Source organism: Mustela putorius, unplaced genomic scaffold (assembly GCF_011764305.1).
Source record: "Mustela putorius furo isolate JIRA1106 unplaced genomic scaffold, ASM1176430v1.1 tig00000196_pilon_pilon_pilon, whole genome shotgun sequence".
In the NCBI taxonomy this organism is placed as follows: Eukaryota; Metazoa; Chordata; class Mammalia; order Carnivora; family Mustelidae; genus Mustela; species Mustela putorius.
Window position 1 is genome coordinate 4,475,566 of NW_025421310.1, and position 61,898 is coordinate 4,537,463.

General features: G+C 50.3%; 2 protein-coding genes across 2 annotated transcripts; both read right to left on the reverse strand.

Moving 5' to 3' along the window:
• Positions 1 to 33,976: 33,976 nt before the first annotated feature.
• LOC101688657 (zinc finger and SCAN domain-containing protein 5B) lies at positions 33,977 to 37,988 on the reverse strand. Its single transcript, XM_045077261.1, has 4 exons — positions 37,605 to 37,988; positions 36,034 to 36,240; positions 35,162 to 35,312; positions 33,977 to 34,883 (listed from the first exon to the last, which is right to left on the reverse strand). Exons 1-4 carry the CDS (start codon positions 37,986 to 37,988, stop codon positions 34,159 to 34,161), a joined length of 1,467 nt encoding a protein of 488 aa, XP_044933196.1. The 3' UTR covers positions 33,977 to 34,158.
• A 9,316-nt stretch (positions 37,989 to 47,304) lies between these two features.
• Positions 47,305 to 53,343, reverse strand: LOC101673280 (galanin like peptide). The gene is made up of 6 exons (XM_013048082.2): positions 52,498 to 53,343; positions 51,442 to 51,564; positions 50,246 to 50,294; positions 49,657 to 49,734; positions 49,060 to 49,137; positions 47,305 to 47,849 (listed from the first exon to the last, which is right to left on the reverse strand). The coding sequence occupies exons 2-6, from the start codon at positions 51,523 to 51,525 to the stop codon at positions 47,794 to 47,796; spliced, it is 345 nt and encodes a 114-aa protein (XP_012903536.1). The 5' UTR covers positions 51,526 to 51,564; positions 52,498 to 53,343; the 3' UTR covers positions 47,305 to 47,793.
• Between the last annotated feature and the right edge of the window lie 8,555 nt (positions 53,344 to 61,898).

Sequence of the window (61,898 nt, forward strand, 5' to 3'; positions counted from 1 at the left end):
TATATGATTCTGGGCACCTTTGGCCCCCTGTGAATGGAAGAACTGAGACTTCAGCTGCTTCAGCTAGTGTAGGTTTAATCAGAGAAACAGTGGGGGAAGTTGAGCAAGGCCAGGGAGAGCAGTCGTGGGGAGACCCCTGGTGCTCAGTCACCCTGGGCCTGTCGGGACCCTCAGGGACACTTTCCCGCAGTGCCTCTGGGCAGACAGGTGTCACCATCAGAGGACCCCAGTTCTTCACCCTCCAAACTGGCCTTCTGGGGCCAACAGGCTTCTCGAGAGGCGAGACTACAGGGCAGATGAATGACTGACCAGGGCCGAGCTGAGACGGAGCAGTGTTGCTAGAAAGAGCAGCAGGGGTCGGTCCTGAGGGAAGGGGACAGAGAGCAGAGAAAGGTAGATGTGCCTACCAATTGGAATGCAGGGCCCTAAGTCGGGCGGGGGTGGGGAGGACTCCTTCCATCACTCCCAGCAGGTGCCTCCTCCTCCCAGGGGTTCTTGCCCTCAGTGGGAACTAGCCGCCCCTCCAGTTCCATATTTCCCCTCACAGCTAGGCCTTCCACTCCCCTGCTTGCCAGTTACCCTTCCCATGGTGAGCTCCGTGACCACAGGGACCTCCTCTGCGGCAGCCCCTGGGTCCCCCCACCCCTTCCGTCCCTGGCCCTTTGGTGCTCCTGGCCCCTCTGACCCCCCACCCCTCCATACATCAGATTGCAACATCCCCATACTCTCTGTCACCCCAGCCCCACCTCCATGCCCCGGGCCCTCTCACCCCCAGCCCCCTTGCGGCCCCCAGCTTCAATGTACCCCCAGACAGGCACATGGGAGCCTGGAGGGAGTATGTGAGGTTTGCCTTGTGTACTGGGGCCCCCATGATTGATCAGGTGGACTTCTTCCTCTCAGGGGGTCTCACAGTGTAGTGTAGGGGTCCAGAGGGCCTCAGGGTGACTCCAGCCTCCCCCACTTTTTATAGTTTTTAAAATTGAGGTAAAATCCGCACCACATCAATTTCACTATTTAGCCCTTGTAATAAGTCAAGGATCTGTCCTGGAGTGGCTCCTTAGTACACTGAACAGAATTCCCGGGTGGCCCAACCCTTCCACCGCTCAGCGTGTACCCAAAAGAGCGGAAAACAAGGGTTTGAACAAAAAGGTGCACACAGATGTTCGAAGCACTGCTATCCACCATAGTCAGAAGGTGACAACAGCTCAAAGGTCCTTCAGCTGTTGGACAGATAAACAAAATGTGGTCTAGCTGTCAGAGGAAACACGACTCGGCCGTAAGAAAGAACAAAGAACTGAAAGAAAGAACAAAGAACAGAGCCCTGCTTCCACCCAGACGACCTTGAAGATGACCTTGAAAACTGGCTCCTCAGCGAATGAAGCCTGACACAAAGGTTTCCAGACCAAGCTCGCCCACAGGGACGCCTGGAGTTGACCAGCGTTTGGGGAAATGCTCCGTAGCTGGACAGTGGTGAAGCCTGCCCCGCGCCATGAGGGGGTAAGTGTTACTGTTGGTGAACACAACTCCGAGATTCTCTCATGGGCGTTTCCTAGCCCACCTGGGGTTCCCTTCTCAACCTCGAGGCAACCAGGCCAAGCCCCCCACCCCAGTTGTGGACAAAATGCCCTTCCCGGCCATAACATACCTGATGTCCTCTTCTGTGTTGCAGTAGTGACAGTAACACTTGGGAGGTTGACGAGGAAGTGAACCAGAAACAGGAAGACACAGTTGGTCGGGGTGAGGCAGGTCAGGTTCCTCCCCTCCCTTTTCCTCTACTCCTTCCTTCCTTTCTTTCTTGTCCCCCACATTGCTCTCGCTGTGACATCCTGGGGGCTCCCTGCTCCATCAGGCTCACCTCCCATGTTCTCCCCCATCTCCTGTGGGGGCGGCATCAGCCTCTAACGGGGAGGTTTCGCAGCCTCCTCACTGCTGACATCCGGACCAGATCCCTGTCGTGGGGGCAGCTGTCCTGCACCACGTAGGATGTCTAAGACCACCCACTAAATGCCATGGCTCCCCCTCCCCAGGCAGGACCACCAACAGTGTCTCAAGATGCTGCTGCGTCCTCTGGGTGGCAAGGTTATTCCCACCGCCAACTGGAGAACCACCCAAACCCAACCCAGCTCATTGGTCCCATCTCCCTCCCCTCACCCAGCCAAGCCTCATAGATCTGCTCCGAGGTCCTCCTCGTGTCCACTCCCATCACCACGCATCCTGCCTGGGCAGCCGGGCCGCCTCCTTGCAGTGTCTCTGCTTCCCCTCTTGCCCTGATGCCACGTCACTGTCCGCATGCAGTAGCCACAGTGACCCTTCCATACTTGGACTCAGATCTCGCAGATGGCTCTCCATCAGACTCAGAATAAAAGCTTCCTTCTTGGCATGGTCTGGGAGGCTCCTTTGGGATCTGGACCCCCTCTGCCCCTCTCAACTCCCGCACGTCTTCCCTTGGTCCCTCAAGGCACATTTTGGCCTCAGGGTCCTTGCCTTGCATGTACTCTCGGCTCGCAACAGCTGTCCCTGCAATTCTCAAGGCAGGCGGCTTCTTGGATCCCCCTGCCTTCTCTGGTTAAAGTGCCCACTGCCCTACAGGCTGCAAGAGGTTCCCTGGATTTCTTCCTTTCCTGGGGCTCCTGGCTCGTTTCCTGTCTGTCCTGCCCCTATCATGTGAGCTCTGTGGGTCCAGGGACCTCGTGGGACCTTGTAGCCCCCAGCGTCCAGCGAGGGACCTGCTGCGTATATAAACACTTGGATATGTGATGAACTGAACGACTGCTGGGCTATGGTCTTCCAAGTCCTGACCCACACTCTGCCCCCTTACCTCTGTTTAATGCTTAGGAAATGGCTGGCTGGGTCCTTAAGAACCTACCTTCCATGGAGAGAGACAGAGGCAGAGGCAGAGAGAAGGAGTGGACGGTAGTGTTTCTTAGGATCATCTGGGGCCATGTCAGTACAGAAGGGGGTCATTTCTATTCAAGCTTGAGGATGGAGGGTAGGGTGGAGGGGGGCCGTGGAGAGAGGCAGGGAGGGAGTGCGGGGAGAAGGGAGGAAGGAAGGGGTAAGGGAGGGCGGGAAGGACGGGTGGTTCTATTCCCAGAGGGGCTTCTCTCCTACCCCTTTGCTTGCTTGGCATCTCCTTCACGCCCTCCCTCCTCTTGCTCCACTGTCCCCTTCTGCCTCCCCCTCCCCTACTCCCTTTAGTAACGGGCTCCTTCCTACCCAGTCTCCTTTGTTGTAGGACACGAACAAGAAGGTGACCATCATGTAGGCACATTTTAGAATGTTCCATCTGGTCCGCTTGGCTGGCGGCTTCTTGGGGGCGGTGGTGGTCAGGGAGAGCTTCTCTGGGAGGACCCGGAGGGAATGAAGCTGGCTGAAGGCATGCCCTTCCTGATTGGAAATCCCTGCCCTTCCCGAACTCCACACCATGTCTTCACCTGCCTGCTCCTCCAAGGGACATTTGGGTCTCCGCTGCTGGTTCCTCCTCCCTCTGCTCCGCCCCACAGCACCCGCTTCATCAGCTGTCCTCCTCCACCTTGAAGCCCTCAGCCACAAGGACGCCAGGAGGATCTTTCTAACTTGGACCTAATCTGGTGTGCCAATGTCCCTTTCACTTCAGCAGGCTTTCCTGCTCTTCTCATTCTATACATTTTAGCAGAGTATAACTACAGAAAACCTCTGGTTTTTTCGACTGTGTACGCAGTAATGTCTCCCTAAAAGCCATCTGACCCCGGGAGTGTGTCCTTGTCTGTTTTTTGGGAAGTTTGTTTGATTACAGACTCAGTTTCTTTGACAAAGCATTATTTAGATAGTCCAGCCTTCTTTTGTTTCACTTTTGGTCCTCACCCGTTTTCTTGGGATTTTGTCCTTTTTGTCTACACTTGCCATCTTAACCAGCATAAGGTCTTTCAAACTATCCTCTTTATTATTCTTGTAATACCTGCAGGATCCCTCCCTTCTGATTTGGGTGACTGTTTCTCCTGTTTTTATCTGTTTCTCATCAGCAATACTAGAGAACTACATTTTTATCAGACTTTTCCAAAGGACTGGCTATTAGCACTGTTGATTACTAGTGTACATATTTTTCGTTGGCTTTTTATCACTTCCTTTATTCTGCTTGGGTTTAATCTCATTCTCTTTTTCGAACTTCTTTAAATAGGTACTCAGATCATTGGTTTTCTGCGTTTCCACCTTCCTTCCCTCCTTTCTCTTAATGTACACATTTACGATTATACATTTCTCTCTGAGCAAAGCTTTGTCGGGGCGCCTGGGTGGCTCAGTCGGTTAAGCGTCTGACTTTGGCTCAGGTCATAATCTTACGGTCTGGAATCTAACCCCATGTCCAGCCCCTCATCACAATGGGTCCTGTGCTCAGTGGGGAGTCTACTCGTCCCTCTCCCTCTTCCCCTTCCCCATTCATGTTCATGTGCTTTTTGATATAAATAAATAATTCTTTTTTGGGGGAAAAAAAAGCTTTGGGGCACCTGGGTGGCTCAGTTGTCCAACTCAATTTTGTCTCAGGTCATGATCTCAGGGTCCTGGGATTAAGCCCCACATTGGCCTGCTTCCCCCTCTCTCTGCCTGCCTCTCTGCCTACTTGTGACCTCTCTCTCTCTTTCTCTGTCAAATAAATAAAGTCTTTAAAAAAAAACAATAAACAATAAATGACTTCAATCTGAAGTTGACTGAGGCTTGTTTTGTGAACAAAAGTGCAGCCAATTTCCGTAAGAAAAGTAATCCCACGTTTACTGTGCATTCCCCTGGGGTTGTGTTCAGCATTATTTCCACGTCAGTCATGTCATGTTTGCTCGTCGCTCTCTAGACGTTCCGTAGGCAGTTTTATTGACCTGTCCTGTCACCTGCTGCAGGAGGTGTCCAAGTCGCCCACTATGTCATGGATGCCTCTATTTCTTCTTGTGTTTGCCCTGCTTTTCCTTTTATGCAAAAACTGGCTGCTGTGTAAAAACAGATTGAGAACTGGCGCATTTTCCTGGTGTATTAATCTCTTTCTCGATTTCAGCATCCCTCTTCGTCCCTCAGAACACTTCTTGACTCCAAACCAGTCGTGTCTGGTGTCAGAATCATATGCTGGCTTCCTTTTACTTCAGAGACTTATGTCTTATGGTAGGAGTCTCCTTACTTTCCTTTCAAATTCTCCATCTCTCTCTTACAGATTTTTTGTGGGAGGGAGAAGTTAAAAACGTTCTCTTTGTCTGTGGTTTTAAACTATTTTGTGGCAAGGTTCCTAGAAGTAGTTTCCTTTATAGTCATTCCCCTTGGGGTTCTCAGAATTTTTTTTTTAAGATTTTTTTTTAAGTAATCTCTACCACCAACGTGGGACTCAAACTCACGACCCCAAGATCAAGAGTTGCATGAGTTTCCAACTGAGCCCTACCAGACGCCCCTCTCAGAACTTTTAAAAATCTGTTGCTTGATGATTATTTTTTTACCAAAATGCAAAATTCTTAGCCATTAACTCTTGACATATCACTTTAGTTTCATTTTCTTTCACTTCAGCTTCTTAAATTCTCACTTCGCGTATGTCGCAGCTTTCACTGGGTCTAAGTCTTGTGTATGTCTTTGTGTATTTTCTACTCATTTATTCACCGTGGTTCACTTTGAGTAATTCCCCTTGACCCGTTCTCTAGCTCCCTGATCATGCTCTTGGCTGTTAACGACCAACCCCTGAATTTGTCATTTCAGTTACGTACTTTCAGTTCTGGAATTGCCATTTGACTATTTTTTTAATAAACTATAATTCTGTGGTGAAATTCTTCATCTAATTTGTGAACTTAATAACAGCAAGCTTATTTTTAAGTGGTTCTGGCCATTATCTGGACCACCTGGAGCCTCACTTTTCTGGCCCGGGTTCTTCTTTCTCAGTTTTCAGCCACGCAGCCCTGACACTGGGGACTGACATGTCACTTCCAGGGGGAGCAGGAATGGGTCCCACACCTACCTCAGTGTGCTGGGTCTCCTTGGCACCCGTGAGCAGCACGAAGGAGCAGGGTGGCCCAAGGGCTCTGGCTGCCCTTCGCATCAACACCTTCACAGGCACAGATGTCCAGCCCATGGTTACCTGGAGGTTTCTCTTCTTGCAACTTTTTCAGAAACTGGGCAGAAGGAACTCACTGTCCTCGGGGCAGGAAAAGGTGCAAATGCATGACTTACCTCCTTCCTTGCAACCGCTTGTTTCTTCTAAAAGTGAACAAAGAGGAGAAAGAGAAGAGAAAATCATCAAGGGAGCATGAAAGGGAGAGAAGCAGTGCCTCTGGGTGCCTCGGGAGGGGAGGGAAGGGGATGCTGTGGCCTCCTTGAAGCCTGTGGTCCCCAGGCACTTGCCTGCCTCATGGCCTTGGCCCATTCTATTCTCTGTGCCTGGAACACCCTTGGCATGACCAGCAGCAAGGCAGCTGTCAACCTCTCCTACACTGTCTTTCCTTCTCCCTCTCTCCTCCATGTCCACAGGACTCACCCACCTCTAGCAGATGCTTCACCCATTTCCTTTACTTATATTGTTCAAATGCAAGCTCATGCAGGCACCGATTTCTGCCTGCTTGGTTCCCTAATCTTTCTGGCTCCTAGAGCCGGCCTTGGCCCAGAGGAGCTAATCTTCATCAGCATTTGTTGGAGGAACGACCAAAATGTTGAACCACTCATGATGGGAGCCACAAAGGTGAGAGGGGGAGTGCGAGGTTCGGTGATCTCTAAGAAGAGGAGCGAAGAGTTCAGTGTTTTGGTGCACGGGAGTGAAGGCAAACAGAAGGGCCAAATGGCTCAGGCACTACTCACCATTCAACACCTGGAGGCTGAGCAAACCTATGGAAGACAGTGCCAACTGAGCACCGCGAGAAGCAGCATGAACAGTGTCCTCGGGTCCCCAGTCCAACAAGCTCAACACAAGCTCCCTCTCCTCCAGGAAGCCCTGCTGGATTCCAGGCACCTCCCTCGGGACACGAATTCCTACTGCCTTATAACCATCGTCTCCCCCAACAGACTACAAGTTCGCGCAGACGTGCGAGTGTGTGGGGTTCATCTTTGGGGTTCCCGTCGCCCTGCAGGGTCCTGGCACACATCCTGGCACATGCCAAACAAGCTTCCCACCGAAACCCACCCGCATGCTTGGAGTGGGATTCTTACCTAGGATCTCTGATGTTGCCCATGCAGGGGAAATGGTGTTCGGGAGGCAAGTCATGGGGGCAGACGAGGTCCAGAGTGTTGAGTCCCAGAGTCATGAGAGACGAGGCCGTAAGGAAGAAACATCACCATCACCAGATTAGAAGGTGGGGGTACTGGGAGCCCATGAGAGCAGAGCCCGGGGTGGGGGGTGTGGGGATCAGTTAGGATTTGGCAGTGAACAGGGGAGACCATCCAAAGCCTCGTTGTCTGGGTCGGGGGGAAGCAAACGGCTAAAGACACCTGCATTGGATTGGGGTTAAGCTGGGAAGGCAGCCACCAGCCCTCCCCTTATAGTTAGTGTCCCCGTGTTATAAGTCCCTTGCAGACTTTGGACGAAAAATGCTGACTTTGAGAAGATGTTGTGGGGGAGGACAGAGCTTGATACCTCAAAGGTGCCGCCTCCAGGGACCAGCATTTGGGAAAGTCTTACTGGCTTTTCATTACTATCCTCACCATCCTCACCATATCATCGCCATATCCCCGAGGTAAGGAGGGAGGTTGGTTCCCATAGGACACCCCACCTTTTTGAAAGTCAAAGTAGGACAGCTATTTTTTTCAAGTCCCTGGATTTTAAAGAAATTTCCCTAGAGATGATCCGTGGCTAGGAATGGACCCCTTAGCAGAGACAAGAAAGGGAACAAAGCTAGGGGAGGGGAACAACATGAAATCAGAATCTTACTTTTCAGTACTGCTGAGATGCAGGTAGCAAGAAGGCGGACACCCAGTAGGGGTTGTTGGGCACCGACGGAAACAGAAAGGAGGGGACCAAGGTGTTAATGGCTCCTTCGTAGCTCAACCCACCCTGATAGTTCCCAAAGAGACCCTCCCATAGGAGGGAAAGGAAGGGATCCCCCAGATTTCATGGGACACTCTGGGGGCCAGTGCGGGTTGCTTCTACTACACTTGTCCCCTTTGGAGACACATCTGTCCAGGTGGCCAGAAGCTGCAGATACCCGAGGAGATGGGGGGATTACCCCCCAGAGATTAGAAAGATTATCAGCAAAGGATCCCTTTGATCCATTTTACCTCATTTCTCTGCTGAGGGTCAGGAAAGAGTAGGCTATACCTCTTACTTGTAACTCAATACGTCCTTGAATTCTGGGGCAGTGGTCCTCGGGTTTTGAGAATCTGATAAGGTCTGGGGACCTCATATGCATATGTGCTCACATACCCGGTCATACCTGCAGCCTCGGACCCACCCGAGTCCCAGGCACCCAATCCCGATGATCCCCGCAGCCTCGAGGGGCAGGTGGACCCTACAGCTCAACCTGAGCCTCCTGCAGAGGTAGGGTCAGTGGGTGAGGACTGAGACTCCCCCAGCAGAGGGTCTCTCTCAACCTGGGCCCTAAATCAAAGAGAGCAATTCAAAGACCCCCTTCTCTTTCTTGTTTTCTATACTTCATAGCACCCAAACACACCCCAATGACCCCTAAAAAAAGAAAAATAACTCACTTTTCACTGTAGGGTGCAGCAAAACCAGAAGTCAGGAAGTTAATATGGAAAAGAGTGGGCAAGAGAGTAAGACCACATTAACAGCACCCCAAGGATATGCCATTATTCCTTCATTAAATAACCTTAAAATAACTTTCAACTTTTTATTGCATACTAATTATTAACTCACAAAACATTGCAAAAATAGTACACACAGGGGTCCTCTGTGATGGCCATCCAGCTTCTCCCAGTGGCGGCATCTTATGTAACCAGAGAACATTGTCAAAACCAGTAAATTGATGTGAGCGCTATGCCAGTACTCAGACAGTAGAATGGGCTCAGATCACCAGTTTCCTTGTGCACTCTTTTTAAAAAAATTTTTGTTTTATTGAATCCTCATCTATCTCATAGCCATAGGGAAGCCATCTTAAAATAACACGGACCTCATCACCTTGCTTTATGAGTGAAAGAAGGGAGACCCACACAGCCACCAAGGGCGTTTAGAAGAGCCACATGGTGACCCAATACAGGTGGATACCAGGGATTCATTATCTCTCCACCTGAAGGAGAGAGTAGAGGTGGGACTTGGGACTGAAGATTGAGGGGATGCACCACTTCTTTATCTGTCCCCCATAAATTATGATGGGCCCCACAAAACAATCTGCTTATGGAGTTGACGTTGGTGGGTCCATATGAGTAGACTAGCCTGTTTAAGGATCACCCCCTGGGAAGCTTGTTACAAACAAGGAGCCTGAAGCTGTCCTGATTCTTCAGGTAGTTTGAGATGGGATCCTAATTTTGAATGAAGACCCTGAGAGGCATTGCTCTGACTCAAAGATCAACAAACATCTTTTTTATAACTAGGCTCCACACCTACTGTGGAGCCCATCACAGGGCTTGAACTCATGACCCTGAGATCAAGAGCCAGACACAACTAACTGAGCTCCCACAGATACCCCAACAAAACATCTCTCCATAAAGGACTAGATAGTAGCTATTTTAGGTTTTGCGGGTCAGCAGTCATAATGGTGACTATACAAATGTCCTGACAGCAAGAATACAGCCATAGAGGATGCATAAATGGATGTGTGTGATTTGGTGTCAATAAAACTTTATTAAAAAAACAACAACAACAACCAGGAAGTGGGCCAGGCTCTAGTTGACCAACTCCTGCTCTAGCTCAGTAGTTCTCCAACTATCTGAATCACCTCTTGAAAGAACAGGTTCCTCGATCCCTCCCATTGTTATTCTCATGCAAAAACTGTGGGTGGAACTCAGAAAATCACATTTTGTTCTGTTCTGTTTTGTTTTGTTTTTTCAACTCTCTGAGGATCAGCGTTTCGGGAAGCCATGTCTTCTGACTTGAGTTCCCTACGGCTCATAGTGCTGTTTTGAGAATTCACTCATGTCACAGAGACAGACACTCCCCATTATTTCTCTTCGACTCCTCCCAATTAACAAAGAGAGCAGGCATTAGCCATTGTAGGGGATGTTCTTTTCCTTCCAGAAACACTTGTGCAGCCCAGCTGTGTCCTAGACCTTTCTCTAGGCCATGGATTTGAAAGATGGACAAACCCCGGCCTCAGAGGAGGAGGAGAGAAGCTCCCCTTCCCACACCATCTCCCCCCAAGTGGTTCACCACCTGGCAGCGGCACGCAACGGCTGAGCATCTCCAACGGAGTCTGTTTCTACCGACTGTGCTCCTGGCCCCAGGCCAATGTCTAAAGGCCAGGCTCTGGACCAACCCTTTCCCACGTATTTTAAGGAATTTCAAGGCCCAGAGAGGGTTACAAGAATGTAATCTCAAGGACACGGTACTCACTTTCTTCTTCGGTCCTGTCTGGAGGGGAGAACGCAGGCAGCCAGGTCCCGACAGAGGCACGGGGTAGAGAAAGAAATGGACATTAAGACTGGGAGCCCAGATGCTGGCAGGTGCGTGTCCCTGACCAGTCAGAAGAGAGCAGAGGCAAAGGACCTCTGGAGATGAGGCCGATGAAGGCTTGGACTCCATCGTGCAGTCAGTCTCTTCCCACAGATCTGGATGGAGCTTCTATGGTGTTCAAGGTGCGAGGACACACAGACGGCAAAGCGGTCAATGTCCTGGAGCTCAGGGAGTCAAGTCAGAGAAGCAGTGACAAGGGCCATCTATGGAGCGCAAGCCAGGGAGCGTGTCTGGGTGAACCTGCGGGGTGTGGTGGGAACCTGTAGGGGGTGTGGTTGCTGACCTTGTGGGGGGGCCTGGGAAGGCATCTCGGAGGCACTGTCCCTGTGTCTGAGACCTGAAACACGAGTAGGGTTAATCACGGGAGGACTTTGGAAGTGGGGACAACAACGCAACCCAGGCAGAGGGAACATCGAGGGCATGGTGCTGGGTAGGAGGGAGCCTGGGCCTTTGGAAGAATTTTGATGGCCCAAGAGTGCAGGGAGCTAGATAACACAGAGCCCTGCAGGTGAGCTGAAGGCCCTCAGACTCCATCCTAACAACAGGGATGTGGCATTGCAAAATTTGGACCCTTGTCCTAGCTCTATCCCCACTGGCTTTCTGACCTGCAGCAACGTGCCCCGCCTCTCCACACCTGTGTCTTCGTCATAAAAATGGAATTCTAACAGGATGACCAGACATTCTAGCTTGCCTGGGACCAAAGGAGAGAAGTTCCCAGGAGAGAGAGTCCCTCCTTGGGACTTGTTACATGCAGACACGAGCGGATTTCTCCTGGGATCCAGCAGCAGGGAGTTCTCCCCGGCTGATGAACCTGCTCTCTCCAAGCAGCACGGCCAGTGAAGAGGGGTCTGGAGTCCAGAACCCATGGATTGTGAGCTGGGAGGCATTGGCAGCTCTAGCCTCCTGGCACTGAGTTGTTTGTATATTTTGTCTCAATGTCATAAGTACTAGCTCTTGTTTGCGGGAAGAACACAGACTTGTCCCTGGTCACTCGGAGTGGATTGGAGCTCCACCAGTAAGGAGTGGAGTGGGTTGGAGCTCCAGCCACATCTGCTTCTGGAAGGCCAGTTCTCACTCCCTCTTCTGGGCATCTGGGGCCATAGGCATCCCCTGGGAAGTGGTGTGTGAGCCCTCGGTGATGGCTAAAGAGATCTCGGTGTGGGGAAGCAGCCTGGGGGTCGAGTGGGGATCCCTTCCCCTCACCATTCCCCAGAAGATGATGCTGGCTTGTCTCTCACCTGCCTCCAAAGCTCTTTCTACCAAAGTAGGGAGAACAGGCTTCCGATGAAGTCTCGATAGAGACCAGCATCGTGTTAGAATTCACTAACATTTTATTTTCAATATATGTATTTTTTCACGGTGTCTGCTTATAATGAACGGTGCTGGCTTTCTACTTTCTCATGTGGTGTCTTGTTTCCTTTTCGAGTTTTTCTCTGTAGGTAAAAGAACTGAGTCCGTTTAAAGAAAAATATAAGTGGTACTAGGGCTGGTACATGAATGTGGGAGGAACTCCCACTGTGTCCTGTCTCCCTGTTTGTACGAAATGAGGACCAGGTTTTCCAGCCATCCCAGCATCGAAAATCAAGAAGTTAGAGAATTCCCTGTGCGTTCTTGTTGGCCGTTGGTGGGAGTGTGAATGCATTCAACCTCTGCCCCCATTTTAAATGCCTGTGCCCCGGACCCAGCTGGTTCCCTGTTAGGAGTTTCTCTCACACATAAGACAATGCAAACATGGGAAAAGCAAGAAAATTGAAGGAGAGCGAGCATGTTGTAGAATAAATACGAATTGAAGCAGAGAGGAAATGAAGATAAGAGGGAAACAAAAGTTCTGTGACCAGGACACTCATTAAAAGTTCTGTGACCAGGAGACTCTGTGAGTGAAATGTTGTTAAGGTGTTTGAAAGAAAGAGACAAGTTCTGCTGAAAAGCATAACATTTTTAACTCAAAAAGCTGAGGGTAGCCGTATGTATGTGTGATTGTTTCTGGCAAGAACGCACCAGAGACCTGACTGACCCGGGAAGGGATGAGAAGATTTCTGTCGTTGATTTTAAGTCCTCTCGACTTCTCCCACGTGCATCTACTAAATTTATAATGTCAAAAATCTACAGCCTAATAACTATAGCGTAGAGTCACGGCTCTGCCATGCAGGAATGAAAAATTTCCATCACCTTAAAATTCAAAGAAACACAATGGGACTGGATGCTGTCAGAATGGCTCTTCCCAATAAATGAATAAATGAAACACGTATTTAAATAAATAAGTAAATGACTCCATCTGTAATCCACATAACCTTGTAGACAAGAGAAGAGGAACACCAGAAAGGGTATGGGTTTCCTACTTACCATCTGTTGACAACCTGCTCATCATATCTGAGGAAAAAAATATACCCCACAGTAAACAAATATGAACAAAGAAATAGTCCTAATAAATGGATTTCCCCAGCTCAACAGATTGAACAACTTCCCTTCTTTGGGAAGTATGGCTACGGTGTCTCAGGCATGATCTAGGGTTTCCCTCAACATCCCCACCATCCCCTTTCCCCATCATCACTGGCAGGCATGCCTTGTCTCTAATATCATCTCTGTTTATTCTTCTCTGTTCTCTGCCAGTGTCTGAGTTCTTAAAGGGGGAGCATGTCTGATCTCTCTGGTCCAGGACTGAGGAGATGCTCAGAAATTCGTGCTTCGAGTCCCCTACCAAAGCTCACAGTCTAAAGCCATCACAAGCATGGAAGGGACTTACTTAGGATTCCTGAAGCCGCCATCCAGAAGAATCAGCATGTGGTGGTCAAGGTCACAGATGTGGTACAGAATGGCAGGGTCATGGAAAGAGCCCCAGGTGGAAAACCAAACATAAAATGAGATGGTGGGGGTCAGGAACAGGCTGGGGAGTAGAGTCCACAATGGTTGGTGCTGGGCAGGTAGGGGTTGCAACCCAGACCCTGGGGGAGGCTGGAGTCTTTGCATTTGACATTGGAAGGAGTTGCAGTGAGCTGGGGAATGGTCATGGATCATCGCCCCACCATGCTAGGACTCAGATTTAGCTCCTTGGCCTGATGGCTTTCCTTCAGCCATATGGAAACTATGAAAATGTGCTCAATGTCTGGGCAGCTGGGTTTGATTGATTGGCTAGGGGGAGGGGGGAGAGAAAGGGGGGTGGTATTTTGTTTTCCTCACGATACTCTAGTACTTGATTTTGTACTTTTCTAGAGTAGAAGCTAGGCTGTAGATAGCCAGGAGAAGAAAGACCCACTGAAGTGCAGTAGAAATTACCTCTGTTGGACACGCACAGCCAAAGCAAGGGGAGGTGGGTGCGCCAAGAATCTTACCTTTCAGCACTGTTGGTGGGCAACCCCCAGGAAGGAGAAGACCAATGGCAGCCAGCGGGAGTCATTTTCCCAATAAGGTTTCAGAAAGAATATGAAATCAATCAAGTCATGCTTCATACCTCCTTATACCCCATAGGTCCCCAGATTGAAAGCTGAGACCTGTCCTAAGAGCCCTGGACCCCTTTGGAGACACATTTATCCCAAAGTCAAAGAACCCCAAGGATACCAGTTATCTGGGGCAGACAACTAACTCCCCCTCCACCAGGGTTTTGGGAGGGTTGCAGAAGAGGGGGCTTTCTCTGTAACAACCAGTTGTCATCCCTACTTCTCAGCAGAGACCAGGAAGGTTAATACTCAGAAAAAAGGGGAGCTTCTCCACTCTGCACCATGTTTTTCTCAACTAAAACACACCAAATGAATATGTGCAATCTACTCCAATCCAGCTGTACTTTTTAGAGCAGAAGGTCACGAATCCTACTGAAAGTCTGATCAAAGCTGTAAAGTCCACGTTCCCAGAAAACCACACCAATTCTCAATCCTCTGTCTGTCTCTTCCACACTCAGTTTTACACATGATTGCAAAGCCTTGTTGACCTCCCTGAAGACCACCTATTTGCCCCCTGGGATCTGCAGATTCTGGGTTTGGAGCCTGAGTCAGGACTGAGAGCCTCTCCTGGAATCTGTTCTGGTTGATCATGGTGGTCAACACTTTTTCCTATTCCTTGCACCTCTTCTCGGGTTGAAAGTCTCCCTAGTTAGGTAGGGGGAAAGTGGTAGGACTTACTTACATTTTACTGGCAGGGCAACAGAACCAGGAGTCAATGGGTTGACATGGAAGATAAAAGCAAGGGAGAGAGTAGGATTAATGCTAACATTATCAAACTCAGTTAATGTCTTTATGCCTGCATGGAGCATTTCTGTCTTTACTGCCTACAGGTCTTCCCTGCCATCAAGACAAAGCCTGTGTGCCAGACCCATGTCCCACCTTTCCCCAGCATTCCCTGAGGGTCTTGGCATCGGAAGGAATCTGAGAGGAGCTAGCTATGGGGGTTACATATGGGAGCTGGCTTGGGGGTTACACAGTTCTTACTTTTTTCTTCAATGGCGACTGGAAGCCAAAGTGTTAGCCATCCAGATTCCAACAGGAGCAGGAAGTAAGGAAAGAATTCAGCATTAGATCACTGTGTTGCTCAAGGAGACTGATAACCCACCCACCGTGCGTGTTGATAATCTACTCAGGTCCGCCCATCATCCATCCATCATTCACCCAACCAACATTCATTTGGCACACACTCTGGCCACTGCAGTATGCTAGAAGCTGAGAATGCCATGACTCAGACTCAGCCCCTGCTCTGTAGACATTTACGAGACTAGTTGGGAAGAGAGATGCTGGTACAGAGCTAACAAGACATCTCCAGCCCTGGTCTCATGAATGGAACCTGCAACCAATGAATGTCCTGAACTTCCTCCAGGCTCTTCAAACATAGCGTGTCCCTAAGAGACTTTGTGGTCATCACCAGCCCACCCACCAAAAAGTAACGTTATTTTTTTAATAAAATAAACACCCATGCATTCACAGTGATATAGATGAATACTTGAATAAATAAATGGAACACATTCCTCACAGAAGAATTCCAATGAATATGTGTAGAAGGAACAAGAGAAATAGAGAATCACCACAGAGTGAATACGACAGTGATCATCTTTGCAGGCAAGACCCACCAGTAGGCGCCATAACTGGTGGGGTGAATGTTTAAGGAGAAAGCTTATTTGCATGGTCTCCAGCTGTCTCCTTCAGGACACTCATTAGTTACAAGGGGAAACGGTTTCTGGACCGTGGAGAACCCTAGCAGACATACCACAACCAAACGGTCCAGGTTAACATCTCAAGTAAAGAGACACATCAGTACATCCCTTCCATGCCCTTTCTGCCCCAAACATGCCTCAAACAACATAATCGTGAGACAACTTCACACAAGTTCAGACTGAGAGACAATCTTCAGAATATCTGACCAGGGCTCTTCTTTGAAAGGGTCAAGGTCGTGAAAGGCTGGCCAACTCAGCCATGAGCTGTAAGGACTAAGGCAAGAGTGAGGAGATAGGATGACTCGGGGAAGTGTGGGATCCTGGATGGGATCCTCAGATAGAAAAGGGACATTTGTGGGGAAACTAGTAAAACTGGAACAGGTTCTGTAATTTAGGTGGTAGTTTTGTAATGGTGTCAAGGTCCTGGTTATCATCACTGTGCTGTGGCTGGTGAGATGGTAACGTGAAGGGAGGTGGGGAGGAGGACATTTGGAAAGTCTAGTTTTGTGACTTTTCTGTATGTCTCAAATGACTTCAAGAAAAAGTTTTTAAAAAATCAATTGCTCTGCAGAACTGTCCCATCTCAGTTAAGGGCAGCCCAATCATTCAGCTGCAAAAGATAGGAAATGAAATGAAAAATAAAATTATAGGAGTCTTTCTTCACTTTTGTCTTTCCCTAACCCTGATTCCCGCCCAATGTATTCTTCATTAGAACCAAGATTGATCATTTAAACACACACACACACAAACACTCCCCTACATGACACTCCCTTTCTGACAGCCTTGTAATAGCCACATCTTAATCTGACCCACAAGAGCCCCTGTATGCAGGTTTCTGCCTCCTCTCCATTCTTACTTGTGACATCCCCACCCACCTTGTCCCTCTCCACATCCACCGTGCTCCAGACACACAGGCTGCCCTCAGATCTATAAAGGAACCCAGTACCTTCCTGCCCCAGGGCCTTTGCACATACCCCCCCCCCGCACAGACTGTCTCCCTAACTCTGGCTGGCCAGCTCGTACCCACCATTGGCATCTCCCCTCAAAATGTCATTTATCCAGAGAGCCCTTCTCTCGATGTCCACGCTGGGAAGTGCTTATTTGTGTAACATGAGAATTCTTGGAGGATGGGACTATGTCTGTTCTTTTCACCCACTGCATTCCCAGCATCGCGCCCAAGGAACAAGCTGGAAACTCAATGCATGTCTGTGCAGCAAATGAGGGGATAGGAACTCAGCTTCGTGATGAGACTCAAGTGCTCTTTCCAACAGGTGGTGTCCTTACATGGTAAAGATCTGGGGGCTCACTAGAGCTCTGTGACCATAGGAATGTCCACTCCCAGGCACTACACAAACATAACCACATCAATGACACACAGAAGGCCGACGGACTCGAGATGCTCATGATGCCTTTTGGTCCAATGAGGATGGTCAGGCTTACTCAAGCAGTGTCTCCCCGCCAAAGGCACCAAGAGCCCGTGACAAAACCAGTTTCAGATGCCAGTCTGTCTCCAAGGCAGGGCTCCGGTAGGGCTGCTGGCTTACAGGGCTCACCCACCCTCCCATCTCCTATGGGGAACCGGGAAATGAGGGTGTTTACACCTGACGCCAGCAGGAGTCTGGTCGGACTGCCAGAGACCCTTTGGAGCCAGCCCTGCCCCTGCCCACTGCAAGCAGAAAGGCAGAGGAGATAGGGAGTGGGAGCAGACGTCACCTTCACGGGGAATGCAGGCTCTGGCCAGTCCCAGGAAAAGCAGAATCAGCAGGGGCGTCCACAGAAACAGTTCGCACCTGCGCATGGTGGGGCAGGATGTGGGGTGGACGTTCTCCTTCCAAGACAAACAGGACTCTGGTCACCCGCTGCCCTCCCAGACTCCCGGGGCCAAGCTCCCTTCCCACGCATGCCCTTTCCCGCCCAGGAGGCTGGCAGGCACCCAGCCCCCAGCCTCTGCGACCTGCTGCTGAGGCGGGAACTGCCTTTCCTACCCGCCTTGCTTATTTATCTTAAAGAAACATTGTAGATAAAGTGCCCAACTCGATGCTTGCCATCCTGCTTGTCTCCTGTTACTCAAAGGCCCTTGAGCTGAGTCATAAACAGTTGGTCAGGGAAAACAAAAGAATACTATCCCATGGCAAGTGGAATTCTAGCTTCCGCAAAGAACATTTTATTGGAACACAGCCTGTTCCTCTGTGTCCTGCACGAGGGCTTTCCTGCTCCAACGGCGGAGCGAAACAGCTGTGACCCAGACCTTCTGACCCACAAAGCCAAAAACAGCCACGATCGGACTCTTGATGGAGAAGTGTGCCGACCCCGTCCTGGACAAATTGTAAGTTTCCAAAAACAACATCACAAGCAAATAAGAAGACCTGTCCTACTTCTGCCCAGAGATAAAAATTATTTTCACATCCTTGTGCATTTCTGTGTGCCTAACACCCATTGGCCATGTGCCTTGAACAAGTTACTCAACCACTTTGTGTCTCAGCTTCCCCGTCTATAAAATGGGGATAATGCTATTCTCAACCTCATCGGTGTTGCGATTAGTTGTGTGTATATCTCTAAAACACACAGAATGGTGCAGATCGTCTCTATGTGTGTATCAAGAATACAATATATGGACAAATCATGATTGTACATACATTTAATACACAATATACATGATATGCATGCATACCTTTTTTTTTTTGAGATTATTTATTTATTTGACAGACCAGAGATCAGAAGTAGGCAAAGAGGCAGGCAGAGAGAGGCGGGGATGCAGGTTCCCTGCTGAGCAGAGATCCTGATGTGGGGCTCGATTCCAGGACCCTAAGATCATGACCTGAGCCAAAGGCAGAGGCTTAACCCATGGAGCCACCCAGGTGCCCCGCATGCGTACCTTTTTAAAAAGATTTTATTTATTTCACAGAGAGAGTGAGAGCAGGGGGAGGGGCAGAGGGAGAGGAAGAGAGAGAATCCCAAGTGGGAATCCCAAGTGGTAAGCATGGAGCCCAAAGGAGGTCAATCCCACGACCCTGAGACCATGACCTGAGCTGAAACCAGGAACCAAACACTCAACCAACTGAGCCCTCCAGGCACCCCCATACATGCATATCTCAAGAAGTGATCATTTGCATGACTGTGTGGCTCAGTGGGTTAAGCCGCTGCCTTCGGCTCAGGTCATGATATCAGGGTCCTGGGATATAGCCCCGCATTGGACTCCCTGCTCAGAGGGGAGCCTGCTTCCTCCTCTCTCTCTGCCTGCCTCTCTGCCTACTTGTGATTTCTCTTTGTCAAATAAATAAATAAAATCTTAAAAAAGAAAAAGAAGCAATCATTTTCTGCATAAAATATTCAAAGTGCTTTATTCTTTTTTTATTTTATTTTATTTATTTATTTGACAGAGATCACAAGGAGGCAGAGAGGCAGGCAGAAGAGAGAGGAGGAAGCAGGCTCCCTGCTGAGCAGAGAGCCCGATGTGGGGTTCGATCCCAGGACCCTGGGACCATGCCCTGAGCCGAAGGCAGAGGCTTAACCCACTGAGCCACCCAGGTGCTTTATTCTTCATGCACAGTGTGCACTGAGCATTTCTCCAAGGCTTCAAACATTCATTAACCATAAAGTTTTATAAGCAAAACTTTGAAATTTTTCATCATAAAAATAAAGCATATTTATTTATAAGTTTAGTTATAAGTAAATGAGGCAGAGGTGATTTTCAGTATTACCCTGCAATGGTGGGTGTATGACAGGGATTTATCAAAATCCACAGAAATGCACAACAGGGAGTAAACTCTAATGTAACCATAAACTCCAGTGAATAATAAAGTATCACATTCATTCATCAGTTGTAACAAATGTACCACACTAGTGTAAGATGTTAATTATAGAGGACACTCTTGGTGTCCAAGATCAAGGTGATAGCAGTTGGGGGAGGGGCCCCTCTTTGCCTGCAGGCAGCTGCCTTCTTGTGTCCTCACCTGACAGGGAGTACAGGGAAGGAGCATACTGATCCCATACTTGAGGGCTCCAGCCTTGTGACCTAATCACCGACCTATGTCCTCACCTCCTAATAGCATCCTGCCGGGGATTAGGATTTCAATGCATGAATTTGGGTCCACAGCACCTGCAGATGTTCAGAGGAGCACTGTTTATAAAAGCCAAAAAGTGGAAGAAACCCAAACATCTGCAGATGGGTGAACGGATAGGCAAATGTGATCTGTACATCTCCTGGGATGTATTTCCCTGGGAAGGTAAGCAAGTCCTGCCGTGTGCCACAACGTGGATACACCTGAAAACAAGCTGAGGGCAAGCAGCCCACACAGGAGACCGCATTGTTGATGACTCCATTTATATGAACATCTGGAATAGACAAATTCCTAGAGACAGAAAGTATGGTGGCTGTCACCAGGGGCAGGGGCAGGGAGGAGGGGGGTGAGTGTTGAATGATAATGGGGTCTCCTCGGGGCGATGAAAATGTTTTCAAATTCGGTACAGGGGGTGGTTGTACAACGTTGTGACTGTGCTAAATGTCACAGGATTGTATATTTAAAACAATTAACTTTAGGGTCAGGCGTCTGACTTGGGCTCAGGTCGTGATCTCAGGGTCCTGGGATCGAGACCCGTATCAGGCTCCCTGCTCAGTGGGAAGTCTGCTTCTCCCCCTGTCGCTCTTGGCCCGCAAGAACGACACGGAGACACGCGTGGAGGCAAACTTCTTTAATGGCTTCTTTTTATCTTCTTCCCCCTCTGGCGCAGCACAGCACGCAGCTCCCGCCGCCCCGCTTGGGTGCCGCCGCGGCCGCCGCCATGGTCCGGGCTGCGGCCCCCTCCAGCCGGCTCAGCGCGGCCTGGCTCCCGGCGGGCCAGCCCCTCTACAAGTACATTCAAGCATATATACACCGGCAGCTTAGCCCGCCTAGCCAATCACCGCAGTGCTCATGCACCTCCCGCGTGAGTGGACCTAAATGCACAGCCAATCATATTCAGTCCCTTACAGCTCTTATAGTAGGCCTTCTGTACTGGCTCCCGACATCCCCCTCCCTTTGCCTGTCCTCCTGCTCATGTGCTCTCTCTCTCAAATAAATAAATAAATAAATAAATAAATAAATAAATAAAATCCTTTAAAAATTTGACTCTATTAGGTAAATTTTATCTATCCCAAACAAAAAAATCTTATGTGTGGAAAATATATCAAAAGACCTCAAAATAACAATCAAATATACTCCTGCATTACAAGAAAAAGGACATGCACAGGAACTGCTCATGTTAAAACTAACCCAATATAAAAATTATACCACCAGAGCAGCAACAGCAGCAGCACCTCCCCCCTCGCCAAAGAGAAATTAATGAAAACAGTTCAATCCTTCCATGCAGTTCCCGGAGCAACCCCAGGGCTTGGCCACAGTGGGAGGGATGAGCACTGTGTCCCCGGCACAGGGTCATCACTCCCACGGGGCAGCACCCACACTGGTCGTCACAGCCCCAGCTGCTGGGACCTGCTTAGCCACATCGACACTGTTCTCCCCAGGGCTGTCTGGCTTCCTTCCTCCACTCTCCGAAGAATTGCAAGCCAGGGGCTAAGTCCCAGGATGGACAAGCCACTTCCCGGGCTGTGGCTGGCTCTCCACTCTATTCCTGCACAGCTGTCCCGGACGGAGAGCCCAGTGGAGTCTCTTGTCTCCCATGGAACATATGTGGGAACAATGAGTTTCAGAAATTTGCCCAGAAGGGGCTGCCAGCAGGGCACAGGAACGAGCCACCATGGAACCAGAAAGCTACAGATCAAGCCTTAGCTCCCCCACCTCCTGGCTCTGTGAACTTGGATAAACTCTTTCTCCTTTTTGATCCTCAATTTCTGGAGAAGTAGAAATGGAGACATCACAGGAATAGCTAATACTTTTTAGAGCGTTGGCTATACTCCCAGCGCCCTTCCAAGTGTCTTGGCATCCAGGAACTCCTAGGACACTACGAGATAGGAACTATTACGGGCCCCACTGCATAGATGAAGAAACTAAGACCCAGAAAGTGTAAAGTCAACACAAAATCACACAGGCAGCGCTAGGCTTTGGAAGCGAGCATCTGAATGTGGTTTACACACTCTAACCAGCCCCTTCCAACAGCACTTTCCACAGTGACACATATGACATGTCCTCCTGCACTGTCCAACACGGCAGTCGCATGTGACTGCTGACCCCTTGAGATGACACCAGTGCAAGAAGTAAAATGAACTTTACTTTCATTTCCTTTTAATGTGTCTAACGTTAAATAGCTCCGTGGCTTCATGGCTGTCATCTTGGACGACACTGCTCTGAACCACTAGCCAAAGCTGGCTCTCAACCTTGTCACGCTGTCTCCCTGGTGGGTCGTGGGAGCCTGAAGACAGAACCACATGGGCAAGCCCTCCACACTGCACCAAGGAGACCCCGATTCAGGTGTGGCATGTCTAGCTCTGAGGCGTGTGCATCCTGGGGCAGGAAGACAACGGATAATATGACTGCAGCTACCGCCATCACTGCAAGGAAGGCACATAAAGTGGGGTCATGTGGCACACATGGAGGGTGTTGGGGTGATGGTTCAGCCTGGGGCTGCCCGGGAAGACCTCACCGACGTGTGCCTCAGGTTTCGGTCTGAGTGGGTGATGATCTGGAGTATTGGGATACAACCTGAGCAAAGCTCCCAACACAGAAAAGAGTGGGAAGGATTGGAAGGATGGACAGACAGACATGGAAGCACACACTTTTCCTTTAGCCTCTAGTGTCTCTCCTGCAAGATGCTATGTCCAAATGGAGCATTTTAGAAAAATGGGCCCACAACAAATCAGAAAGGACAAAACTCCTTATGGTGTTGCCTGTTTCTGCAAACCATAATTGAAGAAAATCAAGAGCCAAAGGCTAGTGGAAAGTGTTCTGAAGATTTTTGTTTACTTATATCTGATGGCTTCACTGCTGATGGAAATGACTTTATTTCTTAAAATTCTATGAGTTTTTGAGGCTGCAATTTGAAAACTTTCTTCCAGCTGATCAGTGATCTCAATCAAAGGAGCCACTCACTGAATGAAGGTCACTGACTGCGCTCCATGAACAATCCACCAGAATAGCACCAAATGGACATGTGTGCCTCCCCCGCAGGTAGGAAGACACAGGGTTCTTAAAAACCTTAAAAAGCCCTAGGGCACCCAGATGGCTCAGTTGTTGGGTGTCTGCCTTCTACCCAGGTCATGATCCCAGGGTCCTGGGATCAGCCCCACATTGGGGGGGGGATCCCTGCTCAGCGGGAGGCCTGCTTCTCCCTCTCCCCCTCCCGCTGCTTCTGTTCCCTCTCTCACTGACTCTCTTTCTGTCAAATAAATAAAAAAATATTCAGAAAAAAACCCTTATAAAGTTCTAAAATGCCATTTTATGATATTTATTAATATTTATATGTATTTATGATATTTTGTGATTCAAAGTCACCAAACGAGAAGGTGGGGAAGGTAGGATTTGGACCTGCACTCAACCTGCTTGACACACTTCCAAATCCCAACCATGAAAATCCTTCTGAAGGTGTCTCTAGCCCCTCAAACACGTGAGTCTTCAGGTGCTGAGGTTCTGAACGTGGAGGACTTCGTGCATTTCACATGTTCTTCTCCTAGATGGCGAGGACAGAGGGTAAATTTGAGGCAGGACAGAGAGGTCTGGGACCACCAGAGACCAGATCTGAAGGAGCGTGTCAGCTGGACTGTGCAGATGAAGACCCCAGGTGCACCGTCTGAGGACTGAGCAGGGAGAGGACGGGGTCAGAAGTGTGGGCTGGGATGGTCTGACGCAGCCCCAGCTACCTGGGACCAAGTAACACGTCACCCCAAACTCAGTGACTCAAAAGAGCAAGAGTTATTGGAGGACCTGTCATGGTTTTGAGGGCCAGGAATTTGGGGAGGACCCTCCCAGTGAGGGATTCTGGCCCAGGGTCCATCAGGTGATGACTGGAGCAGCTGGGACGGGCCACCGCCTGTCTCTCCGTGTGTGTTGTGGAATGGGCTGGCTGAGGCTTCCTCACAACATGGCAGCTGCAAGCTGGGTGAGAGCACCACAACCATCCTGGAAAACGAAAGCAGATGGTTCATATGTCCCTTTGTGTGTCTGTCACCTCCCCTCGACCAGCAGTGAGGTCTTCTCAGGCAAGAACTTTCTGGTTTCCCTCAGTCTCCCCAGGGTCCACACGGGTCTAGAACAGGGTAGGGAGGTGCTCGTATGTGTGGAAGGCTATCTAAGTGGCCTGAAGGGGGCTTGTGGAGACGGTGGGCTTGACCTGCCCCGAGACTGCACCCCTGGAATGCCCTAGGCATGGCACCAAGGGGCAGGTGAGGGCAGAGTTCTGGAAGCTTGACAGAGGCTTGCAGACTTTCCCAGGCCCGTGTCCGGGAAGGTCAGGCTGAGGCTGTGAGGAAGACACAGGACAGAAGGCAGCTTGCTTGCCCACCAGCTGAGGACAGTGGGCGTCTAATTTCTGCACCACAGCGACCTGTCTAGCACGGAGGGCACTCTGCAGCCCACATCCCAGGAATAAGTGTTCCGTGTCCTCCCAGTAACTTCTCCTGAGAACATGGAGATCAGCCCTTGGGTTCATCTCCAGTATCCCCGGGGAGTCATCTGCTTCCAGAAATAGCCCTCAAAACTCTGCCATGTTCTCCATGCACAGAATCGCCCTGACTAGGGCCACCCCCTCAGTTGCCCTGGTCCCTGCTTCTCCTGCCTTTAGTCCTTCCTTTGGGACATGAGCCCGTGGAAGGCGATTCTTGCACACTCTGAGTTATCTGGGCTCATTCACCCCTCTGGAGGTGACGGCTGGGTCTGGGGAGCGCTCCCAGGCCCTACAGCCAAGCATCCCGCGGACCCCACAGACCTCACAGACCACTAACAATGAGCACTTAAATTTCCTCCTTCAGACCTGTTGCTCATCCTGTGTTTCCTTTGAGGAGGAACCCCCAAAGCAGCCGGTTTGCTTTTCTCCCCCATCTGCTACGGATGGGCCGACACACTGATGAGGGAGCAGGAGGCTGGCTGAGGATGGAGCAGGGGCTGGCGCCTTGCACCCCCTCTCCACCCACTCCCCTTGGTAATATGTGTGACATTCCACAGGCACCCCTGACTGCCCTAAAAGAAGAACAAATGGTTATCTTGCAGAGATCACAGTCCTGCAAGGCAGGAGTCTCTCTTGGTTTACAAATGTCCTTGAGATTTACAACAAAGAAGTTACCTTATCAATAGCCCAATTTCCAAAGACACATAACTCAGTTCCTCAAGCCCTAATGTCACCCTCCCCTCCATAAAAAACTGAAGGAGGCGAAGGAGGCGGAGGTAGAAAGAAAAGTAAATAAAGTTAAATTTCTTCTAAACCTAAATCTCACTAACAAGGACGTTTGATAGCAAGAATGTAACATTCCACCAGGAGACTCCCAATTGTCTTTATGTTAGTGCCTCATTAGAGGGAAAGTGGCCTTGGCTTGATAGTAACCAGGCCTTCAATATCCTGACAGTCTTCTTTACCCCAATAGCCCTTCTGAACAACCCTTTGTCCTCACCTACCCAACTCCTGTGTATATAACCAGCCACTCCTCACAACCCGGGGCAGCAGCTCTTCCTGCCCACGGGTCTTGTCCCCGTGCTTTAATAAACCACCATTTTGCACCAAAGATGTCTTAAGAATTCTTTCTTTAGTTGTCAGCTCCGAACCTCACCCCACCGAACCTGACTTAGGTTCTGGAACTTCATCAACACCTGCTCTCATTTCCATGACTCCTGTATACACCCATATATGCACGCATGACATATCTGTGTGTCTACAAACTCGTCTCTTACACATACACACCTGGGTAGGGAAAACATTGGAAGGACACGCTCTTATAGTAAAAGCCGCTTGGTCATGGGCGGCTTCTTCTCCTTTGCTCCTTATTTTTCAAAGGTATTCAACAATCATGCATTTATTACCTTCATGATCAGAAGCCTACTGTGATCATTGTTTTTTTAATAAGCAGTTGAAAGAAAACGGGCCCCCCAGGAAGCTGGCCTTGGACAGTGTTTCCCAGACCTTCAGAATGAACTTTCTGACGCCAGTTATCACCTCAGCGGGCAGAAAGGGAGCCTCGTGCTCTGGGACTCTTTAAAATCGCCTTAACAGCCCTCACAGGGACCCTGAAAGTGAGGGAGCTGCGTTCTTCCTCCTTTCTGCCGCTGGGAAATGATGGTCATGATCCTTCATTCAGCTCATTCAGGGCTGCAGGAAAAACAGCTTCTCCTTTGGGGGGCGCGGGAGGGCTGTGTTGAGATGCCAAAGGGAAAACCCCGTGGGCCCCAGGCAAGCAAGCTTTGGGAATAAATACACTTGAAAGCATTCGAGGAAATGAAAACTTTGAAATAGCAAGAGGAGAGTTACCTGAGGCCGTAATTAGGCAGCCCTGTGAACGCTGAGGCTGTTTTGATTTTCTCCGTTTGCCTGAGGACTTCGTGGGGGGGGGGGCGGCTAGGGGAGTTCTTGTCCTCAGGGTCAAGTCCTCTTCCCTTCCCTGACCCCACCCCAGGTTCCCAGCCGGCTCTTGATCACACTCGGGCTCAAGATTTAGATACACCTTTGCATTTTTGTTTCCCTAAATAGTCACCAAAGGCTTTTAAACTAAAATAAAAGTATCTTGGGGCGTCTGGGTGGCTCAGTGGGTTAAAGCCTCTGCCTTCGGCTCTGGTCGTGTTCCCAGGATCCTGGAATCGAGCCCCATATCGGGCTCTCTGCTCCGCGGGGAGCCTGCTTACCCTGCCCCCTTCTCTGCCTGCCTCTCTGCCTACTTGTGATCTCTCTGTCAAATGAATAAATAAAATCTTTAATAATAATAATAATAATAAAAGTATCTTTCCTGCTTCCAAAGGGAGCAGCTTAAAAAATGCAGAGGAAGCTTAGATGTCCCTGCTCCGTCCCCCCACCATTCCTCCTCACTGGAACCCTAGTTGCCATCTGAGTAGGTCTTTTACTTGCATTGCATGGATTTGCACACCTGGGTCACACCCTTGCACGCACCTGTATCGAATACACAAATGTGGGACACAGCACGTCTATGGTGAAGGAAGCTGCTTTTTTCTTTTTTTTTTTTTTTTAAGTTATCAGTTTGTTAGGCACATTTTACCAGAGCACTAGGTAAAGATCTACCTTGTTCTTTCTCAGTGACTGCACACCTTCTACTCCATGGATGGGCCGTGCGCTCTCCGTCCGTTCACCCCTTTGGCAACTATTTGTGGAGCCCAGAACATATACCAAGTCCAGTGGATGTCATTGTGAATAAAGGATAAATGACATATTCCAGTGGGATTATTTAATGGAATTTATTAAATAGATTCTTTTTCTAAAAATTTCTTATTTATTAATTTGACAGAGAGCAGCAGCAGAGGGAGAGGGAGAAGCAGATTCCCCAACAAGCAGGGAACCCCATGCGGGGTACCATTCAGGGCTCCATGAGGGCTCAATGCAGGGCTCATTTGGGGCTCCATCCCAGGACCCTGGGAGCATGACCTGAGCGGAAGGCAGATGCTTAACGACTGAGCCACCCAGATGCCCCTAATAAGGAGATTCTAAAGCTCATGGAAATGCATTTCTCGAAACAGGCATATAACCTGGGTGAATCTCAAACTCTCAATTCTTGGAAGAAACCACATCCAAAAGAGGACATGCTGGGTGGATGATTCCATTTATTTAAGATTCTCAAAGATGTAAACTGACCTGCATGGTGCAAAGGGGACGGGTGGCCACCTGGGCCAGAGGGAGGGAGGGACTGTACAGGCCCCATACAGGTGATTCTGGGGGAGGATGAGATTGTTATCCTGGGTGTGACACGGCTTCACGGGTCTATGCACACATCAAACTGATTATCATAAACTGATAATATGTGCAGTTTATTGTACGTCAATTATACCAGATAAAATTCCCATATAGAGAGAGAGAGGGAGAGGAAGAGAGAATCTTAAACAGGCTGTGAGCACAGCTGATCTCACAACCCCTTGCCAAAATCAAGACTTGGCTACTTAACTGACTTAGCCTCTGTCGTGAGCAAAAACCCCGCCAGGAGGTCGCAACGTGTAAAGAAGAGATAGAGAGATGGATATGATGTAACGCACTTGATCTTTATCGGGACGAGGTACGCACCACTATTGTGGCCCGGTCACGGTCCACTGACGTTGTCACGGAGAAGGAGATGTCGCCTCACAATCTAGACAGAGAGGTCACCGCAGAAGTTGAGACTGAGAACCAGCGAGTGGTTGGCAACGAAACTGTCGGGGCGTCGGTAACACCGGCGATGATGTTCTCCCAACAGGGAACTCGCTTCACCTCAGTCCAACCCGATGCCTCTTTATATACTGTGCTAAGTCTCCTTCATAAACATATTACATCACTTATTTTTCTTATGCTTACACACCAAAAACATACACACGTCGTAAACATGTTTTGGTTTACGATATTTCCCACAAGTTAAAATATTTACAACTTGTTACTCCGCGCTAATCTTATCACTACATGCATATGGTCTAGGCTTACTTGCTATGTGGTATTTGCTATGAGGTTAGTTTGTTATCACTACACGCATATGGTCTAGGCTTACTTGCTATGTGGTTAGTTTGCAATTTGTTCCTGTTTTTCATTTAGTAGGGGTTTGCACTTACTACATATTATTTATTTATTTATTTATTCATTTATTTATTACACTTTATTTATTAAGGTTCGTATTCACTACAGCCACCCAGTCCCCCCCAAAATATATATATTTTTAAAGATTTTGTTTATTTATTTATTTGAGAGTGAGAGAGCTCAAGCGAGGAAGGAGCAGAGGGAGAAAGACAAGCAGACTCCACGCTGAGCACGGAGCCTTATGTGGGACTTGATCCCACAAACCCAAGATCATGACCTGAGCTGAAATCAAGAATCAGATGCTAGGGACACCTGGATGGCTCTGTGGGTTAAGCCTCTGCCTTCTGCTTAGGTCATGATCTAGGACCTAGGATCTAGGTCCTAGGATCAAGCCCCGTATCAGGCTCCTTGCTAGGGGTGAACCTGCTTCTCACTCAGCCCCTCTCCCTCTTGTGTGCGCGTGCACACACCCACTCTCTCAAGTAAATAAAATCTTTTAAAAAAAATTATTTCTGGCATGAGGAGAAATAAGAACTTAGCAGTTTATCCTAGAATGTGTTACAATTAGAAGTGTGCAAAATGACGGTAATTTAGGTCACATAAAGCTGCATAAATAAATAAAACAGGTTACAATCTAATTGGAAGATCGTTATTAGTAATCACAATTTTTTCTCTGTGTAATACGTCGGGCTTCATAAAAATAATTTGTATAACAAAATACTTCATGGTGAATTTTTTCCCAAGTTTTTATTTAAATTCTAGTTAGTGAAGGTACAGCGTCATCCTGGTGTCAGGAGTGAATTTAGTGATTCTTCTCTCCCATACGACGCCCAGGCTCATCCCCGCAGGCGCCATCCAGCCCATCCCCCACTCGGCCGAGCCTCCTCCCGCTCCCTCCACCGTCGAGCCCCACGGAGAACAGAGATGTCCTTTCGGGAGATGCTCGGTGGCGGGTGACCGGGACAGTCCCTCCCAGGGAAGCCCCAGCGAGCGCCCCCGGGTCCGCGGTCTTCGCTGCCACCTACCGGCCGTGGTCGCATAAGCACGCGAACTGGCCCTAAAATCAACGAGGACAACCTCTCGCTCTCGAATATCCGCAGTCAGAACGATCCAGCCGCGCGGGGGACCGGCGGCGCCAGCCTGGACACAGACGCCCGTTCCTGCAGCCCGGAGCCCGCGGAGGGACGCTGCAACCGGTTCCGACGCGCATTCCCTCCGCAGGCCTTGCACGCCACCCACTCCAAGGAAGGAATGTATTTCTTCAAGGTCAAGGACACAGGATAACCTCTCATCAGGAGACCTCACGCTGCAGCCTCCCAACGTTTAATAACGTCTGCTTCAGTCCCTACTGTCAGGCCCCGGCCTGTCTGTAGAGGGCCAGAGAAATGCGTGTAATATACAGATGGACAGCGGCAGCCAAGGGGACGGCTCCATTGTCACACATGCGGTGAGAAGAATACAGGACAGTAACAATAAATGCGGAAGCTACCGTCGTACTAAAAAACCTGGGTGCATTTCAGCAACAAAGTTGAGTGGCAAAAAGCGAATCCAGGAAGACAAACTTCTATATGTTATTCTTCTGTTAAAAAAAAAAAAAAAAAGCAAAACTAAACAACATATTAAGTCGCACGCATGCACATGTCTTTAATGAAATTACGTTTTAAAGTAATGATGAGGGACGCCTGGGTGGCTCAGTTGGTTAAGCGGCTGCCTTCAGCTCGGGTCATGATCCCAGTGTCCTGGGATCGAGTCCCACATCGGGCTCCTTGCTCCGCAGGGAGCCTGCTTCTCCCTCTGAATCTGCCTGCCACTCTGCCTGTGCTCGCTCTCGCTTGCTCTCTCTCTGACAAATAAATAAATAAAATCTTAAAAAATAAAATAAAATAAAATAAAGTAATGATGAGCTAGGATTTGTGATGCTGGTTTTCTCCAGGTGAAGAAGCTGAGAGACGAGTTCTCAGGAGCGCGTCTACAGAGATGCAAAGGTCATGGGATATTATCAATATCCCATTTCTGGGAGATGATAAGGCATTCCTTTTTTTGATACTTTTTTTCAAAATAAATTAACAAATAAGTATGTAATTAAAGAGAAACATAACTTTACCAATTTATGAGAGTGTCAGTACAATCCTGCGACTTGGAAGTAAAATTATTAAAGGGAAAGAAATCGAGCATGTTAACAACTCATGTCTCTGGATATTGGAAGTATCCTTTTTTTTTTTAAAGATTTTATTTATTTATCAGAGAGAGAGAGGGGGAGAGAGCGAGACAGAATGGCAGGCAGAGGCAGAGGGAGAAGCAGGCTCCTCGCCGAGCAAGGAGCCCGATGTGGGACTCAATCCCAGGACGGTGGGATCATGAGCCGAAGGCAGCTGCTTAACCAACTGAGCCACCCAGGCGTCCCTGGAAGTATCCTTTTAATAAGCATCTTATTGTCCCTGTATTTTATAATTACCCCCATGATGAATGTCTACATCTTAATAAAATTCAAACTGCTGTTCATGCTAACAATCTTTTTCTTTTTTAACCCATAACAGAGGCATGCACTATTCAGAAATCTGGGAGAAAAGGAGGATGTGTGGCAGAGAGAGAAGGGGAGAAGCCAGTTAGGGAAGAGGAAGCCAAGGACACGTGGGGTTTCCACGGTGGTGTGAATGGCTAATTCCATCTCGGGCCACAGGGTGGGACTTAGACAAGTGAAGATAGGCTGCTGACTGACGGACCCAAATCACTGCGGAGTCTGGCGAGAGCTGTTTTAGTGACACGATGTGGGGAGAAGGCCCGAGTGGGCCGCTGAGATGGAAACAGCCTGGAAGAAGTGAAAACATGTGTGTCCTTATACCTGCGTTCTCCAACCTCCTGTCCCCTCTACATGTTGAAAGACATGGGCTTTGGGCACTTTTTGACATGCCTGGATGAAGATACAGGAGATCTCCCTGTCCTATTTCTGCAATTTCCTGTGAACCTATAGTTATTTCAAAAACAGACAAAACAAAACTGTACTCAGGTGATTGCCAGCGTAAGAACCAATGACGAAGGGGCAGCTTCTGGAGAGTCTTAGAATTTAGAATGTCTTAGAATCCCTCTTTCAAAGGAGGGCAGGAGCCCACCCCCAGCCTTCGGATTCAGTAGGTTTGGGCCTGATTGTTATTTAATTTCTTTTAAAAAAAGATTTTATTTTTTCGTTTAAGAGAGAGAAAGGAGTGGGGGGTACAGAGGGAGAAGCAGACACCCTGCTGAGCAGGGAGCTCAATGCAGGGTTCTATCCGGATCCCTGGACTCCAGGATCATGACCGGTGCTGAAGGCAGTCACCCAACCATGTGAGCCACCCCGGCGCCCTGCTGTTTAACTTCTAACACGGATCACAGCCGGGTGGACGCGGCTGGTGGAGGACCACACCCAGAGGTTAGGAAAGGTTACTCATCCCTGACCCACTACCCCCCTTCCCGAATCCTAACTCTGTCCTGGAGGCATGGAGATACCCGAGGGGCCGGGGAAGCGGATCTGTGGGAATACAGAGCAATGTTCATCCTGTTTTCTTCCTCCACACGCTGGGATCTCCCGGGAGAGCTGTAACGCTCCCAGTGCCCCAGCCACACCCCACACCAGCCAAATCCTTCTCTCTAGGTGTGGCCCCCACGCGCAGGTGGGGTATTTTGGGTTTTTTGTGGGGTTTCTTTGTGTATTTTTTGTTTTTGGTTTTTTTTGAAGTTGGCTCCAGCTTGCTGCCAGATTGGGAAACTGGACTGCAAAGAACCTTTGGGTGAGGCTCACTGGTGGGCATCCCTATGATTAAGATACATGAGCAGGGTGTCCCAGGAAGACGTTTTCTAGGTCTGGTGAAGGAAATCAGGCTTCATCACTAAGACGGAGAACGGCCTCGTGGACTCCGCTCCAAGACTGCTCAGGGCCTCAAGTCTGGAAGAGACGCGAGTCTGCATGCGTACACTGGGTCGCGTACTGGGCACCTGCCCCAGGAAGGACCTTAAACCCTCCTCCCTGGAAACCGGACTTTTGTAAATGGACCCCATGTAGGAAGGGACAGACTCAGAGCCCTGAAGGTTACTGGATCCAAAATCTGCTTTTCTCAAAATCTCCCAAGAGCAGAAGCATCCATATCCCTTGGGGATTTCTTAAAAGTGCAGATTCTCGGGACATCAAAAACAAGAAGATCAGAGAAACTCACTACCAAGGAGTCTGAGTTTAAGGAGGCAGAAAGAGAGGGATCCTGATGGTGGTGGAGGGGGGCGTAGAGACATGGGGTATTACAGGGAAAGCAAGGAAATCAGTCAAGTGCCAGCCTTTGAGCGTTAATAAACCAGTAGACAGATGTGCCATCCTAACACACAAGGTTAATAGAGGAAATGCTGTGGGACACAGGTGGTCAAGAAAATGGATTCTGAAACTCAAGTTCCTTAAAATGCAGGTTCCCAGGCCCCGCCCCAGAGCGGAGTGTGCGTCCTTCACTGCCGGCTTCACAGAGCCTCCAGGCGATGTCTGTGTACCTCAGTTAAGGTGACCTACTAACCAGTGGCTCCGAACGCTTCTGGAGTCCTGTGGGAAATGACAGGTCACCCAACTTAGCAACGATTCATGGTGCAGAATACAAAGCGGTTCGGACAGGCAAAGCACGGAAGGATTTTAGGGCCGAGGAACTGCTCCGCGCGCGAGACCCTCACAGTGGGTCCCCGACCTGCGTTTGTCTAAACCCAGGGAAGGGGCAACACTGAGTGACCCCTCAACCCTAGGCTTGGGGGACAATGACATCAGCAGGGCCTCATCACTTTTGGCCCTGGGAAGGTAAGGGAAGAGAACGGTAAGGGAAGGACGTGGTAAGGGAAGACGATGGTAAGGGAGGACGTGTTTGTGTGGGGAAGGGGCGGGGCGTCCTCTGGGAAAATCTCTGGACTTCTGCTGTTTTGTGAATCTGAAGCTGCTCTAAAAAAATGTCTTTTCTTTTTAAAAGATTTTATTTATTTATTTGACAGAGATCACAAGTAGGCAGAGAGGCAGGCAGAGAGAGAGAGAAAGAGGGAAGCAGGCTCCCTGCCGAACAGGGAACCCGATGTGGGGCTCGATCCCAGGACCCTGGGATCATGACCTGAGCCGAAGGCAGAGGCTTTAACCCACTGAGCCACCCAGGTGCCCTCTTTTTATTTTTTTTTTAAAGTTGCTCAGGAATATGATAAATAAATCAGAATGTGTCTATACTTAAATCGGGTCCGTCTGAAATTCAAACTTCACTGGTTATCTCCTATTTAATCTGGCCACTTGGAACACCTGGGGGGCTCAGTCGTTGGGCGTCAGCCTTCGGCTCAGGTCATGATCCCGGGGTCCTACAATCGAGCCCCCATCGAGCCCCACATTGGGCTCTCTGCTAAGCAGGAAGCCAGCTTCTCCCTCTCCCACTCCCCCTGCTTGTGTTCCCTCTCTCGCTGTGTCTCTGTCAAATAAATAAAATCTTAAAAAAAATAATCTGGCCACCCTACTTGGACCATCCCACCTTATAAGGAAATAAAGGATAACAGGAAGACAATCTGCAGCAACAATTTTATTAGGAAATGTCGAAAATAAGACTGGCCTTCATTGCGAGAATAGCAACATAAACCAAAAAGCTTCCAACAATGGGACAATGAGACACGATGAGACGGAAAATGAAAACCAATAGGGAAGACATCATCGTTCCAAGATCCTCATAATTAACGTTCACAGGACAGCTGCTATGTGTCCGGAAACCTTGTAAGTGCTCGAGATGTCCTGTCATTTTTCCAAAATCGGGGACAAACCACCCTTACCTCCTTCTTGGGACGGAAGGGACTTGGACCTGGTCGCCTTGTCTGCGGAATCGTCAGGAAGTCACTTCATGTGGGTTTTTTGGTGGCGTTTGAAAGTTCCCAGCTGACGAAAGGTGCCGTGGCACTCGGGACACGTGTAGGGTTTCAACCCAGAGTGGGTGCGAAGGTGGACGTTGAGGTTCCCCTTGTGGCTGAAAGCTTTCCCGCAGTCCGCACATGCGTAAGGCTTCTCCTTGGTGTGGACCCGGCGGTGGCTCCGAAGGGTGGAGTCGTGGGTGAAGGTCCGGTGGCAGAGCTCGCAGGAGTAGGGCTTCTCCCCAGTGTGGATTCGCCGGTGCACGCGGAGGTCTGAAGGCTGCGTGAACGTCCCCGCGCAGGAATCGCATCTGAATGGCCTCTCTCCCGTGTGTGTCCTCCAGTGAATGCGAAACTGAGATTTATAACGAAACCCTTTCTTACAGATGCTGCACACGGTTGGTGTCTGTCCCATTGGTGTCTGTTCCGTGGCTTTTCCCCCAACAGGATGGACCGAGCTGGACACAGGTTGAGCTGAGACTTCTCCTTTGTCCAAATACGGGGTCCCTCCTTGAGGTACTTCTTCGGAAATAGAGGTGTTGTCCAGTTTTCTTCTTTTGGGATTTCTTGGGCTTTTCTGAGAATCTCTTCTGTTCTCACTCTGAGGGGAAATTTGTCTCTCTGAAACGTGGGTGGAGGGTCTGTTGGCGTGCACGTCTGTAATACGGGCTCCTTCTTGGAGATTCTTTCCACCCTTTGCCTTCATGGAATCTGTTGAAAGAAAGATTAACACACAACACTTAACAAAGAGCATTTTCAATGATACCAACCTCCTTTGGACCAAAGGCCGCTGTGGGTTGAGAACTTCCCATCAACCAATGGACCTGGGATAGGGTTGTACGTAGGACACTGAGGACAGTCAGGGATAGAGAAGGATTGGTATTTCAGGGCTCTCTTCCCCCAAGAGATGTCAGTGCTGGTTCCCCACCCCCACTTCCCAGCTGAGGAAGAGTCACTACCTCCTCTGAATTCCCAGTTTCCAGGCTCACCAGAACCTTCCAGAAGCTGAGGCTCTTGGAACTTCAGTATTGTCCTCTCTTCCAGATCTTCCATCAGATTCTCCTTCAGGTTCCCCTTGGGTCTCAGATTCTCCTGCACACCTTTTCTAGGAATGGTCTCCAGCAGGAGAACGTTCTGTGCCTGGCAATAGGCAAACACATGTAGTTGCCAACGTGCCTAACTTGGGGCATGGGAGGCTCTCATCCCTGTTTTCCCCATCCTGCCCATCACCCTAATCTGAGACACCAACTCTCTCAACATGACAGTATTGTGGATGTGCCCACACTTCCTTTGGGCCACTCATCACTCCCTCTCATCAATCATGCCCAGCGTGCCTTTAAATCATGTCCACATGTCACAGCCCTTACGCTTAATTCTCTAAGCACTTCTCAGGTCACCTGGCTTCCTCTGGCCAATTCGGGAAGCAAGGTGGCTCTGGGTCCAGGTGTCGCTGCTCATCACTACTGATATTTTGTGGGATGATCCCTGTTTGGGGCTCTCCTGTGCATTGTGGGATCATAGCAGCGTCCCTGGGTTCTGACCACTCGATGCAATCCCAACCTCCAACCCCACCTGCATTCTGACAACTGAAATGGTCTTGGGGCATTTGCAAAAGTCTTTTAGAGACAAAAACGACTCTAGGTGAGAACTACTCCCTTAGGCAGAGGGACAAAGGCTGAGGAGTCTTCCTTCTCCACAGAAGCTCAGAGATGTCTACAGGCTCGATGCATCCATGGGGATGGGACAATGGGTGCACTTCTGTGCTCTGCCACTGTCCCAGTTATTCCACAGCTACACCCACCACCACTTCTAGTACCTTCTGCCACCGCTGTCTCGAGATCGGGAAGGGCCTCACACTCACCTGCCCGGCTGACGGCTCGTTGACTCCTGGCAGATTCTGCAGCTCTCTGCTGACCTTCTCGCTGTCCTCTGGATGTGTCTCACTCACAGAAGATCGGGGCTTCTTGGACAAGTCTGCCACAAGGTCCATGTCACTGACCTCTGCTCCAGCCATCTGAGCATCTGAACTTCGTACAAGAAATTCCTGTCCTTGTAAGGTGACTATGGTCTGTGAGGGCAAGAGTCAACCAAGATCAGACTCACTTGAACCAGAACGGAGCTTTGAGGCTCCCTCAATGAAGATACTGCACACTCACACTTTGTTGGAATTACTGGTTTCAAAGGCAGGCTCCCAAGGTGGTAGGGGACTTACCCGCCCTCTTGTGTTGGACAACCACCGGCCTAGCCACAATATCTAATCAACATCAACACCTCCCCATGTCCCAACCACCACCTCAGCTAATACTCAGCCCTCAAGAGTCATCCTAAGGCATGCTTTATCCACTCCTGACTTCAGCACTCGAGGTGGAGCACAGTGAGAAATCAACACCAGGCCCCGCTGAGACGTCACACGTGTGGCTTACATCTCACTCAGCCTGTCTTAAGAATCCCCTTATCTGTCATTCCAGATGACCATCTTCCAGTTCCCATGGCTATTTTCCCACCACATTGTCGAAAGCTTATAATTCCCGTTCTCCACTCACCCCTGGAGAATTTCATCACCTCCCGGAGTGCTCAGGGCAAGGAGGACTGCCATGTTGGATCTAACTCCCTCCTGTCCACTTACAAGATTACCTACAGAGCTCATCTCCCCATGGCTGTTGCTACACCAGGTCCCATTCCCCTCCTAGATCCCTCAGACTCTTGCTTTTTCTACAAAGCCTACAGGTGCACGCCAACCACCACGATGGAAAATGTTCCCATGTAAGGTCTTAACCTGGTCTGGAGAGTCATACCTGTGAGCTGGAGGGATATCCGGCAACCACCAGAGATTTTTTGTTTTTGACTTTCCCAACTGGGGGTGGTTGCCTTTGACATCAAGGATGGCGCTAACACTACGATGCCCAGGAAAGCCCCAAGGTTGGTCCATCTCAGTGTCACTAGTAGATTTGAAAGACCCTCGTGGAGTCGAAAGCCTGCTGTCCCAGCCCCCTTCCTTCCTCAGGGTCATGCCAGGACTCTAGTTACCATGGCAACATAGCTCATTAGGTACTTCACCCAAGTAGGACCACTTTTAAGAGGGTCTCTGGCGATATCAAGAATTGCAAACGTAACGGACTGAACTGGTTTCCAGCTCCTTCCTCCTGGAGCCCCTGGAATGCCCCTTAGGCAGCTGTCCCCACCAGAGGTCGGGCAGGGTGAGTGACAGTAAAGTTCGTAGACTCCTGAAACCGATCAAATGCCAGTGACCTCTTTCTCCTCCCTGTCGTGACAGCTGGAAATGTCTCTAGACACTGCCGAGGGTCTCCTGAGTGGCAAACCGTCTTCCCAGCAGGAACCACTGACCAAGAAAGCCCCCATGTCCTCTCCAGTCCAAGGGCACCTGCAGTTCCCACACCAGCTCCCCCTTCCCATCAGGAAGGCCCTGCTCACCCATGTCTTGGGGGTCTTGTTGCTTCTCAGCAGGTCCCTCAAGTCCTCGCAGCTCCGCACACCACTTTCCTTGACTAGGACCTGAAGCTCCGGGGGCATGGAGATCAGGAACTGCTCCAGCACCAGCGCGTCCAGGATCTGCTCCTTGGTATGAAGGTCTGGCCGCAGCCACAGGTAGCAGAGCTCACCAAGCCTCCTCAGGTCCTCAAGGGGGTCTGACGTCTCCGAGCTGGTGAAAGCCCTGAAGCTCAGGTGCCACGTCTCACAGTCATCGTCTTGTGTCCCGTCAAGGGCTCCTTGCAACAGAGCAGACCGTGGCAGCTCTGTCTCCGGGCTGCCTTGGGGTTTCTCCTGACCCCCTGAGAAGTTCTGGTCTGTAGCCATATCGACCGGAGAACTTTCCGGTATGACTCTGCAGACTTTCTCGAAGCTGGTGCCTAATTAAGAGCCACCTAAAGGGACTGACTCCAGTTTTCTTCAGCAACAGACGCGCCGTTCATTCAGGTCTGTGGGGTGGGGCGGGGGGAGGAACCAGATTGGTTTAATTTCTTACCACCCCCTTCCCTCCAAACCCTTCACCCCAACACTAACACCGTCCCCCACTCATCCAGTATTTAATTCTGTGAAAAGTAACCCCACTATTATTTTTCCAATGTTCACATTTATAGTAAAAGGTGGTTCACATGTCTGAAGGGCCCTTAGATTCTGAGCTCTAAATGTACAGAAGCGGGCTCCGTTTTCTCATCTGTAAGTTGAAACAATATCATCCTTGACTATAAATTATATATAACTACGTGTAAAACTCCTATAATTAAGGGGCACCTGGGTGGCTTGGTGGTTTAAGCCTCAGCCTTTGGGTCAGGTCATGATCTCAGGATCCTGGGATCCAGCCCCAGGTAGGGCTCTCTGCTCAGCAGGGAGCCTGCTTCCCCCCCCCCTCTGCCTGCCTCTGCCTACTTGTGATCTCTTTCTCTGTCAAATAAATAAATAAAATCTTTTTTTTTTTAAAACCTCCTATAATTGAATTTTAACAATGTCAGTCTTTCTATCTTTCCACCAGGACAACCTCCATGGCAAAACTGTATTAGTTAAAATTCTGCAGAATACAGAGAAATATTTACAACCTGAGAATTTCATGTGGTGTGGGGACATCGGAAGTATTAATCTATGATCGTGCCCAGACACATTTCCTTGTTGGTCCCTGGATATTGCTTTGTTCCAGGAAGAGGATTCGAAAGAACCCTAACAGGATTAACAAATATTCCTTACTGTCGTGAGATACAAACAACACAAAACTCACCACTTCAACTCTTTTAAAACGCACAAGTTTGCAGCACTATCACATTTGCAATGCTTTACAACATTCATCTGTGTCTGGTTCCAAAACTCACTCATCCCATGCCCAAAGGAAACTCTGTCCCTCCCCCTTCCCTGGCCACACCCACCCCCAGGGGATCTGTTAATCTCTTCTCCCTCTCTTTGGGTTAAACACTTAATCTCATCCAAGAAAATGGATTAAAAATCGAATGCTCTTTGAAATTTTCAAAGGCCAACGGTCAACCTGAGGATGGGGTGGAAGACTGGGGGGTACTCGGCAGGGCACTGAGAGCCACTTGGTCCTCAGGTAGAGAGAGGGGCTTTTTTTTTTTTTGAAGATTTTATTTATTTGCCAGATAGAGATCACAAGTAGGCAGAGAGAGAGGAGGAAGTAGGCTCCCAGCCGTGAGGAGAGCCGGATGCGGGGCTCAATCCCAGGACCCTGGAATCATGACCTGAGCCAAAGGCAGAGGCTTTAACCCACTGAGCCACCCAGGAGCCCCGAGAGAGGGGCTTTAATCATGGCTGGTCTAGTAGGTTGATAAAAAAAAAAAAAAAAAGGTCCATACTCAGAGGTTTGATTTTTACCCTGTGGACAGCAAACACCCAGCAATGTGTTTTTAAGCAGCGGTGTTGGGCATTCAGAAACCTCAGGAGAAGCATGTACCATGCAGAATTCAAGGCGAATTCTACACATTTGCCTAAAACCCGCAATAATCAACCTTTTCCCCTACTTCGGCTCCTTGGGGAAGCCTGCTCAGCTCAGCGCTGATTCGATCCCATGTTGTAGCTTTAATTAGCTGTTAGGCAAGTCCACCAGCTCTCGGGAGACCATCATCCTTCTCCATAACACGGGATGAGAAAACACACCTCTTACCCTGTCTGAGGGTAAAATATGAGGATGCAGAGAGGACATGCCTGGCACGTCTTTACACAATGGCATGACCAACATTTGGAGCCATGATTCTCAACCAAGGGTGACTTGCCCTACTCCCCTGGCACCTTAGGACACTGGGCGACATCTGGAGGCATTTTTGGTCATCACAACCCGGGCATGGGGGAGGCAGGTGGTGGGGGGACACGGCTAAAAACCCTGCAGTGCACGGGACAGCCCCCAACCCCCTCCCCAAAACAAAACAACAACAACGAAATCACCTGGCCAAAAATACCATCAGAGGCTGAAAACCCCTGGTTCAAAGTACAAACCTGACATATTGGGGGGTCAAATCACACCACAACCATTCAGAGTTAATTATGGGGTATATATAGGACAACTCTTGCTTTCACAAGACCTCGGAGCAAATGTGTAGTGGATGCAGACCCAAATCCTCCTGGCACCAACCTCCATCCACATCCCAGGTTCCCAGCACCCAAGGACATCCCCAGCCAGTGACTTGCCTCATTCGCGTCTTTGCGCCGTCCTGCCTCGAGCCTCCTCCAGCTAGGACTGGCTCTCCCACAGAGCTGTGCTGAACACACAGCCGCTTATATAGGGCTAGAGAAAGCCCAGAATTCCAGTTACCTCAGCAGCCCAAAGATTAGTTTAAGGCCGTGGAATGAACCACTTTAAGGTGGCCGTGTGGATTATATTTCCCACTGAAACTCCATCAAGAGGAGAAAAAAAAAGGAATTGGAGCACCTGGGTGGCTCAGTGGTTTAAGCCCCTGCCTTCAGCTCAGGTGGTGATCTCAGGGTCCTGGGATCGAGCCCCACATCGGGCTCTCTGCTCAGCAGGGAGTCTGCTTCCCCCTCTCTCTCTACCTGCCTCTCTGCCTACTTGTGATCTCTGTCTTTCTGTTAAATAAATAAATAAAATCTTTTAATTAAAAAAAAGGAATTTTTTAAATAAAATAAATTGGAAACAATATTGGTTTTCCTGGTCTACTGAATTATTTATCCTATGCCTGAAGCGTTCAAAGGAGTCAGTTAAGCACTTTGGGTCAAGATTTTATTTAAAATGAGCTGACAAGGCAGGGCATGGGAAGTAGGTGTTTAGAAAGCCAGAGGTTGCATTCAAGTAGAGGAAAGTACATCATATCCATTTTGCAGGCCGAGTGAGTATTTCCTAAATGCCAAGGGCAACACCAACCCGTCAAGCCAAGAACATGAGCAGAGCTGGGAGGCTGGTATCAAACGGGTGATTTTATTTAGTTCGGGGACGCCTGAGGAGCTCAGTCAGTTAAGCGTCTGCCTTTGGTTCAGGTCATGATCCCAGGTTCCCTTGGGATTGAGCCCCAAGTTGGGCTTCCTGCTCAGTGGAGAGTCTGCTTCTCCCCCCTTTCTGCCCGCTGCTCCCCCTGCTTGTGTGCTCTCTCTCTCTGTCAAACAAATTCTTTGAAAAAATAAAAAATAAAATCTTCGGAAAAAAAATATAGCTCAAGGAAAGCTCTGACATGTTAATTCTAAGGTATTGAAAAATGACAAATAATTATTGATACGTAAGAATATTCGTGATTTTTTAACTCATATTTTTCACTGTCTTGCGATTAATGCCTTCAAGCTTTGCTCAAACTGGGTTAAATCACCCATTTTATATACATCAATTTACTCTTTGATACAAACAGCAGAAACCAGACAGAAGCACGCAGACGCGGCTCTGCCTTCCTTCTCTCCCAGGGTGGGGAAGGTGGTTTTGAGGCTTCTCTGCAGACCTGCTTGTTCCCCTGAATTAGCTTTCACAAATCCTGAAAAGCTGTAACAGTGGGTCCGCCTGTTACCGAGTGAAGTTTAATCAGGGTTGGGCGGATCTGGGTTACAGTTTTGGAAGCTCTCAGTGTCCATCAAATCATAACCAATCCATTCAGATCGTGAACTTTTTTGTGTAACATTTCAGAGGAATCGGAAGGCTCCTGGCTTTGCATGATTCTTGGAGCGCAAGGGAGTCTCTAAACCTGAGAGTGTTCGTAAGCACAATGGGGGCTTTCTGCCCACCCAGACTCGTCCCTTTCATCCTGAGACCAGCGCATGGGAGACCCGGCACTAAATCTGATTCAGAACCCGACCTCTCGCCCCCTCACTGGTGCCTCTTCTAATCTCTCCGGGACCCGGACCTTTGCAGCTGCTTCCGCAGTGGTCCTTTCTGCCCTCCTGCTCTTAAGGGCTGCGTTCCCCATGGCCCTGGACCATGTGACCTGACCCCAGCCTTACACAGCAGTACCCCCTTCAGAACTGACCCACGGTTTGCTGAACACGGGGAGGAGAAACCTTGTCCTTTCTCAGCACCCAGAGGCCTTCAGCATCTGACCTGCGGATGCTCTCCTTCCTCAGCCCTCTCCCCAGCAGCCTGGCACGCTTCTGCTCTGGGAGTCTGACCCCTCGGTCATGCTCCATGGTCTGGAATGCTCTGTCTGCCCCTACAGGGCTGTTAACAGCTTTGGCCCCGCAAATGCTATGTAAATACTGATAAACAGATTAGACACACAGACAGACAGACAGACAGATCGTTCACAAACAGATGACATGTCCAGGATTCTGCACTTTCTTAAGACCTCATTTTTTCTGTGACTGTAAATGACCTCGTATAACCGAGAATGTGCTTTTCATGAGGATGAACATTTGCCGGGATAGAAAATGATAGATTTACCTTGTTTTCCTTCAATTCCTGGAAGGTCTTTGCTGCTCCGTCGTCCACACTGTGTCACCCCGGAGAGCCATGTGAGCCTTCCTGCAGAAGTGGTCTGGGTGTCTCTCTCTCTTCAGGCTTTTCTGAAATTCATTCTTTTGTGACCGGCTGTAGATTTTTCCTGTTCAGCCTGAAGAACACCACGGGTCCAAGAGCTCTTTCATCTGTAAATGTGTGAAAGTTATCTTCCTGATTTCTTACTAATATTTCTTCCTCCCCCTTATCGTGCTCCCCTCAAGTAGGGCCTGGCCTCTTAGTACTTTCTCGCTTCTGGAAGCATCTCTGATGCTTTGTTCCTCCTCTCTCATTTCTGTTGTGTCCACTCTGCTGTATTCCCACCTGCCGTGTTCGTTCAGCTCCTGCATGTTTTTCTTAACTAATATTCGTTGAATTCAAAAGTTTTTTACCTTCTTATTTCATGCTGCTGATTTGTGTTTATTTCTATTCTATTCCTTTGGACGCCAGTTCTAACACCCCATTTCTGAAGGTAGCTGTAATCTAGCTTTTATATTCTTTGTTGACTTTTTACATTGGCTGTGTCATGGGGTGCCTGGCTGGCTCAGTGGGTTAAGCCTCTGCCTTAGGTTCAGGTCATGATCTCAGGGTCCTGGGATCGAGCCCCGCATCACATTGGGCTCTCTACTCAGCGGGGAGCCTGCTTCCTCCTCTCTCTCTGCCTGCCTCTCTGCCTACTTGTGATCTCTCTCTGTCAAAATAAATAAATAAAGTCTTTAAAAACTAAATAAACACATTAGCTGTGTCCTCGTTTGGCCCCATGAGTTAGTATCCTGAACGACAGGAGAGCTTTTCAGTTCTGGTGATTCTGCAGCACCTCAGCGATATGCAGAGACATGTTTGCTCATCTCAGCTGGGGAGAGGCGGCTCCTGCTGTCCTGTACGTAGAGACCAGGGAACTGTTCAACACCCTGTAACGCCCCACATAGTAATGATCCCAACCGAAACATCTGCAGTGCCGAGGCTGAACGCCAGAAGAGGGGTATTGACTCTAGCGGACCAGCTGGCAAAGCCCTGTAAGCCAGAGACCGAACTTTTCCAGCCCCAGTGCCCTCAGTGACAGATTAATCCAAATCTCACCCCCTTTGGTAAAATCCTACCAAGTAAAACCTCAGATCTGGCCCCAAATTTAAGCCCCCCCGGTGGACACCAGAGTAAAAGGAAGCCCTTGCGACCCCTGAGGATCTCAGCCAGCACTCATGGGAAAAAGTGAGAGCAAATGAACCCCCCAGGGCTTTGCCCCACCCTCGGGTCATTTGGTCTGAATTACTTGGGTTAGGGTGGGGCTTCACCAGGATTTTTTAGCACCAAGAGATATGGAATATTATTCAGCCTTAAAAGGAAGAGAATGCCGTCACCTCTCAGGATGGGGCAGAAGCTTGAGGCCGTTATGCTATGTGAGATAATCTAGGCACAAAGGGGCCGATGTAGTGACTGAAGACAGGAAGGGGACTGCGGTGGGGTCCTGCAGAGTGGTCCTTTAACACAGGCAGAGTTTCAGATTTCAAGAAGGAAAGCCCTCTCGCGTTGGTGGGGATGGTTGCACAGCGTAACTGAACTGGACACTGAAACGTGGTTTCAATGGTACATTTCAGGGGCATCTGTCTGGGTGGCTCGGTTGGCTATGGCATCTGATTCTTGGTCTCTGCTCAGGTCCTGACCTCAGGGTCCTGGGATCGAGCCCCAAGTCAGGCTCAGCAATCAGCGCAGGTCTGCTTCTCCCTCTCCCTCTGACCCTCCCTCTACCGGCGCCCTCTCTCTAAAATAAGTGAATAAACCTCAAAAAAAATTGGTAAATTTCATGTTACATGTATTTGTCACAATTTAAAGGTTTCTTTTAATAAAATTTTTTTGAGATTTTATTTTTAAGTAATCTCTACGTCCAACGTGAGGCTCAAACTCACAACCCTGAGATCAATCAAGAATCACATGCTTCAGGGAAACTTGATTAAGGAGCGACCACAGCCCCTCTCATTACTCACGTGGGTCCCTCTTCTGATCTCTGGGCAGGCAACTGTCTCCACTCATTAGGGTTCAGTCATTCGCCAGCACGTGTGGAGGGTGATTTGCTCCTGGAAGGAAATCCCTCTCTTTTTCCAAGGACCCACCCCGCTTGCCCAGCCTCCTGTAGGGGAGGTGTAGGGGCAGCTCTAGGACTCTGGTACAGCCTCCCCCTCACTCTGCACACAGCCTACAGTCTACAAAGCAAAGACCAGAGCAGGGAGAGGCCCTTGGTGGCCCTAGCTGTGCAGTGGGGGGAGGGAGGAGGCAACTGAGCTGTGCTCAGAGCCTGGGCAGAGCACAGTCTCTTCCAGCATCAGCCCTCTCCTTCACAAGCCGGGAGATGGAGTAAGCAGTGACGTCTAGCGACGGGACTCTTGATGCCACAGTCGCTCTGGGGAGTGAGCGACATCCTGGACCGTCGGACCATTGGGTACCAATGGCGCTCCAGGAAGGAAGCTGTCCTGGCTTACATCGGGATATACAAGGACTTTTGGATTGAAGATGAATGATGGGGAATCTCGTGGTATGAATATATTGCGATATGAGCCCAGCGTAGTAGGCATTAGGACCAGCTCTCTCTGCAGGGCTCCAAGCCCCTATCAGTAGGGGCGAATTTCCAGCACGTGGACAGGACCCCATCCTTTCTCCCTCACCTCCGTGCTCTCAGACTTATCATCTGTCCTGGGGCCACAAGGGCTGGCCTCAATATATCCTTTACTTATGTTTTTGTCCATTTCCAAAAGAAGGCTACACCTCAGCCCCCAGCCCCCAGGCATAACCTGACTCTGGCTCTCCCCTATGGCAATACCCCCTTGCCTCCCAGCTCCTGAAATGTCTTCTCCCAGGAAAATTATCTCACTCTCAGCCTCCTCTGAATGTCCTTCAGGCATTCACCCTCCCTCCCTGGAGGGCTGAGCTCCTGCCTCTGATGTTACCATTACTGTAGTTCTGGGATATTTCCATGCCCCGTGCTCTTGGCCCCATGACATTCTCTCAACCCTCTGCCACACACTGCGTGAACACATACCCGTGAATTTGTCACCCCAACGACCAAGTGCCTCCGCCATCTTTAACCCCACCTCACTTCCTGTTCTCTCCCTTGTCTCTGAATGTCACTGGGACCAGCAATCTATTGAGTCTCCAGAGCTCTGCCCTTAGACCCCTTCTCTCCTCTTCTCATCATCTAAGTACTGACAGTGCTCCAAATTATACACCCAGTCTGCCCCTCTCCTCCGAGCTCCAGATCTGCACATCCAACTCCACGCCCCACCCCCAGCTGCATAACCAGTAGTTATCTCACGCTCACCGGGTCTCAGATTGAACTCCTACCTGCCCCCTGCACGCTTCCCATAACCTTCAAGGGCGACCCCCTCCCTCCATTGCATAGACCAAAAAGTAGGGATTCAGCCTCGACTGCTTTCTCAAATCGCACACCAAGTCTGCTGGGGAGTCCTATCAGCTCTGCCTTGAACTACATCCAGAATGTGACTGGTTCTCACCACCATCTGGGATTATAGCATCCCAAGTGGTCCCTGTCCTCCCAAAGCTGGTTGGAGACTCCTTGCCCTCATCCCTGGTTCTGTCCACGTGCTGGAAATTCACCCCTACTGATGGGGGCTAGGAGCCCTGCAGAGGGCTGGTCCCTGTGCTGCTGCTCTCAAACCTTGTCCCCACCCTGCACCTGCCAACGCATTTGTCTGGTTTCTCCCTTCGTGAGATCCTCAAAGGCAGGCCTAGATCTTTTTTTGTCCCTGAGTCTCTATGCTGCCTCTGTCCTCTCATTCTGTGATTTAAAGTTGCTAATGGCAGGGTCCCTGGGTGGTTCAGTCAGTTAGGTGGCTGCCTTTGGCTCAGGTCATGATCCCAGGGTTCTGGAATTGAGTCCCGAATCGGGGCAGGAGGGCGAGGGGGGCGGCTTGCTCAGCGGGGAGCCTGCTTCTCTCTCTGCCTGCCACTCCCCCTGCTTGTGATCTCTCTCTCTCTCTCTGACAAACAAATAAAATCTTTGGAAAAAAAAATAAAGCCACTAAGGGGTTAAAATGTGATTTCTAATTAGATTGCCTACGGCCGGAGATCCAGGAATGTCAGAATCCCATGCACGGAGGTGATGAGGCTTGCCTTCCTGACCCAGAGATGAAGCTTCATGGCCCAAGATGGCAGAGCCCTCCTGCCAGCCCCATACCGCCTCCTTTAGACCATTCTGTGAACACAGGATAATGGTTCTCATTTGAGCTGCTCCATGGTGGGGGATCCCTGTCACAGCAGCTTGGCTGTGATGAATGTTCCAGATAATAAGGCCAGAGCCCTGACTACCATGCAGGTTCTGGGTCAACCATCCCAGTTGACCTCAGCCTCCTACCCACGGTCATCAAGGCACCAGACATGTGACCCCCTAGATTGGCCCAAATACAAAAGGCATCAACAGGGACCAAGGAATGCATCACTTGATGATAAAAAGATCCCTCCAGAAATTTGCAAAATGTATAAACTTATATGAGGACAAAACATAGCTTCAAAATATGTAAAAGTTTGAAAACGAATGAACTAATGAACAGAGAGTAGGTCAGGTACCCAGAGGTGGACAGAGGGCAGAAACCGGAATTGCATGAGGCTTTCTCGTGAGAGAATCCGAGGTTCACCACCTCCAACAGAAGAGAGTCTCCAAACCCCACAGCTGATGCTCTCAGCCGCAACTTGGCCGCTGCCACCAATTCCCATGCTGACACAAGAAATCATGGACCATTTGCAAAGAAATGTTTTATTCTCTCCACTCTGCTCCAGGGTACCCCTCCCCCTTTCGAGCTGGAGGATGCCCAGCGGGGGTGGGGGAACGAGGGAAGGCAAGCCCGCTACTTGGCAGAATCTTTCTGAGCAGACATCGTAGAGGCTTAGATGCAATGGGACATTCATACCATATTAGTCTGCTCGTGTTATGGTTCTGAAAGAAGGCAGTTACTTCGCACAAATGGCAGAAATATTCCCTCGTTATCCCAACTCTCCTAAATGGCCCCAGATTTCATTCTTGGGTTTGTTAACAACACTTTCTACTTATTCAAGGATAAATCAGTGAAACCTGCCACGGTCTGGTGACTTTTAAGAAGTCTCCCAACGCTCCCCTGCATGAGACTCAGGGACTTAATTTCAGGATCTTAGTCTCAGTGGAGGAAGCGAGACAGGGAGGGGTTCACGAGGAGCTGGACAGAAGGACACGGAGCAGAGGTCTGGAGATCTCTAGGACCGCTGGGCATCGCCCTCCCTGGGGGCTTTCTCGCTGAACTGGCCCAGATCTGTGGGAGAGAAAGAAGCGAATTTGGAATGGTTAAACTCGCCGCCATCATCCAAACCAGCCCAGGCTGGGAACGAAACCGGAGAGGAAGACAGCTTTGGTTCGTCCAATGTTCAATTCCATTTCCCGTTCTCTCTCTCTCTTTCCTTTTCGCTCTCCCTCCCTTCCTTTTCATCTACCCACACATTTCCCTTTTCCATCCCATTTAGGCACGTAGTGGAGATGGGCATTTTCAAGAGCTGGGAGGGTAGCTAAGGTTGGTGTGTGTCACATCCAGCACTGGCTGATGGCCAGTCTGTGCTTTCCAGATGGGTTAGTGGCGCTGGAATGAAAGCCTGGTGTTCGTTTCCAAAACCAGGGTTAAACTGAAGGACAGGGAATTGGGGTAAAGATGCAGCCAGAGGAAGGCAAGCTAAACGGACTGAGGTCATGGCTGGGTGGGAAGCCTGCCTTGGATAGTTCGATTCGTGCCTTCAGCATGTTTTCCACGCACCTACTATGCATCATTCCTTGTGTGTAGGCAGGGAGCCAGGCGTAGAAGGTCCCTAACACGTGGAGCTTGGATTCTCTGGAGCAGACAGACAACGAGCGGAGCACAGGATGCAGAGAAGACACACTTGCGGACAGACGTCAGGACAAGAATCAGACAGGATGACAAAAACAGAGGAACAGGAGGTTCGTGTCAGGGAAATGGTCAGGGGTAGCAGTGCAGGAGCCGGCTAAATGATTTCTGGATGATGCGAAGGATCTCGCCGTGCAAAGCTCTAGAAACAGAACGTTCTAGACTAAGGCATCAGCTGAGTGGATGGGGACCCTGTGTTCTAAGAAAGCCAGAATTGAGAACGGGAGTAGAAGAACGTGCTTGAGCATGAGTCGAGACGGGCACAGGGTCCAAGAGTTCCAAGGCTGCAAATAAAGACGGAGGTCGGAGCTGGGAGTGAGGCTCTGCGGTCAGTGTTGCAGCTAAAGCTGAGGGGCTGATAGTTGGTAGGTTAAGGTCTGGGAGTGGGGTCATCACATCAGTGCCAGGTTGTGGGGAAACGTCTGGGACTGGCTGGGAAGCATGTGTTGGGCCCGGAGGTGGGGGCAAGACGGAGGGGTAGAGCGCAAAGGAGCCATCAAGGCCAGCATGGGCCACGAGTCAGCCCTTGATGGCGAGGACGCTCCTGTCCCCGGCTCCTGTCTGTGTCCTCCACATTTCCCGTGCTCACCTGCAGTCTCTGGTTTGGCAGAGTTCTCCCTCAGGCTCCTCTTGGAGGCCCGCCGAGGGCGGGGATGGGGGAGCCCATCTGGGAACGAAGCCAAATGGCAAGGTCGGTGCTTTGTACCATGCACCATGGCCATAGTTCCCTTGTTCCCTTGGCATTTGTGGCACCTAGGGGTTCTCATCCTGGGTCATTCTGTCCTCCTCCCCCGATATCTGGTGACATGCAGGGACATCTGTCATTGTCACAACCCGAAGATGCTAAGGTCACCTAGTGGGTGGAGGCCAGGGAACAGCTAATCATCCCGCACGGGGATGGCCCACAGCAGAGAGATGGGCACCCGTGAGTGCCCAGGGGACACACCACCCTGGACGTGATCAGTGGCCTGGTAGGTGGCAACAGTGGGAAGATTCGGGTCAGGACCAAGGCTGCATTCCTGGCGCACCACTGGTGGTTGCTGTCTGCACCTCTGCACGATTCTTTCCCTCGAGATGTGGACGGGAAGGAGGGGGAGTCTCAGATGTGTCCTGTAGCCAGGAATTGCCTTTCCCCAAGTCCCCGGAGCAGCAGTGGCAAGCGGAGAGGAAGCCCACACTCACTCACCAAGGGCCTTCCACAAGTCTAGGACCTCCAGGGCTGTCTTCTTCCTGCCGCGGTCCGCGCTCTGGGGAAGGTGGAGCACTGGGCAGGGGAAGGGAGGGAAGAGCTGGGCCTATGGTCTGGGACATGACAGCAGTAACACAGGGAATCCAGCAACCCGCACACACTGTTCCCCTCACGGAGCATGGCTGCCAGACCTGCAGGACCGCCAGCCTTCCGAGCTGGCCGGTGAGAAGGCTGTGGCTCTGAGATTCGCATCTGTCTCCCAGCATCACCCACTGCTAAGCCGAACCCGCCTATGTCTGGTCATGAACCCCAGGTCCTCGTTGCTTGGCCACGTGATCCCCGGGGCCTGGGTTTCCTTGGACCATCAGTGGTCCCCACCCTGAGCATCACGGGGATGTAGGGCTTTAATGGTCCCTTGGTAGCACATAGTGAAAACGCCTTCGGGGAAACGGGGAGCCCTGGACAGAGGGGCCCAGAAGAGGAGGAAGTGACGGCTGAGTGTCACCTGGTCCCCCTCCACCAGGAGTTGTTCTGACCTCCCTGTGCCGCAGGGGGAGTCATTGGCACTGGGAGCGGGCACACTCACCGGGACCCAGCAGGTAGCCCACGCTGTTGAGGGTCCAGCCTCCTCGTCCCTGGACAGAGATCCAGAGATGGAGACTCAGGCAGGCGGGAAGGGCGGTGAGCACCCCATGGGCCTGGGGTCACAGGGCCAGCTGCCACTTTCCCACGGGCCTGACAAGTGGGTTCACTTAATGCACATTTCACCAGTGAGGAAAGTGAAGTCTTCCTGAAATGTAGCAGCTTGGCATGAAGAGGGAGCTTTAAAAACCGCTTACACGTGGTTGCAGACCTCTCTCTCTCTCTCTCTCACACACACACACACACACACACACACACACGGTGCAAACCCAGCCATAGCACCGGACGTCTTCAGGCAAATGGCTGTGTTCCCTTGACCATCACAGCCACTAATAAGCACCGTGGGTTTTCCACATGCCAGCGTCCCCTTCCAAGCAGGACTTAGATGAAAGGTCTCATCTCAAGCATGACAAAAGTTTTCAAGATGGCAACAGTAGACCGCAAAACCTAGAGGGGATGCCTTCTGGGCATGCGACCCTGCAGGGGGGTCAGGTCCTGGCCTGGGGGACAGCCCAGTCCCTGCTCTGGTCCCGACAAGCTCCAAGAAACTTACAGGGCCTGCAGAGAACCCTGGCACCAAGGCAGGTAGCTGGACCCAAACCTGGGGCGGCCTGAGTGCCCAGCCCGGATGTTCAGGGTCTGGTAATGGGCCAGCTAACGCACCTGGCCCGGGACAACTCAGTTAACCCTTGTGGCGCTGTGATTTTACAAAGAACTCGGAGGGACAGAGAGATTAATTGGGCAACTTGCCAGGAGTCATGCAGCTAAAAAGTAACGGAACCAAATTCGGCCGGGTCTCCACAGCCCACACTCCCAGCCGGGGCTCCCTGAATGTGGGCCAGGGCTTGGCAGAAACCCTAGGGGCACGGCCCAGTCCTTGGTGACCAAACAGCGCAGAATGACCAGGAGCTCACCAAAGGCATCTTTTTGTACCGTGGCAACGCTGATCTTATCCTTTGGGCATTTTTGCATCCTGACCCCCATGTCTGGTGTCCCACCCCATGCCTGCCCGCACCCCGACCTGGGGCCACGGCGCCCCACAGCCCATGACTCCTAGCTCAGCCAGGACCATCAGGAAGCTCTTCTAGGAGGGCAGGGACTGGGCACGTTGCAGGTGGGGAGGAAGCCAGGAGGTCTCACCTGGCGGACAGGCACAGAGGTGGGAGTCTCCACTAGGCTGAGCAGGATGGCAAGAAGCAGGACCAGACGGACAGGGGGAGCCATCGGAGGGCCGGCAGGGTAGGCGCTGGTTGCTACGGGATGCTGCCAAGAGAGGGTGGCGAGGGTGTTCATGTGTTTTTAGTGTCATTAGGTGTAACTGCTCTACAGAGGAACAGGAAGCAGTGAACACACACTTGGGATGAATCCAGACACACGCGCGCAGCCCAGAGTCCCACGCCGTCGACACAGCCATAAGCATAGCCGCAACTGGCAAACATCTCCTTGCGACTGTCTGGGCACAATGACTTACCGTGGATATAGGGAAAGGGTCTCCTCGGTAAGTCGGGGTAACATTGGTCACCTCGTCTAGTTACGACGAAAGCTCCTTTCTCATCGCACTGAGGACTTGCAGGATCTACTCTTCCTAGGCAGCTTGTAAAGACACATGGCAGTGTCCCCTGTGGCCACCAGGCCATCCCTAGCGTCCCCAGCACACCAGCTTCTCACAGCCGGGTGCTGGGCCAGCCCTGCCTCTGCTCAACTCCCCCTCTGATCTCGTTCCCTGAGTGGCTGCTGTTTCCAGATTCCACCCCGGAGTGAGATCATGCAGGATTCGTCTTCCTCTGTCCGACCTGTAACAAACTGTAACGTGCACCATATTCTAGTGCAGAACAGAGACTAACGCCTGGGTCCTCCTGCCTCAAATACATGGTGGAAAAGTAAAACAGACACTTGTGAGTTCATGGCCGATTTTGTGGCGCTCCACTCTGGAACATGTCTATCTAAGCAAAGCGACAGCGCTGGTTGACGGACAGCCATGAAGGAAGTGGGTAAGCGACAGGACACCGCACAGGCAAAACACGGCCCCCCAGAACTACCCGGGCGCACCGGAGACGCAGGCTCAAGGTTCGCAGGTACATTTGCCCCTCGCTGTCCTTTGGCCCATGCCTGCCCTGCCTTCCCCATCAGCATGTCCCGATTCTCCGGGTGCCCCCCTCCCCCTTGCTCACCCTCCCCACTCTGCCCTGCTCTCACCTCACTGGAGTCCGCTGCTTTCCTGGGCTTTCTGGAGGCCCAGTGCCTGACTGTGGCTTTTATGCCTCCCGAGGAGGAAGGAGGCGAGGCAGGAAGCGCGGAGGGAGGGAGGGTGTGCGCAATCAGGGGGGCGATGGGAGAGCGTGCCAAGGGTGGAGGTGCTCCTGAGACTTTGTGCACGGAAGGGCTTTCGTGAGCTGGCCTGTGGGGTCAGGACGAGGACGCTGCCGGAGGGGAAAGGTTTCTCTGTTTCACCTCCGTTTCCCCTGCAGGTGCTTAGCTCTGAGATGCACCAGTTGCCCTTCCTCCTGCCTTTCTGCGCCTCCTCTTCGGGACCCAGCCCAAGTCTGCGTACCCCGCTTCCATCTGTGCCCCTGTCTGGCCCTGCAGTGCTGGGTTCTCTGGTCTCTGCGCACCTTCAGGGCTCTTGCTGCGTCCCTTGCTTCCGTCCTGCACGACGCACCTGCTCGGGTGTTTCCTAGTTCTCCGGGCATCTCCCTCTCCCCAGAACGGGCTCAGCAAGGGTTCTCGATCCTCATGAGCCCAGAGGTGCTCCCGATCCTCATGAGCCCAGAGGTGCTCGATCCTCATGAGCCCAGAGGTGCTCCCGATCCTCATGAGCGCAGAGGTGCTCCCCCAGAGCGGCTCTGCTCCTCTGGGGACATGTGGCCACGCCCGAAGACGTCTTGGCGCATCACAACTTGGGAGCGCTTCTGGCCTCCTGGAGGAGGAGGTCAGGGACGTTGCCCCCAAAGAACAGTCCAGCTCCAGATGTCCAGAGCCCTGAGGCTGGAAAACCGTGCCAGAGTGCCTGGCACTCAGTCAGGATCTATGGGGTGGACAAAAACCTGTGTGTGTGTGTGTGTGTGTGTGATCTCCCACTGTTTCTGGTTTTTAATTGATCTGTGTCTTTGTTTCTCTCCCTCTTGGCCCCGGGGATGAGCAGTTTTCCAGAGGAAGGAACCCCAGAATCAAGGAGGGGCTTGTATGCCTGCACTTTGCTTCCTAAAAGTCCTGGTCCTCGCCAGGCGGCGGGGGGGGGGGTGGGGGTGGTGGTGGTGGTGTCCCCATCTCTACCAGGCAGAGCCCGGGCCTCACTATACCTTCATGCCATCGCCACATCTCTCCCCCACCCCCGCGGAAGGGAGCTGTCTCATCTCAATTATAGAACAAAAGCCCTGGGACAGGGGTCGAGTGAGAGCAAGACACGGGACCACGAAGATCCTTGCCTGCTACCACCTTCATTTCCGGGCATCCGTCATTTCTCCTCTGGAGGAGAAGGGAGGCGGAAAGTGACAGGAAGATGTAAATGGCTTTGCTGGGAAAGACTGTGAAGGATGAGGGGTGGTGCTTGAGGGGATGGAGGGACAGGCAGGCTGGAAGCCCAGAGGTGGTTACCTGGAGACCGCTGAAGAGTCAGAGCAGAGAGCATCACCAGCCCTCGCTTTCTTACTTAACCCGTTCTGGAAAAGTAAATGAAGAGAACCCAACCACATGCCCTCCCACCAAACTGCGTGCAAGAAATGCCTCTTTCTTTGCATTTCTGTGGCTGAGCCCATTGTCTGTCTTGAGCCCGCGTGGCTCTTTATAGTTTGGAGCGTGGACATGAAGACCCCTTCCCTAGTGCACACTGCAGTTCCCGTCCCGTGTTTACTTGGTCCTATGGTGAAGAGTCTGCTGGGTTTTTGCCACGTTTCAGCCAGAGATCTTGTATGTGTTCCAGTGTCGTGGGGATACTCATCCACTCCTGCCCCAGCGGGGATGGCAAGAGACTGAGAAAGTTCACCCTTCCTCCTTCCAAAGGTAGGTTTCGAGAGCCTGAACATGCTGTCCACAAGCCAGTGCGCTGAAGACCCAATTATTCTGGTCACTGAGAGCAGAAAAGATATTTGTTGGGGCTTCTGGGGGAAAAAAGTTCTTCCTTTTATTTATTTTTTTTTAAGATTTTATTTATTTATTTGTCAGAGAGAGAGAGAGAGAGCGCAAGAGCGAGCACAGGCAGAGTGGCAGGGAGAGTCAGAGGGAGAAGCAGGCTCCCTGCGGAGCAAGGAGCCCGATGTGGGACTCGATCCCAGGACGCTGGGATCATGAGCTGAGCCGAAGGCAGCTGCTTAACCAACTGAGCCACCCAGGCGTCCCAAGTTCTTCCTTTTAAAACTTTTTATCTTGCTGTCATTTTAGACTTAAAGGAAATTTGTCCAAATAGTTCCCCAGTACTCAGATTCTCTCAACGTTTACATTTTCTGCACTGGATGTCCTGATCCCACACCCACCTCTCTCCTCTGCACAGACATATATACAAACATTCTTACTCTGTTCCAGAGTAAGTTGCAAACTTTACACCCCCTCGCCCCTAAATTCTTCCTAAAACCGAGGGCGGTCTTTAATGTGAGCACAGTTAAGATTATCACCAGTGTAACATGGAGACCATCCTCATAAACCACAGACCTTAAAATTTCACCCACTGTCCCAATAGCAATTGTCCTTTTATAGCGAAACAAAACAAAAACCCCAAAGAAACACCCCCACTCGATGCCTCTTCAGTGTCCTTTACAACTAGAAGATTGTCTCTATCTTCTCTTTTGCAACCTTGACGTTTTCCTTGGCATTTTTATGAAAGGACCAGTGAGCTGCTCTGTGGCACGCTTCTCCTTCTGGGTCTGTCTGAGACTTTCTTAACGCTAAAGGCGTTGGGCAGGAAAGCCATAGAAGTGATCAGCGTGGTGGCGTATAAATTCCATCCTTGTCCTCCGTGCGTCCCATCCCAGGGACTCAGCACATCAGCTCTTCCTGCTCTCCATGGGGTCAACTTACTGCCTGATTAAGGGGGCATTGGCCAGATGTCCACACAGCAAAGTTAATTTTGTCCCTCTGTTATTGATGTCTTTGGGGAGATACTTTGAGACGATGTAGGTGTAGTTCCTTCAATCTTTTGAGTTTCTGGAAGCGCATCTCTGGATAGACATGCATTGTCGCCACGCCACTGCCACGCCACCGGGAGAGGGAGCGAAACGCAGGACGGACACTGAAGCACAGAAAGCAAGATGGGAAGATGGGGTAACCCTGAGCCATGGAGTCGCACAGATCTGAAAGCTCACCCTGTTCCCACACTTCCAACTATCTGCTCCTACTAAGCAGAGTGTCACTAAACCACCTTGCACTGGAGGGTAAAAGAACAGCTCCGTGGAGGTGTACCAGATGTACAAAGGTCTGCGTGTTCAGATGAGTTGGAACACAGGCAATCGCCTGTAGTGCCATCACCAAATTCCAGGTAACAGAATTACCCAGCACCTCCCAGAGTCTCCTGGGTCCTTTTGTGTGTGTGTGTGTGTGTGTGTGTGTGTGTGTGTGTGTAAGAACACGTGACATGGCATCTGTCCCCTTAACGAGTCCTGACGGGGCAAGGCTGTGGTACAGCAGGTCTGCAGAACACAGGATCCGGCACAACCCGGTGTCTTCCCCAACCGCAAGCGTGTAGAACTAGATGAAATGGAGATTTCGCCAACACGTGGAAATGAGACAGCAGCCAACGGGGCAGAGAAGAAATTGAAAGAGAAATCAGAAAGTGTCTTGAATGAGGCTAGGTGAGCCAATTTCTAGAACTTGCACCGACCGTTTCCTGAGAGACCACACCTCCCTCCTCCGCCCTTCTGTCCCCAGTTGTCACTGCGTGGGTTAGGTGCCAAAGGCAGCTTGTCCCCCGTGCTCTCATCTGAAGGGGGGAAGAACGCGGGCTTTGGTGATGACAAGCTGCAGGCACTTGAAAGAGAGCAAATGCAGGGAGTGGTTTTCCCCGCCCGCACTCTCCACACTCATTCTGCTTCTGCTGGGAACACCCATTAGCATCCAAAGGAAACATTTGCCCACCCCATCTGTTTCCCACCAAGTACTTGAAGAAATGAGGGAGGACGATTCAGCCTGCCTCCAACTAATAACCTATTTGTGTCTAAAGGATGAGGCTGTAAACTGAGAGACAGAGTTGAGAAAAAATAGAGAATTGGAAATGATAGATAGTAGAGCTAATTGATAGATAAGTATAATAGATAGAAGGATGGATGGAAGATGATTGACATGATAGAGATAATTGATAGATATAATAGAAAGATAGGTATAGGTAGGTAGAAAGATAGATATGAAAGATAATTGAAAGTTATCTAGCTAAGTAACAATACAGGGCCTTAAGTGTAACTGCCTCACAGAGTTTTGTGAAGATTAAGTGCCTTAATATTACAGTCCTTAGGGGGTGTCTGGGTGGCTCAGTGGGTTAAGCCTCTGCTTTCTGTTCAGGTCATGATATCAGGGTCCTGGGATCAAGCCCCTCATCGGGCTCTCTGCTCAGCAGGGAGCCTGCTTACCCCTCTCTCTGCCTACTTGTAATCTATGTCTGTCAAATAAATACATAAAATCTTCAAAAAATATATTTGAAGTCTTTAGAACAGCGCCTGCTACTTAGGGAACACTCAGACACGGGAGCTATGGCTAGGTAGCTAAATAGTTAGATACCTACAAGGGTGGATGGATGAATGGACAGATAAGGCAGACAGAGACACAGAGGGCCAGAGAGGATATTTGCATCTAAGATCAGATTCATACTCCTCCTCAGAGTTCAGGGAATGGAACGAACGTCTGCAGAGCGATGCTGAGTGGATGATAAAAGGGACAGCTTCTGCATCCGACTTTCGCTCCATGCCAGGGACTGTGCTGCTGCTATCTTTATATGGATCATTTAATCTGAGAAACGGCCCTATAAAATGGGTACGACAGGATCTCATTTTAGAGGGGAAATGTAGGTTCTGAGAGTTAAAGTAACATGCCCTGGAATCACACATGTCCCAGGTCACCGGGGGAAGCTTCTACCACACACTGGCTGGGTCTTTGCCTGGCACCCCTTACCACCCCACTATCATGCCTTCAATCCTAGGAAGCAGGCAATGAGCTTTGCAGAACATAAATATTCCTACACATAGCTGATTAATCCTTTTCTAAATTCATTTTAGAGAGAGAGAAAGAGAGTGAGCGAGCACAAGCAGGGGGGAGGGGCAGAGGGAGAGAAACTCGAGCAGACTCCATGCCGAATGCAGAGCCTGATGAGGGGTTCAATCCCACGACCCTGCGATCATGACCTGAGCCGAAATCAAGAGTTGGACGCTCAACTGACCGAACCACCCAGGCACTCCATGTCTGACTCATTCTTTAGTCTCAAATCCTAGAAGGAAGGTAACTCAGTCAAAAGTTATACATGTTTTGAAGTTGTCTTTCAGCAAGAGAGCACGAGTCTGTGGTCCCACCAGCACCACGGAGCGTACCCATCTCATCAGAGAGGTAAATGGGGGTGGGGGGGAGGGTCCTGAGAGCTTTGGGCAGCACAAACCACTGGTGTTTCAGGAGAAAGACCCATCTGAATCACTGACCCAGGATTCACTGAATGGTCTGATTTTCAAAGAGGGCTGGGCTGGTGAGGGCTGGAATCATGATACAAGATCAAGACACTGAAATGACAGGACAGGAATCTGTGATCAGGAAGGGGAGTTTTGGAGCTGACTCCCCTAAGAATGTTTCTGTGCAAAGCTGAGGGGGAACAGAATGGCATGGGGCCAGTGATCATCATGGTTTTTCAAGGGCAGCAGGCAAAAGCCGCCACCAATGCCTACACAGGCACAGACTGGGGTGGCATGGTTGACTCATGGGCAGAGTCACCAGAGGTGACCAACAAAGGCAGGGAAGGGGAAAGGTGGAAAAGCATGTGAGTAGATATCAAGTTGTGAAAATTTTAGGAGTGCAAAATATGGGTCAGCTTCCTCTGTTTGTGAACTGGAAGGTGTGTGGGAGAGGACGGGCTCCTTCATGTTAGTGGGGTTGGTTGTATCTGTCTAGTTTCTGCTTTCCTTGTAGGGGCATGGATAGTATTAGTGGGATTGAAAATGGACACAGAGGGTGGCTCAGTGGGTTAGGCCACTGCCTTTGGCTCAGGTCATGATCTCAGGGTGCTGGGATCGAGTCCCACATTGGGCTCTCTGCTCAGCGGGGAACCTGCTCCCCCCCCACCCTCTGCCTGCCTCTCTGCCTACTTGTGATCTCTCTCTGTCAAATAAATAAATGAAATCTTAAAAAAAAAAAGAAAGAAAATGGACACAGAGAGAGCTGCTGTTGGGTGAATGCTCCTGCATTCTTCCTTCAGAGTCTGTGACAGAATAGACTGAAAAAGTAGGGTAAATAAAATAAAATAAGCTAAAAGATGATAAAGAAGATGGGGCAAGACACAGTCATGGCGGGATGTGTCTTTCTTGTTATTGACTCGTTACCACGATGGTTTTAGATGTAGCAGGAGGGGACTGTCACATGTTATTACGGAGAAAAGGGTTTCTTTCTAAACATACATGTGAATGTCTTCAAATTTTACCCCTTTTGAGCTAGGCAGGCTCTACAAATCCATGCTCACCTCCAACGTCGTCCAGCAATTTGGCATTCACGAAACTCTCCTGAGGTCTAATTGAGACCCATGTTTGTCTTTTCAATATTACCAAAGAAATCCCTTCACATAGGTAAAAATGGGCTTGGGGGAGTCAGGTCGAATACCTTTTCCCTCCTGGAGCTCAGCTTCAAGCAATCACCTCTGTCCATTGTGCTGAATATTCAGTGCCTCTCAACCAGTTCATTCATGGACAAAAATTAAGGAATTAAGGGATTACAATTAATCTTCTAAAGGACACAGGCATGCTATCACTTGTGGTTGGGAACTTTTTAATTTCTTTTAAAAGATTTAATTTATTTGACAGAGAGAGATCACAAGTAGGCAGAGAGGCAGGCAGAGAGAGAGGGGGAAGCAGGCTCCCTGCCAAGCAGAGAGCCCGATTCGGGGCTCAATCCCAGGTCCCTGAGATCATGATCTGAGCTGAAGGCAGACACTTAACCCACTGAGCCACCCAGGTGCCCCAGGAACTTTTAAAAAAAAATTATTTTTATTTATTTGAGAGAAAGAGAGAGCACATGTGAGCAGGGGGAGGGGCAGAAGGAGAGGGGAAGCAGATTTCTCACTGAGCACAGAGCCTAACTTGGGGCTCAGGTGCACAACCCTAAAATCATGACCTGAGCTGAAACCGAGAGATGCCCAACCGACTGAGTTACACCGGTGCCCCATGGGGTTGGGAACGTGGGTTAGGATTAAGACCCCACTCCCTTTCCTGCTCATAACCCAAAGATCAGTGTTTCAACACCTCCAGGTTTTCCATTCCTGTGTCCACCACTTCATCCAAACCCCAAGCCCCCGAAAGAACCCTGACTTCTTCCCACATCCTCATAGCGCACTGCCCAGCCATGCAGTTGTGGGAGAGACACTCCACTGCTTCACTGGTAAACTGAGGAATCATACCACATGCGGCAAAGAGGTAGCCCCGATCAGACCCTCGGGCATGCTTTCAGTGCATCAGCTTCTGGTTTTTTTTTGTTTTTGTTTTTCCATCTGGTTTGGTTCCTCTGCAGTGTTTTTAAAGAATTGCAGGCTGAGTCACTGATGTGTAGAATTCAGAAATTTCACATAAAGATCTGGTTCTCTGGCTTCTCTCAGGATGTTGGTCTGTAAACACTGGGTCCAAGTCTCTAGCTGGCAGCCACCAGCCAGGGCCGAAGAGCAGCTTTTGACAGAGTGTGTTCTTTCTGGCTCACCACAGACCTCACCAATCCCTAGTGTGTACCCCCAGTTCCTTCACTGGCTTCTGCAACCTCTTTGGTCCCCGTTATGCCATTTGGAACTCCCTGCCCTAGAAGCCCACTGATGCTCAAGATTAAAAGAGGAATCTGAGACTTTCCCTTGGGCTCTGTGACGGGAAGGGGGCATGTGCAGGGGGTTTAACTGGCTCCCCACCCCAGGATTCAGCACTTCCCAGTGCCTCAGTGTCCTGGCATCTCTCACTCCCCAGGCTGCTCTGTTATTCCGAACAAGAAAGGGACATGGAAAGAGAACTTCAGAGTCAGATGTGCCTGGGGTTGAATTCCAGCTTTGCCACTTCTAAGTAGCTGTCGACTTCCTCATCTTTAGAGATGATTTTTTAAAAAATAATAAAAATAGTACCTTCAGGGAGTTGTTGAAGTATCGAGACTGCGTATAAAGCAGACTGGGAAGTGAACCATTGCGGAAAGGTGCTTTCATCAGATATTATAATCCTACTTCTAGTAATCGTCGATACTAACTGGGTTCCAAGTGATGTGCGAAAAACATGGTGCACCTGACCTCAGGGAATCCCCGATAACCCTGTGGGGTAGCAATGACCCCTACTGAACCAAAGACAAACACAGGCTCAGAGAGGTTGAGTAACTTCCCCAAGATTGCACAGAGAGTAAATAACTAGAACCAAACCCAGGCATTTGCATTCTGGCACCTATCTGCCTAACCACCATGCAGCCATGCCCCGAAGTACTACTGATCTTCCCCTTTGCAGGACTGGCCAAGAGGGAATATGGTTGGATCCAAGGTCACCCGTGAGGCCGTGAAAGACACTTTGTTCTTTTCCCAGAAGGGATTCACCCTCACTTGCATGTTATCTACGCTGAGCATCGCCTGCTTTCATCCTCTTCCCCTCCTCCACCTGTTCTCCACAGGACAGCCCAAACGTTGTATTTAAAATACAAATGGGATAATGCAGTGCATGCCCCAAACCTTCCAGGGGCTTCCCAGCATGCTGAAAATATAACTAACCTCTCACTTCCGCCCAGACGTTCATGACTCCTCTTTCCCTCCCTCCTCCATCCAGCAGCACCGGCTCCTCCCAGCACCAGGCCCGCTCTGCCCCATGGCCTCACAACTGGCTGTTCCCTCTCCTGTCCGGTCTTCCCCAGGCCTCACCCAAGCCCTTCTTCGGACCTTCCTGACTCTCCAGTCTCCACTGTCTGCCCCCAAACTTGTCCGGGACCATTAGTGTCTGCTCGGCTGGACAGGGACCCATTCTGGTTCACTGCTCTTTCCAAGGGCCACTCCATACCGGCCTGGCCACAGCGGGTGTTCCTTAAAGATTCCTGAGCAAAGGAGGGTTACTTACAGGAGGGGTTGCCCTGAGGGGCCATACCTCTTCCCACATCCAAACTGTTGGCCATGGGACTCTAGGACGAAATCAGCTGGACATAGGGGCTTTCTCCCACCCTGGGATGTGGGCCCGCTTTGTAGCTTGCTCGCTAAGAAAACATGGCAGAAGGAAGCGGTGCTGGCCTCGAGCCTGCGCCCCACACAGTCCTGCCCAACTCTGCTCTGCGGGCTCACTCTCGGAACCCTGGCATTGCCGTGCGGTAAGGCCCAGGCCCGTCTGGGAACGGGCCCCTCGTCCTGCGTTGGTTTTGCTTACAGAGAGCTCACTGCCATTCCTGCTGTCCCCGGGAGCCGTGAGGGTTTGAAGTGGGGGGTGAGGAAGATG

Bases quoted from the DNA above. Each gene is read 5' to 3' on its own strand.
- LOC101688657 (XM_045077261.1), bottom strand. From the start codon at position 37,988: ATGGCTACAGACCAGAACTTCTCAGGGGGTCAGGAGAAACCCCAAGGC. The intron at 35,313-36,033 runs GTGAGTGTGAGG...GCCTATTGCCAG, and splicing joins ACGAGCCGTCAGCCGGGCAG to GCACAGAACGTTCTCCTGCT. The intron at 34,884-35,161 runs GTGAGCCTGGAA...TTCTTTCAACAG, and splicing joins TCAGCTTCTGGAAGGTTCTG to ATTCCATGAAGGCAAAGGGT.
- LOC101673280 (XM_013048082.2), bottom strand. From the start codon at position 51,525: ATGGCTCCCCCTGTCCGTCTGGTCCTGCTTCTTGCCATCCTGCTCAGC. The intron at 49,138-49,656 runs GTGAGTGAGTGT...CTTCGTTCCCAG, and splicing joins AGACTTGTGGAAGGCCCTTG to ATGGGCTCCCCCATCCCCGC. The intron at 47,850-49,059 runs GTGAGCACGGGA...TCTCTCCCACAG, and splicing joins TGCCAAACCAGAGACTGCAG to ATCTGGGCCAGTTCAGCGAG.